General features: G+C 40.2%; 2 protein-coding genes and 1 long non-coding RNA gene across 8 annotated transcripts; 2 read left to right on the top strand and 1 right to left on the bottom strand.

Annotated features, from left to right (window-relative positions):
* The first annotated feature begins 17,019 nt into the window (after positions 1–17,019).
* Positions 17,020–21,879, top strand: LOC147437915 (uncharacterized). 6 transcript variants are annotated; one of them, XR_015184729.1, is made up of 3 exons: positions 17,020–17,165; positions 21,333–21,449; positions 21,558–21,879. It is a non-coding gene; the product is annotated as an uncharacterized LOC147437915 (long non-coding RNA). The 6 variants fall into 6 exon arrangements; XR_015184728.1 differs by having other exon boundaries at positions 17,035–17,187; XR_015184731.1 differs by lacking the exon at positions 21,333–21,449 and adding an exon at positions 18,688–18,785 and having other exon boundaries at positions 17,035–17,187.
* Positions 21,880–22,403: 524 nt separating this feature from the next.
* LOC147437914 (uncharacterized) lies at positions 22,404–22,900 on the top strand. The gene is made up of 2 exons (XM_086486642.1): positions 22,404–22,528; positions 22,585–22,900. The coding sequence occupies exons 1-2, from the start codon at positions 22,404–22,406 to the stop codon at positions 22,898–22,900; spliced, it is 441 nt and encodes a 146-aa protein (XP_086342768.1).
* Positions 22,901–23,011: 111 nt separating this feature from the next.
* On the bottom strand, positions 23,012–29,394 carry LOC147437913 (uncharacterized). The gene is made up of 6 exons (XM_086486641.1): positions 28,871–29,394; positions 28,296–28,774; positions 27,393–27,923; positions 25,213–25,285; positions 25,000–25,124; positions 23,012–23,241 (listed from the first exon to the last, which is right to left on the bottom strand). Exons 1-6 carry the CDS (start codon positions 29,392–29,394, stop codon positions 23,012–23,014), a joined length of 1,962 nt encoding a protein of 653 aa, XP_086342767.1.
* Positions 29,395–72,089: the final 42,695 nt, after the last annotated feature.

Genomic DNA, 72,089 nt, shown 5'->3' with positions numbered 1-72,089 from the left:
CAATGGAGCTTGCTACTCAGTCACCACAGGTATTATAAGTCTTCCTAAACTGTCTTCTTTTCGCCAGAAACCGGCTGCTGTTTTTTTTGTAGCATGAGGCCTGATCAAGCTTAATGGTTATTATCCCTTGACCGACTGTGGTTCTGGAGATGTTCTAGCATAGCATATGGTTGCTAAATACTACATAAAGCTCTCAAAGGCTTTGGCAATCGTTTAAATGACTGCAGAATAGGTGTCTTTGGTTTTTTTCTCTCTGACTAAAACGTTTTTTCCCCTAAAGAAAGATTGTAGCAGCATATGGGTAGTGCTACCTACTCTTTTGCCCTCAATTAGGGTGGGACATATGTAGATGGGTTGTCATCTCTTGGGCAGATCAAGGGAAATGACTGGATGTACTAACTATGGCATACTTTGATGGATAGTGGTTGTTCTGCTGCGGAACCTTGGACAATTTTTTCGTTACTGCATATTTTTTTTTTTAATCACCAAGATCCTATCTACTTGTTTTTTCTGATAGGCCTAGGCATTATTGATGACCTTGGAATCACTTATGCATAGGAAATGAAGGGAGGTATTTTCTGTTTTCGGTTTTTTTTTGAAGAGAAAAACTTGTCATAGAAGCCGAGGCTTGCCACAGTATGATGAAATGGCTCTAAAAAAAACCATGGAAAGACTTCACCTCTGCATAAAATTATTAGGTAGATATGGGGCAGTATGTTGGCATGTACAGGTGTATATGGTTGGGAGTATATTGGTTGGCTTGGCTTCATGGCCGTTCTTAAACATCTGTTTCAACTGACGGAAAAATTGGTTTTTTCCAAATATATGAATAGAAGCAGCATTTGAGTGTGAACCTAATGGTCACTTGGCTCTGGAAAAAAAACTAGCATGATGTACTGGTTATGTCGCTGTTTTTTTTAAAAAAACTGGTTTTTTTTCTGGCTTTTTTCTCAAGCTGTTGCTAGTTATCTCAAACTTGTGGCTTAACTAATCTTTTGACGTTAAAATTGGTTTTTAAAAAAAAGAGCTAATCTTAGCTTTGTATCATTCAAAACATGGGGTACTGTGTATGGATTCACAATGTGAGGAAGGATGACCTCTTGCTTGGCATAACCTTGGGGTTTTTTTAGGGAACTACCAATCTTTGGATATTCTGCTCTTTATGAAGGAAAGTATATGGTTTTTTTAGCATGTGGAAAGGACCTGATAAAAAGACGCTACACTTAAAAGTATCTTGGCTAAAATAGAGCTGAATACTGTCGAACTGAATGGAATACTAAGGGCTTAATGAGAAACTCGAAGTTTTTTGAAGGTAAGAATGTGGGGATTACTCTCAACATTGCGGAAAAATTTGACCTCTTTCTCATAAACATAAAAGCTCCACTTGAATAGGTTTTTTTGATACTCTCTTTTTGGAAAGAGAATAGTTGCTACTGTTATTTTTAAGCATAGCTACCAAGCTATGGAGAAAGCTTGGGAAATTGAAGGTAAGTATATGGTTGGTACTCTCAAAACTTGGCATAAATACCGAGATATGACTCGAGAAATGTGGTCTCACGTGATAAAAATGGAGTTTTTACAAAACTTTATTAACTAGTAAGTATATGGCTGTTTCTATGAGCTCAAGCATAGCTACCAAGCTACGGCTTAAACAAGTAGACCTCACTGTTTTTTAAAAAAAAATCTCTATAACCTAGCTTGTCTAAAGTAATTAAATTCTGTAAAGATGGACATGGATAAAAACTGATATAGTCCATTAATACCTGTAAAACACATCCAAGGCTAACTGAATTGTTGTCTTGTTTGGATGGATGCAGGTAAGGACTCTATCTTATCTTGGAGGGTTTCTTTTCTTTGGCAAGCAGCACTTCTGTTATGAAATATCCATTGAAAAACGGGGAAGTTTTTTTACTACCAAACCACATTGAAAGAGGATCTCTTTCTCACAATCTTTGTACTTAGATAGTTCATTGATCCTTGGCCAGTTGTCTTTTGAATGTAAAAGTTCAATTATGTCTTATTAAGTAAGATTTAATACAGCTACACACACACACACACACACACACACACACACACACACACACACACACACAGAGAGAGAGAGAGAGAGAGAGAGAGAGAGAGAGATCTACATGCTTTCGTGATATAATCGCATTGGAAACTTTTGTTTTTTTAAGGAATCTCGCTTAATTCCACTTAGAAAGCATTTAACAAAATGGTGTACCTACATGTACAATTAAAAGAAATTAACACCATATTGGTGAATTTGGGAATTTTCCAGTTAATATTTGACCATATGACCAAATGTTAGCCAAAGTTTTTATAGCATGGCTTGAAAGACCTTTTCAAGTACTACCTTGTGGACTCCTTAGGTCTTAAAAAATATTTTGAGATTTGTCCATATGGCCAAATCTTGAAGACATTGGTGATTCCCAAATTGGCTCTAAAATCTCAAACTCTCTAATATGGTGTTAATTACATTTCTTGAAAGATAGCCTCCTAAATGTTGGGGTATAAAGCCCAATGTGGTCGCCCAGGTAAGTGGGCGGGCCGCCAGGTATGTACACATATTCTTTTGTAAAAACCTAATAAGAACTCACTATGCTCTACACATTACAGTAGAGCGAGTTCACCATATCGCCGTGCTCTTCTTCTCGCACTCTCTCTCGCGTTGCACTTCCGCTCGTACTCCTTCAACTGGTATCAGAGCTCAGATCGAGGCTCGGGGCAGCACTGCAAGAGGCTAGAGTCACCAGCTCAGATTGGAGTGAAATTTGATAAGCGAAGACACGGCCCCAAATCTCGTGGGCGAACCTGAAGGGCTCGGTGTTGTCAAAATTTCATTCTGAGGTCATCTTGGCCACCGTTCGGCTTCGACAAAGGTCTGCGCAGGCCATTTTCGACTACGTGGTCTCGACGGGTGCAGATCCGACTCTGCAAATTTGGGGTTTTCGGCCTACGACTACAGGTGCTGAGGATATCGACACTCCCAAAGTGTTGATTTGTGGCTGTCTACACATTGAAGGACGGCTCACAGTTCTTGGAGGCGTGTCACATACGACACGGGCGCATCTACACACAGACTGTAGGTGACATCCACTAGTTCATCAGGTAGCTTGTGTTTGTTGCTTGATATTCCAGATTTCATCCTGACATTGCAGGTACTTCCACATGGGATGTATTGTTAGAGATGATGTATGTCTGTTGAGGGTTTGCTGGCTGTGAGTCACGCAGCAAACAACTGCCGCAGCGGTTACAGCATACAGTGAGAAATTTGTGGATGTATGACTTTGTGGAAAGTCTATGTACTGTCAGATTTACTGCAGCCTTTGTTGAGGGTCGAGTGAGGTTTTATTGAGCTGGGGGATTCTCGAATGTTAAGATCCTTTCGATGATACAGGTCTTGGAGCGATCCCTCGAGCACCCTTAGATAGGCAGCTAGGATGTATTGACTGTGAGTTAGACAGTTGGGATTGCATCTTTGCTTTACTGCCGTTGAGGCATTGTCACAGTCTATGATTACAGGACAGTGGCAGGACAGTGAGAGACAGTACAGGTGCAGGACAAGTTTACCCGCAGCTTACAGTGTCAGAGAGACAGTGTTTTTGAGCTGTTTTTTGGTCTGTTTTTTGAGTACACCAGAGCCATTTTACAAAGGAGACTCTGCCAAAATTTATGCAGAATCTGAAGCTTTCTTGGTTCATTTGACAGGTTGATATTGGTTCAGAGGTTAGTTTACAAGGGAAACTCTGCCGAATTTTTCCCAGGAAAGTAAACTACTGTGACGCGTAGCTATGGCTGGATCACAGGACAATGCTCTTTACAATATCAAGAAGCTGGATGGAACCAATTTTCCATTGTGGAAGAAGCAGATTTGGCACGTGTTGGTACAAAAGAAGCAGATAAAACCTATAAAGATCAAGGGGATAAAACCAGAAGATATGGACGAAGATGAATGGAGCGAAATGGATGAATTGGCACTTTCTACCATTATGCTGGCTTTGGCAGAAAGCGTTTACTTCAATGTAGTAGACGAGATGTCGGCTTATCAAGCATGGTTAAAGCTGAGTGATCTTTATGAGAAGCAGAGTGCAGCTTCTCAGGTATACTGGCTTAAGAAGCTTGTTGACTTGAAGATGAAAGAAGGGACACCTATGTCCAATCATCTGAATGAATTCAACACCATCTACAGTCAGTTGTCAGCTCAAGGTGTCAAGTTTGATGAACCTGTTAGAGCTATGCTCCTATTGATCACATTACCGGAAAGTTGGGACACTTTTCGCACAGCTTTGAGTAATTCTGCACCTCCAGATGGTTTGAACATAGCAGGTGTAGAAGGAAGTCTGCTTACTGAAGAAACCAATAGAAAGACAATGGACAAAGGCAAAGGAACAACCTTAGTTGTCAGGGGAAGGACCAAAGAAAAGTACAAAGGTGGAAAGAGGAATCAGTCTCGCAGCAAGTCCCTCAGTGCTAAAGGCGAGAGTGACATAGAATGCTACCATTGTGGCAAGAAGGGTCACATGAAAAGAGATTGCAGAGAATGGAAAGCAGAAAAAGGCAAAGAGAAAGCTGAAGACCATGGTGAGAAGAACAAGTCCTCAGTGAAGATTCAAGAAATAAATGTGACAAACACTGTTGCAGTGGATGACAGTCTAGTGTCAGGAGACATCTACTTCTTGAAGAATACAATGGACTCAGCTCTTCTTACAGCATCTGATGGAAATGCAGTGAGTGACTGGATTATAGACTCAGGGGCATCACTTCATGTGTCTCCAAACAAGGAGTGGTTTACTTCTTATGTGACCACTAAAGATCATGTTCGGCTAGGCAATGGGCAAACATGTGAGATCTTAGGTGTTGGAGATGTACAATTGAAGTTTCAGAATGGCTCTTCTTTCACGTTGAAGAATGTGAGACATGTTCCCGCAATTACAAAGAGCTTGATCAACAGAGGTTTACTTGATAATGCTGGCTACGTCACCACTTTTGGACAGAACATGTGGAAGATATCCAAGGGTTCTATGACAGTAGCACATGGAGTAAAGTCTGGAGGACTTTACATGATTTATGTATCAAATGTCTCTAAAAATGTAATCAATTTAACCGAGCAGCCGAACGTTTCTTTGTGGCATAGCCGGTTAGGACATATGTCCAAGAAGGGAATGGAAATCTTGTCTCGTTCTGGTTATTTGCCTGGCTTTTCATTTAATGATTTTGAATTCTGTGAACATTGTCTGTATGGTAAGCAAACACAGTAGCCACATAAGCATAGAAGCAGTAGAAGAGATACACAGTTGGCACTTGTTCATAGTGATTTGTGTGCACCTATGCCTAACCTATCTCTAGGGGGAGCTTCTTACTTTATGACATTTATAGATGATTACTCGAGGAAAGTATGGGTTTACTTTCTCAAGCACAAGGATGAAGCGTTTAGTGTTTTCAAAGAGTTTATGACACTTGTGGAGAATCAGAGTGGCAAGAAGCTTAAATGCTTACGCACTGACAATGGTGGAGAGTATGTTTCAAAGGCCTTTCAGGACTTTTGTGAGTCAAAAGGTATAAAAAGTGAACTTACTGCTCCTTACAATCCTCCTCAAAATGGTGTTGCTGAGAGGATGAATAGGACCATACAAGAGAAGGTCAGAAGTATGTTGTCTAATGCACAGTTGCCAAATGGGTTTTGGACTGAAGTTGTATCAACAGCTATTCATCTTGTAAATAGATCTCCTAGCAAGGTTTTGCAGAAGGATTCAGTGCGAGAGATGGTATGGTCAGGCAAAATTCCCTCATACAAGCATCTCAGAGTCTTTGGCTGTGAGGCATATACTCACGTTCCAAAGGAATTTAGGAACAAACTTGAGCCAAAGAGTAGAAAGTGCATCTTTCTAGGCTATGGTAATTCTGGTGAGATGGGGTACAGACTTTGGGATCCCGAATCCAGAAAGGTTGTCCGCAGTAATGATGTTCACTTTAATGAATCCAAATATCATTCTAAACCAGAGAGGGTTGAGGAGATTAGAAGAGTTGTCTTCCAAGAAGATGGACCTGCACGTGCAAGACAAAATTTCAGGGCTCAAGAGGAGCAAGGACAGGATAGAGTGGAACCACAGGTTGTGGCTGAGCCTGAGCTGCCTATTGTGCGTAGATCTGGACGTGTCACGCAACCTCCTGATAGGTTTGTTCCATCTATGAACTATGTCATGTTGACTGATTGCAATGAGCCTTCATGTTACAAGGAAGCAGTGCAAATGAAGGACTCCGGGAATTGGCAATTGGCCATGTAGTCAGAGATGACAACTCTGCATAAAAACAAGACATGGAAGCTAGTTAAATTACCACAGGGAAAAAAGGCTCTACCTTGTAAATGGGTTTACAGGTATAAGATCACCGCTCATGATAGTCAGCCAAAGTACAAAGCAAGGCTTGTTGCCAAGGGCTTTAAGCAAGAACAAGGCATTGACTTTGATGAAGTCTTCTCTCTGGTGGTCAAGATGACTACATTGAGATGCTTTCTTGCATTGGTTGCCATATTAGATTTGGTGTTGCACCAAATGGATGTCAAGACAACGTTCTTGCATGGTGATTTAGATGTGGAAATTTACATGCAGCAGCCAGAAGGGTTTGTTGAGAAAGGCAAGGAAGATTGGGTATGCCAGTTGTTAAAGAGTCTTTATGGCTTAAAACAATCACCGAGGGCATGGTACCATAAATTCCACAAGTTTATGCTTTCTCAAGGCTACAAACGTAGTGAGTTCGATCACTGTCTATATACAAAGAAGGCTAAGGATGGTAGTTGGCTGATCCTTATTTTGTATGTGGATGACATGTTGATTGTTGGCAAGCACTTGGAAGAAATTTCAGCTTTGAAGTCAAAGATGGAAAAATCGGTTGACATGTAAGACATGGGTGAGGCAAGTCATATACTTGGTATGCGCATTGAGAGAGACAGATCAAAGAAGTTGATTTGGTTATCTCAAACAAAGTATATTGACAAGGTTTTGCAACGTTTCAATATGGAGAAGGGCAAGGCACTGAGTGTTCCATTGCCACCATATGTGAAACTTAGCAAACAAGATTGTCCTGTGTCTGAGGAAGAACAAGCTGAAATGGATAAGATTCCATATGCGTCTGCAGTGGGTAGTTTGATGTATGCAATGATTGCTACTCGCTCAGACATTGCATTTTCAGTGGGAGTAGTAAGTCGATACATGTCAAACCCAGGCAAGAAACATTGGGAGGCAGTGAAAGGAATATTGAGATACCTGAAAGATACAAAGAGTATGCGTATATGCTATGGGATTCAGGAGCTAAGTGTAAAGGGTTTTATAGACTCAGATTATGCAGGTGACTTAGACAACCGAAGGTCTACGTCAGGGTATGTCTTTACATTGGCTGGTGGAGAAGTATCATGGCGTTCTAGATTACAAGATTGTGTTACTCAGTCTACTACAGAGGCTGAATATGTTGCAGCATCAGAGGCATGCAAAGAATCAATTTGGCTTAATCAACTAGTAGCAGATTTGGGAATCAAAGAAGAGATGCCTGTGTTATATTGTGATAGTCAAAGAGCTATACAATTGGCTCGCAATCCAGTTTATCACTCAAAGACAAAGCATGTGGATGTGAAGTATCATTTCATCAGGGAAATGCTCGAGGATAAGCAACTTCAGCTTGTCAAAGTTCACACCACAGAAAATCCTGCTGATCTACTTACAAAAGGACTTCCCTCAGAGAGCTTTGCGCATTTTCGCAAGCAGTTAGGTGTAGGGTAGTACATCACTTCTCTACATCTCTTGTATATTAGCTTCTCTCACACTTAAAGTACCACATTGGACTTTAAGTGGGAGGTTGTTGGGGTATAAAGCCCAATGTGGTCGCCCAAGTAAGTGGGCGGGCCGCCAGGTATGTACACATATTCTTTTGTAAAAACCTAATAAGAACTCACTATGCTCTACACATTACAGTAGAGCGAGTTCACCATATCGTCGTGCTCTTCTTCTCGCACTCTCTCTCGCGTCGCACTTCGGCTCGTACTCCTTCACTAAATTCCCTTCCCCATCTTCCGTCGCCCTGATCTCTCATGCCTCTCTACGGATTTGGCCTTGCACACACAAACCTTGCAGACCACTTGTGGCGCCTGTCTGTCATGGACCCCTCCCCATGCGAGAGAGAGAGAGAGAGAGAGAGAGAGAGAGAGAGAGAGAGAGAGAGAGAGAGAGAGAGAGAAGACACTCTAGACATACGATCGGCTACTAATCCCTCCTGCTTGTTCAATCCTTTGCACTAAGAGAGAGTGCGACTGTAGCAATGAAGGAGAGAGAGAGAGAGAGAGAGAGAGAGAGAGAGAGAGAGAGAGAGAGAGAGAGAGAGAGATAGAGATCTCACGCAAACTCTTATGATCCTACGACACAAGAATGAGAGAGAGAGACAGAGACACACACACACACACACACACACAGAGAGAGAGAGAGAGAGAGAGAGAGAGAGAGAGAGAGGGGGGGGGGGGGGGGGAGAGATGCCAAACTGGGAAATAGAAAAGCATGGTCTTCATGTCCACTCCATCTTTTCCTTTCTGTCTAATTGCCGACTTCTGAATCTTGCACTCAATAATATTTGAGAGCATCTCCCATTTATTCCTCTTTTTTTGGACTACATAAGTAGTCCTTAGTAAAGGATAGGAGTTTGAGTGCATCTATAGACCATTGGATAAAGCTTGTGGATTAGTGCCACATGGCAAGTTGATGGTAATAACATTTTTTTGGCCAAGAAGGCCATAGGGGAGTGGTAGTGCAATTCCTCTTTGCACCTTTCACCATCCACAATGGTCACCATCACATTAACTTTGATTCTTGATATTTGAAGTCATTTCAAACAAAATTCACACCATATAGTTTTAATAGTTGATTATTCACATCATGGCTTGCTTAATAAACTATGAAGAATATTTATTTGAATTGTTGGTATGCAATGTTAAAAGCTATTTCACTCACTCACTTACACACACACACATACATATACATAGACACACACACACACACACACACACACACACACACACACACACACACACATATATATATATATATATATATATATATATATATATATATATATATATGAGAAAGAACCTTATAAATGTGATGGCAATTATGATCCTTTGAGTTTTCTTTGTAATGAAGCTTTACTATACTCATTTAAACATTTTCATTATGAAAGTGAGTGAGTGTGCGCGCGTGTGTGTGTGTGCACGTGCATCTCTCTCTCTCTCTCTCTCTCTCTCTCTCTCTCTCTCTCTCTCTCTCCATTAACATGTCACACACACACACATATACAAATATGAGAAAGAACCTTATAAATGTGATGGAAATTATGATCCTATCAGATTTCTTTGTAATGAAGCCTTACTATACTCATTTGAAAATTTTCATTATGAAAGTGAGTGAGTGTGCACATGTGTGTGCGAGTACATCTCTCTCTTTCTCTCTATTAACAAGTCAAATGTGTTCTAATGATCTCTCAATTCATTACAACAAAAAATGTTGCCTTCTTGAGGTCATCATGAAGTCTTCACCTTGTTTATTATTTATTTTACGTTCTTGTGAGAGGGTGTTGACATTTGTGTACCTCTCTCTTTAAAGAAAGGCATTGAGTACTATGTCAAACATTATTTTTTATGCTTTTGGAATATATTGTAATGTAAATAGTTCATTGCTATAGTTTTTTTATTAAAAAAATTATTATTATACCACATGTTTTAAACTAATAGTGTCACTTTCTTTTTTTCTCTCTCACAAAAAAGCCTCTTAATATGAAATTCTTATATGTAGGCGATAGTGAATTTTCACCTGGTTAAAATACCTTTTGGCTAGCTCCCTTTACTTCACAGCCTTGAAATTCATATCTAAACCTCTAAGAAGGACGGAGTACTCGATCATGAACCGACTTAAGGTTCGCTTGTAGATGAAGCTCATAGCATGTGGTACTCAGACACCCCACTCTTCTTTCTCATGTGATCCAGTGCCTTGGGGAGGGGGGGGGGGGCGGGGCTAAGTGTGAGAGAGAGAGAGAATTCATGTGAAGAATAGTATTGATAATGATAATTGATATCATTAGTAAACGTCTCTTAAAGCTTGGACCATTTTGACCCGCTAGGCACAAGCCTCCACGTACTGGTTTAGGTTTTATATGGAGGGTACAAATCACTATAATGAGCCCGGTAGTAGAAGCATAATTGGAGAACAATATGCAACCGGCGGCGAATCGAGAAGCAGGGCAACTGTGGACGGTGGTTAACAGCTATGGAGGAGGCGCCCGGGTGAGACGGGGAGGTCCCATACATGCTTACGAGTGGCAGATCGGCAGAGCACGGCGGTGGGCGCGCGCCATTGGGCTCCTTCATGCGCTTTCTCATTTCCTGGGGTTATGTAACCTCACCTAGGCCACCGTGGTGCTGCTGGGATCTTTTGTTTCCTCCCTCAATGCCCGCGACTTCCCCATCGTCGTCTGCTTGCTGCTTTTGGAAGGTGGCCGCCTCGCCTCAGTCTCCTTCTTCTCCCACCTGCTGACCCGCGCTCTCGCTTACCTTAGTCAGGACCCCCGCCTTATCGATCCCGCTCACGACCCCCACCACCGCCGCGCCCACCCGCCTCCCTCATTCTCCAGTTCACCTTCATCTCCCCTAGCTTAGTCCTGTCCTCCTTGAGTCTCAGTTTCAACTGCTCCGTCCCCTACTCCCACACCGGCAGTTCCACCCATAATCTGGTCTCCTCCCTCCGTATTTTTTACAGCCTCGTCGGCATCAACTCGCTTGTGGCGCTCCTCCAACTTGCCTGCTCCGCCGTAGCCTTTCTGACTCTCAGCAACACTTCTGAGCAAAGCATTTTGAGGTACTTCACAAGGAGCTTTTGACATGTTACCATGTAGAAATTAGTTTTGGGTTCCATGTACTTCCTAGATTGAACTAGGAAATAAGGAGGTTTTTGCTAGATTGAACTAGCAAAGTCATAGCTTCCTATACGATAGGTCCATAATTGCTAGATGGAACTAGTAACTTTCAAGTACCTCTAGATTTCCTATATAGTAACTGTGTGGAGTAGCTACATAGAAGCAGTAAATCCTTGGTCTAATGCAATTACTATATAGCAACTACATGGAGTTGCTAGTTAGAAGTAGTAAATCCCAAGTCCAACACAATTACTATACAGTAATTATGTTGACTTGCTAGTTAAAAGTAGCAAATCTCAAGTCCAATGCAATTACTATATAGTAATCACTATGAAATTCTCAACACATTTATTGCGACCTTTTACCGCATTTTGTAGAGAGAGAGAGAGAGAGAGAGAGAGAGAGAGAGAGAGAGAGAGAGTCCAAAATGGGACGATCAAAGAAGAGAGAGGGGGATGGGAGCACAATTTTTTCCATTCTAAGTATTTCCGCGGATATTACCACGAACATACCGCAAATATTACCACGAAAATAGTGCGGATATTGCCGCACACATTGCCGTTCCGATTACTGACCTCGCTTTTGCGCTTAAACGTTCAAATTTTTGAGTTTCCACTATTTTGTTTATGAAAAGAATAGAGAACATTATTTCAATTTTTTGAAAAATGAAAAAAAAATTGAGATTAAAACATGAAACAATAGCTATGTAGATGGATAAACATGAAAATATGAAGGGGAAGCTCCATCTCAGAGTTCTGCATGCGCCTCAACATGCATAGCAAACACCGTCAAAGATGAGAAGTACAACATGGATGACATCTTATGCCGAGGCATGGGCACTACTTTCTTGGAATTCGCATATGCCCACAAGAGCGACCTCCACAACATCGACATCCATCATGTTTTGGATTGGCTCTCACGAATTGAAGTAGCCGATTCATCTTGTTATAGCAAAACATAGACAAAGCCTGTTGTACAAGTGGAACCCCTCGTTTTCTACCTACATCCTCCAAGATAGACTGTGAAATGTGACCATATTTTACCACATGGTGGCACGTATGTTAGTTTCTTCAAGCTCTATCTTGCAACAATGTGCAAGTGGCCTGCACTTTTTCAAGAACCTTCCTCATTCTCTTGTAAATGGGAGGGGACATGGAAACCAACATTTCTTACCTAATTAGAACTTGCAAGGAGCCCTTTGCCTTCATTGTCATATCCATCATGTTTTTACACTTTGCTATCATGAACTAGCCATTTAGACATGTGATCAAGGGCTAGGTTAATTGGAAGTGACTCTCGATTTGTTAACTTATTGTTTGATGATTGACTAAGTAGAGCTTCCTAGGGGCAATGTCATCATCATCATGGCAATCATCCTCACTGATATTTTGATGACGTTGGGACTCAAATCATCAATCTCTCCATCCCCTGTCTCACCCTCATCCAAAGTTACGTAGGTGGGAGAGGATCGAAGACCGTCTCTACTTCATTAGTGGAAAAAATGGTTCTTCCCCGAGGTGTTACAAGAACTACGAACCAAATTTTTGGTTGATGGATTGATGGGATATACAGTAATGAGTGACATTGGTATTATGTTACAAGCAAATAAGGGCAAAGAAGTAGATAGATAGATATATATGAGTACTATATATACCATTGACACACAACCTCGTGCATATTCCCATTCTTTATCGGTGATGTCCTCTTTGCATGCCTTTGCTTCGGCCACTCTCGCATGGATCCACTCGGCACTAATAAGATATGGGAAACATGCAAGGTGTCAAGGAAATAGGGGTGCCCTCCTACCTCCACGAGCTTGCTTCCATGCTTCCCTCTCTTGCAAACGCCTTGCCTTTGCAATTTTCCACAAATCCCCTTGGTCATAACCTTTGCATTAAGGATGCAAAAGTTGTTGATGACTCGACGTAGATCCATGTCCATGCTAAATGATTTCCCCTTTCTACTTGATAGGTATGCACTCATCCTTGAATCCTCCTCATTTGACCACATGCGAGGCATTGAGGGATCAACTTGTGCCAAATACTAAAAAATGTAACAAATGCCTCTTGCACAATTCATCCTTCGGCCATGCATGCCTTAGGCTAGGCCCGTAGTCGCACAAAATCTTTGAGAGTCTTTAGTATTCACTACTCCACATATAGCGATCTCCTCAACCACAAGAACTGTAATGGAAATGGACTAATAACTTGTAGAATAGCGGAATTAAGAGAATTAGAGTGAGCAACTTTGTGAGATTACTTTGAGAGCATAGAGGGTGAACTTAATTGGTAGTAGCAACTTAATCATAACACTTGATTAAATAGGTATGAACAATAATTTTGCAAGAGAGAGAGAGTTTAGAGAACATGACAACAGTTGAGGACCAAATTTATGTGGAGCCGGTGCCCCCTCCAATAGGCGTTTGCATTATAGATTCTCCCATTAAGGGAGACTTGGTACAATACAATTTTTGTGTTCCTTGAGACCTCTTTGGCCGTATGAAGAAGGAAGCTTCATACACCAAGCTTTTGCTTAAGAGCAGATATCAATCTTAGCTTGAAAACAATCAAGAACTTGTGAACATCATTAACCCTTAAGTTCCCTAAATCATTTGAATGCACAAAAATGTAAACTTTTATGCATCAACTTGTGCCCAAAGCAACAATTAATCTACTTTGCAATAACAATTAATCTACTTGCATTAAGTAATTAATCTACTTGCAATTATCCATTAGCCTTCTTGCAATAAGCATAACATAAACTTTGCGGAAAGCATTAACTATCCTTAGCCTCAGTCCCAAGACCTCAAACACCTTTGAAGGTGGAGAGAGCTAGCAGCGAATGAGGGTAGGGAAGAGGAAGAAGAAGTATTTCATAGGAGAAAGAAATTGTTCCTCACTTATCATCACTCTTCTTGCTTAGCATACATAATAGCATAGTAATGAAGATGGGAAACATGGAAAACTTAAGCATTGAAGCATAGCTCTTGGTTGGATTTCCATTCCATAGCCAAGAGTGTTGGTGTAGGCTCTCAACTTCTCAAGGAGCTCGGAGAAGGAGATGGAGCTCTTACACTTTGCATAGCACACAATGAGAGTGTGTGTGGGTGAGTATACCCCCTAAGAAACCCCCTAGATTGCTTTGGTCTACCCCCCCTTGTAGCTCATGCTTGAAGCTCATTGGACCCCTTAAGGCCTAGCCAATCACAAGCAGGAGGCATTACAAGCAACAAGGGTAGCCTTGGGACAAGTGTCCTCCTTTCCCCTTTGAGAGAGAGGACTTGATAAATGCAAAACCAATTAATTAAATCTCCTAAATTATCATTGGACCCGTTGGGTGGCCAACCAATAGGCTTCAACACACCATGAGGGCAACATGAGGAGGAACTTGACAAGTGTTCCCTTTGCTTTCTTTGTACCAAGCATGCCTTGTGTGAGTGTGTGGGTGTTCTCTCTCATCTCCCCTCTTGTAGGGCTCACCCCCTCCTTGTAGGGATTGGACCTTTGACTTTTAACACCTCAAGCCCCTCAAGATTAGGCCCAGTTCCCACCACAAGCTTGGCCCTTAAGCACTTCAAACTTGGCCTGGGTTCTCACCTCAAGTACAGCCTTAGCATCTCAAGCATGTCAAGCACCTCAAGAATCCAATCATAAAACACCTCAAGCATCTCAAGCACCTCAAGCACCTTAGTCATCAAGCATGACAAGCACCTCAAGCACCCTAAGCTTGGGCCGGGTTCCCACCTCAAGCTCAGCCCTACCTTACATAAGGTAAAAGGACTTTTACACTAACTATTGGAGGTCTTGAACGAAGCTAACCCTAAGGTCTTATGCTCCATTGGTTATCCTTGCTCTTTGATAGACGGTCTCTCATTTGGGCCCCTTTACATTGGCCTCGTGTAGAGATAGACCTATAAGCACATGTACATATCTTAGTCCTTGTTCCCGTTTATTGTCCCACATTAAGTGATCATTTTAATATGAGAAAATCATTTGGGTTGGTTAGTTATTAGATTTTATAACATGAACCAAGAGGTGGATTTGACTAAGAAGAATGGATCAAGAAAATGCTTCCTAAATGGCACACACAGTGTCCACGGCAAGCGAATGTGCAGCAAAGAGAGCATCTATTTCAATTTCTTTGGAGCTCACAAAACTACAAGATAACACACAAAAGTACGTACACTAAGATGACACACCAGAAGATATGGTGTATATTTGAGTAGAAATATGAGATACCTTATTAACTCCCCAAGTTTGAAAGTAGCTTCACTCACTTTCTTGTCTCAGAGCTTACATCTAGGATTCCAAATGGTAAGGATATGCCTAAGGGATCCTACGTTGTGCAAGACCATATAGTCAGGCCTACTTTAGATTTTAGGCTTACTTTGTACAAAGTGGTTGTGCATTGACTATATAACTAGGCATGTTACTCAATATAGGTACATTTATGGGTAATATAGGTAATGCTGGTTTTAGTTACACATGTTACTCAATATAGGTTGTAGACATTGGAAATAGACCCTAGCAGAAAAATAGTGCAGTGGGCAAGAACTAGTAATTATCGAGCCAAGTTATTGTGGTAATAACTATATAGTGGACATTCAGGAAGAGATCTAGTCTAACACCTATAAATAAGTCCTATTACTCATTTAGCACGCTTAGTCCCATATTTTGTTGGTTAATACATGCTTTTGTTTTTCGTACAACTCTTTTATGATGACAATGTTGACCATCGATTTATTAACCTACTACTTTTCTTACACATGCTTTTCGGAACCTATGTAACCATGTAATAAGTGGATGGTAGTGACAAAAAGACTTTGGAAATTTCCATGCTCTGCAACCTATTTCTTCGATGCAACTTGCACCATACAATGTGCACACAAGAGTTCTTCAATGCACCGAGCTATGCTTCATGCTTTTTTGATCACCTACATTGACAATTGAGTGTATCAAAAGATTTTAAAAGATGGTCCTGCAAAATTGGACATAGTAAATATGATTGACACGATGATGGAGATCGCACAAGACATGATTGACACATGAGAAGGTGTAGTTGAAGAGACCATGATACTTGATAGGTTTTAATTCTTCTTATGTTTAAATGTCCATATGCTATGTCATCCATGCTGGATGAATTTTTTGTGTCTAATGATTTTGCTTAGTGCTAGGTTCCATTATGATCGAGTCTACCCTATATCTCTAGAGAAATGACTAGAAAAAACCTTAATAAATACCTCTTGATCTCTTCACAACATCTTTTGTATTAATAATCATAGTGTGGCAATTTGCGACACAGGTACAATCCTGTTCTTTTGATCACGAAAGCCTCCAAGTTGCACAAAGCAGCCATGATCCATGACTCGTGAAATTCTATAGCTCAAGTTCAAGATGCCACATGCCTTCAAGATGCAAGCATAGGTGGTGGTTGCACATGCATTGGAGAGATGCGCTCACTTTGAATCTATTGAAAATAGATCCGAGAGAGAGTTATTCTGCTACAATCTATTACAATCGTAATCATGTCTGCTACAATCTCCATTATCATCACTTCCTTAACTTTTGCTGTCATCTCGACTGTGGCATTCACTTCTTCTATCATGTGTACCGTCACTGCTACTTTTGTGTTGTTCCTCTTCTTTCAACTTAGGCCCCTATCACACTAGGGCGCCCGTCCCCCTAGCTTTTTGAGCATGGCCACGCAGTAGCTGTCACATGGACAACAAATCGTGCATAGCCAAGTGGTAGAGTGTTCGCTTTCGGTGCTGGCCGTCAAAGCTCAAAACCACTCCTCCTCAATCGTGTGTCGCTTTTGTAGTTGGCCACGTATTTTGGAAAGTTGGCCGATGGGGTGAGGCCGCCCCTTAGACACGGGCTGAAGGCCATCTTTCGGGTTGAAGGCCATCTTTCGCCTTATTGTTTTGCCAATGTTGTCGGACACCTCAGATTGGCCGCTCATTCCCTGTCCCAGTGTGACAGGGGCCTTAGCCTTGTGCTCACGCTCCTTTTGCAGATCGTTTCTTTTACACCATGTTTCTCTAGGGTTAAACTGTGTATCTCAAATTTTAAAATCTTTGGAGGTAAAGGTATGTCTGCACAAAATTTCAAGAAGCTTTGTGGCCAGAAATACCGCCACGATGGATGGAAATCAGCGGGTGTGCAAGGTGCGGCCCAAGCAAGCACACCTGCAAAGAGTCATCGCCAGCTTCGAAGCAGGTGTGTCAAGCATCCGGTGCAGGTAAATTGTCATTGCGTAAGCGGAATTTGCAAAAATATGGCTGCATTCCAGCCTGAAAACGGGTGGTGGGGACTGTGGGGTGGTGCCGGGCCCTGCTACGGTCCTTGGTGGCTGCCTGACCCTCCCGTCTCCTACCCTGCTTCCGCTGTATAACACACATGATGTTTTCAACCATGCAAACCCACTAGTACTGCAATCTATTATGGTCTCTGTGTGTGTGTGTGTGTATGTATATGAGAGAGAGAGAGAGAGAGAGAGAGAGAGAGAGAGAGAGAGAGAGAGAGAGAGAGAGAGAGAGAGAGAGAAATGTAGGTCTACAATAAAAAAATGGTTGCAAGCCGGTGTGTCTCGCATGCACTACATTACCCCCTTCTGCCATCTCGTTCTCCGTCGTGACCACTTTCGTTACAGAGTAGAGCTCGGAAGTCTTCTCAATGCAAGCAGGTCTCAAGACGAACGCTGCTTCCTTCTCACCGGATTGTTGCTCAAAAATCTCCAGGAACAAAGCTGGTACCTTGTAAATGTAGGAGTTGGTGCCAAGGCCTGTGGTGCAAGTGGATGTAGCAATCCTTGGCATTGTGGGGTCCTTGTATTTGCTGCAGTCCTTGTTCTCAATTTCTTTGTTTATACTAGCTATTGGTGGTTTTGGCTACTATCTCTTTTATTCTTTGAACAAAGATGATGATGACCGTGGAGGTGGGAATTCCTCCAATGGCAGTGATCTAGAATTAACACTGGAGGAGGCCCTTGTCTCCTAGCTTTGCCTTCGTTTCCTTTGGTTGCCCTTAGGAAAGCAGTTGTGGTTGTTGATGTGGAGCCCGTAATTGTAGCAAATGCTCACCATGGCTGATACAAGGAAGCTTTGGGATGTTTTAATTCACTGTGACAGCCTACATAACAATCATGGATGCCATATCTTGCGAGCAGCATGCATTGTCATATAATGGGAGCAAAGAGCACCATTACAATGCTCTTGACCTCATCCATGGTGATGAAGCCCTCGCTTTCTTTGTTGAGTAGGGCATGGAGAAGGTCATCTTTGGGAGTATTATCCTGCATCATGGCTTGCTTGCGCTTGGCAATGATGCTAGTCGCAACGTTGGAGACAACGCATGCACCGCTTTGGAAGTATGTCAGGCCATGACAACCAGGAAATGAGGTCACCGACTAATGGGAAAGCCACTTGCTCCATGTCCTTGACAAGCTGCGGCAGATGCTGAACGCCTTGGTCGAGTTCGGTGGCAAGGAGTAGACAAGGTGGCTCATGACGTTGGTGGACAGTTCAGCAATGCAGGAGCCAATGGACGACCATCTTGTGCAAGAGATAACGCCAAGATGTGGTGCTGATTGATGATGGAGTGGTCTAATGCCTTCCCGATTATGTACTTACTGAGTGTTTGAGTGGGATCGCATGATCGTCTTCAAAGATGTATATGTGATAGTACGCAAGCCAGCTTGTGACGCTGATGATGCTTTTGCAATTCTCCTTGCCTCTCGCAGATGTGGAGCCATTCAAAAGAATCTCAAGCTCAAAATTCGAATATGATGAAAAGGAGGTGATTTCTAGATATAACCGAGGACCACACTGATGATAACAGGTGAGAGGTAGTTACAATGCTAGTTGTTGAGTGAGAAAATGTCTCATTAGCAATTTATTTGTTTAACAGCCAGCAGATGCTTTTATCTTCTAAATTCTTGGACTGTTCATGGATAAATTGGTCTACTTCTATCTGTTGTCCAAAGGCGGAAAACTGCTGATGGTTCTGAGTGGTCTTGGGGTTGCTTCACACGGCTGAAAATCCCTGTTTTGGCGAGGGACTTAGGGCTGAGTAAAATGCTGGAACAACCAAGATCAAGGCTGTGTTTTTATGGGCTGTTTTTGCAAGCTAAAAACGCTGAGGATCTAAGTCAAGGCTGCGTTTTAATGGGTTGTTATACTTGCTGAAAAATGCTGCTAGTCTGTGGTGCCAAGCTGTGGAAAAACGCCACCAAAACGCTGGATGGCTGATGTGTGCTGGCGTTAGTGCATAGGCTGAAATGCTGATGTTGGTGCTGAGGTTTGGTGAGCCAAAACGCTACAATGCAGATGGTCTTGGCGATGATGCAAGGGGGGAAGGATGCGGGGTATCTGGTGTTGCCGCGGTACTGTAGGAGGACTCGCCGGTTGAGGTCTTTATCCAAAATGCTAGGCTCTAGGGGGGTACTGCTGAGAAGTGACCTGTTGAGCGGGAAGCTCCTGCTGCCTCTTCTGCGAGAAAGTGCTAACTTGGGTTTGCTTATATATTAACTCGGAAAAATTGATGAGAATCTAAATACTACAGAAGCTCGAGAACGGTGATGACGACGGCAGTGATGACGACGACGACTCGATGGCTAAAACCTGTGGTCTTCTATCTATTGAATTCTTGGACTGTTCAGGGCTGAATTGGTCTACTTCTATCTGCTATCCAAAGGCGGAAAACTGCTGATGGTTCTAAGTGGTCTTGGGGTTGCTTCACACGACTGAAAATCCCTGTTTTGGCAAGGGACTTAGGGCTGAGTAAAACGCTGGAACAACCAGGATCAAGGCTGCGTTTTTATGGGCTGTTTTCGCAAGCTAAAAACGTTGAAGATCTAAGTCAAGGCTGCGTTTTTATGGGCTGTTATACTTGTTGAAAAACGCTGCTAGTCTGTGGTGCCAAGCTGTGGAAAAATGCCACCAACGCTAAAGGCTGAGAACCTGTGTTTCTTCAATGCTGAATTTGCTGATCAAAAATGCTGGCATGGCAGCAATCCTAGCGTTAGTAGTTGGCTGCAAAAACACTGAGAAGTGCAGGCTTTCCAAGGCTCAAAAACGCTGCTGCTGATGGTCAAAAACGCTATGGCTGATGCTGATCTGCTGGGGTACTAATGCCAGAAGGGAGAACTCCAATGGCGATGGTTGAAGCTGTGGAAAGAAAACGCCAGGCTGGGGTGTAGATGCAAAAACACCAGGGATGGGTGAAGATGCAAAAATGCTAGATGGTTTGAGGGGGTACTGCTGAGAAGTTGCCTGTTGAGCGGGAAGCTCCTGCTGCCTCTTCTGCCAAATAGTGCTAGCTCTAGTTTGCTTAGATACAAACTGAGCAATGACGCTGCTTGTGAAATTGTGGAGAAATATCCAAGATCGGTAGGCTATTGTCACTTTTTTCTGCTGTTGTGTTAACAATAAACCTAGCAGCTTCTACCAATTAGGAGGGAAAGATGGAAACGATACGTAGGAGCTTTTAATTTCTTGCGCATGTAAGTATATATTTTCACAAATTCGAAGGGCCCTGGCATAGCTTGGTTTATAATCATATATAATAATAGCTTTGTCATGGTGATGCATGGCTCTCCATATGCAACAAATTGCCTTTACAGATCATATGATGACATTCACTTCTAAAGCTGCAGAAGCCACGAAAGTAAGGCATTGATTGAGTTTGACAGTAGATCGTGTGATTGAGTCTAAGGGTTTACACAATGAATTCTGAGGCTTACCTTTGACATAATTTAACTACATTATATATAGGAAGATGTAACCATGAGGAGATGCCTCTACCTTATGAAACTACTCCTCAATTAAATTAGATCAGACAAGGCCTGTAAAGTTCTACAACCCAATGCAACAACACAACAAGGAGTGAAGGCAATTAGAGCAAGATGGAAAGATGGAAATGGTACGTAGGAGGTTTTAATTTCTTGTGCATATAAGTATATATTTTTATGGCCCTGGCACAGCTTGGTTTATAAGAATATATAAGAATAGCTTTGTCATGGTAATGCATGGCTGTCTCTATCCAACAAATTTTCCTTCCAGATCATATGATGGCAGTGGTGGACTTTCTGATGCAAATCCTTACAAAGGGTTCCCTTATTTATACTGTACTCTACCCACCCATTACCATTTCATTTTGTCAGAGTCTTAGGTTCCCTCTTGAGGTGCCCTAGGTGGATTTCTTTTCGTCATTGCTGTGGGTTCCTTGGAGTTCCCTGGCTGAAGAAAATAGCCTTGTTGGAATCTCTGTGTTTGGACAGCTTGAAAGATGTGTGATTATCGTCATGTAATGAAATTAATTATTTAAGCTAAAATTTGTGACAATCGTTACTATTAAGCACTCCTACTTGATGTTGGCTCTTACCAGGTGATACCACTCAACTTGAATGTTTGCTGCTCTTCCTGCAGATCACAGTGTGTTATCCCACTTCTGAGATAACGTTAGCTAGAGTCACATTGTATTGGAGAGATTATCAACAAAGATGTAACTAGTTTGTTTTCAAAGTTCTTATGTAAATAAATAATCATGGATTATCTACGATGTGTTTATTTGATTGCTTATATATATGGATGCACGGTTGCAAGAGTGCAGGGATGAGTGTGAAGTGATGAGCAAAGCAGCATAGTGAAGCTGAATTTGGAGTACTCGCATAAGTCATTGCTCCAGGATAGACCATAACAAATTGTACTGAAGGCAAGGGTAACCCCTTGTGGTCTGATCTTGGAGCAGCAGGTGGAACTTGTAGCTTACATGGTGGGTTGATGTATGTGATGGGGATATTTCTTGCAGATCTATACTATTGCCTGTGGCAGTCACGTTGGATTGACGTTTATCATATGAAGATTATTTTGTAAGGTCATGCTTTGTAAGGTAATTGTGAACCAAGCACAATACATCTGGCTATAGTTTTGTGCGGGTGTGTAGGGTTTTGGGTTTCTTGTGAGTCAAGTCTCTTGTTGTGGATTGTTCCAAATGCTGTGGGTTGATTGATTATTGAAAGTTCATATATTTTCATAGGTAGCATGATGAGTACTTTCACCAAGAGGTAGGTTGAGGTAATTTTGGGAGACACGCCGAGTAGGGCTAGGACTTTTCGTCTTGAAGTTACTAGATGAATTACTATTTTACATATTCGAGTTGCTAGATGTATTACTAGTTTCATAATACATCTCAAACTAGCAAGTGAGCTTGAACTCTCTTGATTCATATAGCAATTATCTTACCATATAGCTATTCCACTTACTATATGGTAAGAGGATTGCTACTTGAAGCATCTAGGAGTTGTCTCACACTTACTAGTTTGCACTTTTACTAGATGTGTGTATTGAAACTAGTAAAATATCTAGCAATTATATATTTTTTGCCATATGGTAAGCCGTCCAAAGCTCCTTGTGCTTCGACACAGTGCTTGAGAATTGGATGATCAGCTCTTATGGGATGACGCACGCCGTCCACGACGAGTTGGATCAGCTCTTGCGCTTCGCCTTCAGCACGCTTGCGGGCGAATTTCAGCGGAATGTGCAGGCGGAGAGGGTAGCCAGGAATCACAGGGAGCTAATTAGGTACGTGTACGCTCACAGGGTGGGGCTGGATTTTCTGATAAGATGTTTGGATGCAGACCAGGATACGTTCATGAGGCTGGCGGTAGCGCACATGGTGGGGTTCTGGGCGGATGTGACCTGGGGGGTGGGGGTGGAGGGCCGGCTTACCCTGCCGGAGGAGGTGTTGACCAAGCTGGCGGAAACGGTGGGGACCGGGCAGGTAGGATGGGCGGCCGCCACCAACGTAGGGGTACTAGCATGGTCGAGCCCCGAAGGGTTGCGCCTCATTCAGAGTACGAAAACTACACGGGGGACGCTCTTGGTGCAGCGCCTTGTGGATCTCATCGACCCCACCTCGGCTCGCTCTCTCGCTCTCGTCAGAGCCCTTATTAAGTTCTACGAGCAGCTCAGCAGCAGCGAGCAGCAGGCCCCTGCGGCCCCTTTTGGCGATGCAGATCAGACAAACTGCGGGAAAAGTTGCAGTTCATGGCCAGCAGGGCCGAACTACACCGATTGAGAGTCCAGGTAGCGTACCTTCTGCTTATTATGAACTCTGGTTGCGAGATCGATTCCGCAGTCATCAAAGCCATCAATCCCATCGAAGACAACTACTGGTACCGATCGAAGGTCAATATGATTCAGTTGCTTCGCAAACGCATCATGGCTCCAGCCAGGTTCCCCCCCATTAGAGCAGACGCCGATATATTCACCCTTCCTGGAGCAGTGGCTAGACGCTTCACAAATTTTTTTCCTCAAAGAGTTTATTAATACATACCTCTACCAGCCCTGCTATACATGAGTTGCTAGCTTCACCTGCATGAAGGCTGCATTTAGTTATGATGGCCAATTATATACCAAGGTAATCTATAATATATGCAAACTTATAACTATAAGTGTGTATGCTTGCGCTCTACAAATACCGACAGAGTCTACTTGGTTGATCGTTGAAGTTACTAGCTCGCGCGCCCCGCCTACCGGCGGGCCTCGCTCGCTCTTACCACCTCACTTTGTATGTGTTTGAGTGTGTGTGCATCTTTATACATCTCTCAATGACACACACACGATCGAAACTTTACATAAAAAAATAGTTCACATTATTGCCAAAAAGGCTCAGGAACATATTTGCATAGCACTCTTAGTCGTGCTATTTCAACAGGATTAAGATATTGAGCTGGAGCTCTACAAACTTCTCTTAAATCTACTTTTTGAACCCAAATCAAGTAAATCTTGTAATGACGAAACATCCCAAGCTCTTGCTTTAAGAGCATTATCCTAATGTTGGGAAAGAAATAGGGATCAAGCAACTTGATGTAAATCGTGTCCAACTCTTCATCTACATATGACCCCCAAACAGTGTAGTTTTTGTCAATCACTTCCCATGCCCATTGCCATCCCCGTTCAGCAGGTAACAAATTTTTTTCAAAGGCATCAATAATAATTTTTTTTACACTTGGAAAAATATTCACAATTTTGTGGGCCATTTAATTGGTTGCAAGAAAAGAAAATAACATTGGTACTCAAAGCTTAAAATGTGTGAGAGAGAGAGAAAGAAAGAGAGAGAGAGAGAGAGAGGGAGAGAGAGAGAGAGATGATCAACATGGCCACTTAAACACTTAAAAAAAGTATAAGCACAATACAAATACTTCAATTACTGATTGTCATGCCAAAAAGTGTGAAGAGCTTCATTAGGTCAAAGTCTTTACAACATTCCAATTTTTTTGCTTACAACGACTCATATTCTACTCTATAATTGGACGGTTCAGGATCGCTCCAATATACCCCATTGATAAACTTCACAATTAATTTCAAAATTTCAAACTCTTCATCCGAAATGTAAGATTTGTGATTGTGATATATCTTTTGCAACTGAATATCACAACCACAAACATTGACATAATAAATATCAACCATATGTAGTTCTTGTAGGACTCTCATCAATTTTATTTCGCTCAATATTTGTGACACTTTGCATAGCGAAATGCTTAACCGTCCACAATTTCCATACCACCCATTAGCATATGAATACACCCAATGATGCCACCAACACCATGTACCATATCCTTGACAAATGTACTCTTCCTTAACTTTCAAATATATAGTCATCCTTATATGTATTGGGAGAATAGCCAATACATCATGACCCATATTAACCTACATTAGCAATTCGAAAATCTCTCTTTCTCTCTCTCTCTCTCTCTCTCTCTCTCTCTCATTAACCTATCTAGTAGATAAAAACCCACTTCAATAATCCACCAATAACTAAAAAAATATGGTACTTAGCATGCATAGACAATGGATCAAAGTGTTTGATTATCTAGAGAAGTTGAGCCTACGACACACTCTACTTGGAACTCTCAAGATCCAAGGTCCGACACGTCGAACACTGCGACCGAGGCGTCGAGGTGATTCACCCAAAGAATAGATTCCAAACATCCATTCATTCACTCCATAGGGACCGTATGAAAAGTTGCAATGGAGAGGCCGTTGCATACCTAACTCTCGTATAGTGATTTGCATATCATCTATATCAAACTCTATGTGATAATAACCTACAACACTTCTAAAATATCGTGCTTCATATAATGCCAAGACAGAATGTCTGCAATAATATTGAAGTCTGCAATGAAAATAACAACCAACCATTCAGACATTAAAAGTAACAACACATTTAACGTCATATGGATTCAAATTCATGCTATACGCACCGAAGGATCTCAAAATCCTCGATAATATGAACAATATCCTCAGCATGTGCAGGACCCCTCCACAATGGAGGATCTAGAAAAAATATAACACGTGTAAACATACAAAATAAAGGCCACAAAGTTCTCATTTTTTGTAAAAGTAAGTAACAAAGATAAGATTTTACATTTACATACCTCTAATATAAGTAGGTACATCATTGAGGGTGTACGAAACCATGATGTATCGTGCCATTCTTTATCTGCTCTAACAACACAGATTTTGAAGTTTAAGAGGAACAAAGACCAAATAGAATAAAGAAGATTTTGACGATCATGCCGTAGAGAACCATGTCCTTCTTTCTTTTGTTTTAGTGAAGGATTTAAGAGAGAGAGAGAGAGAGAGAGAGAGAGAGAGAGAGAGAGGAATGAAAGCAATTCAACAGACTTTGAAATTTTACAACTTCACAAAGAGACAATACAAAACAGTTTTTCAAAGTGTAGCCTTCGAGAGACCACATTAGGGATTCTATAAGTCCAAGGACCTATGTTGTATATGTTTTGCAAGATACGGGGTGGTGTTTCAACTTGAGTAAATATCCTCAACCGATATGGTGTAGTGTGGTCTCCAGCAACCCCCACCTGTTGTGCATTGACTGGCCTCTCGTCACTCACAAACCAAATATTAATTTGAATTTGACGATGCTCGTGGTTCGAAGAAAAGGCAACATGATAATATCCAAGAACTTCCATGGACATATCTCTTCCTAAGTATAGCATTTCATAAAAGCCTACGATGATAAAACCTCGATAAGAGTGATCTCTGCAAAGGCATCCATGAATTATGTAGAGCAATAAAAGCTTAAAACTACGAATATACCATATATAAAAACTCTTACAGTATAATATGAGTTTGATCAAATAAGGTCACCAAAAACATAGCAGGAACTCTTCCCCTCCATTGCGGTGGATCTTCAACAGAGTAAGTCAATGTATAAGCCAATCTTCTCAAGAAAATAATAGGTCAAGGTAATAAACTAATTAAAAAAAGAAGATATATACCTCGAATGAATTCAGTGATGTGACCCACTACATAGGAGGCACTGCGTCGAGGATCCATCTGTGGGCAATACTTTGATCTAAGAGATATGAATAATATTTCACATCAAGTGTGTCTGACTTTAAGTGAGAGCCACAATGTCAATTTGAACTTATTGTTATGAGCTTGCTAGTTGTAATACATCCTTGAATACAATGTTTGGAGTGTAATAACACTCCGCTTGAGTGTTTTTCAGTATTGACAACAATCCTCATAGAAGCTGCACTTCGTACACGTGACATTGCAACATACAACTGTCCATGAGAGAAGATCGATGATGCAAGATATAGACCAATAATTCCAAGTGTTTGTCCTTGTGCTTTGTTGATAGTCATCCCAAAAGCAAGCCTGATTGGAAACTGACGACGCTTCATTTGAAATGGAAGCCCCTATTGGTTTCCAATAATAAAGTCAATCCTTGGAAGAAAAACTCTCTCTCCAATATTGGATCCTGTAACTATCTCTGCCTCAATTACCTTATGATGAAATTGCTTGCATATCAACTTAGTTCCGTTGCATAATCCACGTCTTGGATCCAAATTTTGCAGCAACATGATAGGAGCATTTTCTTTCAAGACTAAAGCATGAGGTGGAAAACCACCACCAAGAGTAAGGCTATTAAGATATTCAATTGTGTACAAATGTGTGTTTTCCTCTGACATACAAATTGAATCTGCACTCAGATACTCTTTGCAATCTCCATGCATTCTTTGCAATTCATATTCATTAATTAAATCCACCTCTTTATTCCGCGGAGCAAGTATTGCTCGATCTCTGAAAAAAGCTGCATGATCTTGCACATGACACAAATCTCCATATATAAAGCTTAGAAGATCTGCCAAACTATTTCCTAGAAGCATCATGTGTGAAGGTATTTTGACTCTGTCTAAATCTCCTCCATCATCCATAACCCCATTGCCAATATCAAGCACCCAACGGGAAAAACTTTGTTGAAGTGAATTTGAACCGCAATCAAGTATACGCATATTTCTAGTAAGCCTCAATATCTTCTTATATTTCCATATGTGAGAATGACACAACGAAGCATTTACAATGTCTGTACGACTACCTATTGGTACAACAAGTAGTATTTGTCGAAAGTCACCTCCAAGCAAAATGACTTTTCCACCAAACAAAGTATCTCGCTGCATAATATCTCTTAAAGTTTTGTCCACTGCTTCAAATGCATAGCGATGTGTCATGGGAGCTTCATCCCATATAAGTAAAGCTGCATTCCTTAGAAGTTCTGCAAGTTGACTATTTACCTTTATATTGCAAGTTGCTTCAGAGTGAAGCTCCAAAGGTATCTTAAACCTAGAATGAGCAGTTCTTCCATTACTCAAAAGTAAAGCTGCAATACCCGAGGATGCACATGCAAGAGAAACTCTACAACTTCCTTGCACTCGTGAAAGAAGTGCATTATATAAGTACGTCTTTCCTGGGCCACCAAGACCATCTAGGAAAAATACCTTCCCTGAATGTGTGTCAACAGCTTGTAGCACTTGGTGGTAAGCATCTCGTTGATCCTCATTTAAGGAAGTCTCCATACAATCTGCTATACTACACTGTTCATCAACGTTGAACATTGTTTCTTCAGCCATAACACCATTTTCACTTAAGGATACCATGGTTGAGTCTATTGCAGGAAACATATAATCGCAAAGCCTCTTGCCATGTTGTTGCAAAAAGCATTCTATATGAAGCAAAGCTTGATTTTTTGCCACATCAAATCGCACGCTTGCATCTGAAATACGCATCCTTAGGGCATAAACATAGTCCTCACAAAATACAAAACCTGTCCCAAAGAGTAGCCGGATGAAGTGGCTCACAAAAGACTAATATGATGGCAAACAGTGTCTCAACTGCATTCCATTTTGAAAAAAAGATGCCTCTTGGAGGCAAAGTGACCATTCTTCATCATCTTGCAATAATCCTCTAGCTATAAATGCCTCCTTGTATGTATCATAAATGTGACCATCATACATCCGCAAGTCTTCAAAAGACTTACATCCCTTGCAAATATTGAGAAGCATTCGTAGGTAATAAACCTCACCAGCAGTAGGGACAATATTATACATTCTCCCAATAGAAACACCCTGTTGTCGTGGAGACCATGTCTTTCGACTTTTATTCCATACCCAACCATTTGGAAAGTCAATATATGTGAAGCTATTTGCTTCTGGATAGTTTTGATTTTCAACAAACCATTCTGTCAAGGTAGTTTTTTTATTTTGTTCATTATCTAGCAAATGTGATACATCATCACCATCTTGAAATGTAACCATATTCTGCAATGGAAGGTGTACTTGCAATCGTTGAATAGCTGGCCTTTCACTATGCATGTCGAAGCCAAATATTCTCCACATAGCCTCAGATGAAGAAACATAACGTGCATTGAGATAACTCTTGATCTCATCAGTAGCTCCTTCACAATCTTGAAGAACAATAGTGGCTCGATCATGTCCCGGCAGTGAAAGTTGAGCAGATCTCCACATTAATATGGGCTTGGTATCTTAGTATAAGAGGGGGCTATAAGGTACAACCCAATGATTATCTAAATTGTAATTTTTAGAGAGAACAAACCTTCCATCATCTCGTCTCATGTACACAGGATATCCACTTTCATTTACATTTGTAGACGTAGAAAATGTTCGTGGAAACTTAAATCTACACTTTCCATCAACCATACATGGAGAATTTGGGTTCAAAGGACCACATGGCCCATGAACATTACAACGACTCACTACATCAAATAATTCTGGAAACACATTCTTGTCAGGGAGCTTTGCACAAACCAACTTGTCATAGTGTAATGTATCTATGGGTTTATATTTGGATGCAAGTATCAACAATATATGAGCATGAGGAAGACCTCTCTTCTGAAACTCAATCACTGAAACATGTCCAATCACCTCCCCAAACACGGCTTGCTTGATAAGTAAATGCATCATATCTTGGAACTTCTGATAAAACACTCGTATAGTTAGATCAGGACGATCAACAGCACTTTGTCTAGGTAGTAATGCATCATCTATTTCCTTCCATCGTGGATTACATGTGAATGTGATGAAGAGATCCGGTTTACCCCTACTACGAACAATTGCCATTGCATCTTGAAATAGTTGGCACATATATCTTGGACCTCCAACAAAAGATGAAGGCAAAACAATTCTACGGTCAACATTTTGACCTTCAGCCCTCTCTAAGCCATCTCTAGCCTCAACCAAGTCCACCAATCCTTGGTACACTTCACCACAAAGTGTTTTTTGGTTATTTTGCATCCACAAAAGCCGTGACTCCTCTAGAGTACTATAAGCTTCCACGACATACTGTTGTAATAGCCTACCCCCTCGAAGAAGACACTCCACGGTATCATCTCTTATTTGTAAGCGAAAGGTGTAATATTGCTTTTGACTCATTTTTTTCCCATCGGTAGTCTGTAAATAAAGATGCCACCCATCCTCTCCACTTGGAAATAATAAAACATACAATAAGGACATGTAAGCTCGATGCATACTGGAGATTCTTTTCAAGCCCCCATGTCGCAAACTCAGTACAATGTCGCGATAGCCAATATTTCTATCATCCCCTTGTCCTGGCATAATTACAGCAACCTCCGAACCCCTTGGAGCAAGATATTGCCAACCATCACAACGATGCTCCGTAATAACCATCCTCATATTGGGTACAATAGCATCTCCATACAAAGAAGAAGTAGATCATAGAGCATTTGCATAGGGATTTACTCTATGCATCATCAATTGTAGACACTCTAGAATACTACGATCTAAATTTGAAACATGATGCAATCTATTGCTCAACTCATGTTCGGTATCAAAAAAATATAATTGTGCAAAGCGTGGAACTTCATTTTGTCCTTCAGCAGGCGCTAAAGAACCAATGCTATGATAGACAGAGCCATGAACCTTAAAAGTGTATACACCCCTCCCACCATAATTAATAGTCTCATCAATATGGGCACCAAGAGACACAAATGCCAATGCATTATTGTATCCCCGAATGTTTTGTAAGAACTGTCTACTTCTTGTTGTGGTTGAGCTCATCAAATCTTTCAATTCATTTGGTGGCTCATTCAAAGGAAGTAATCGAACTCTTCCATCAGAGAAACAATATTTACCCACAAATATTTGGATAATCTTTCCTTCATCCTTCCATGCCTTTGCTCCACATTTGGAGCAAACAAAATCTAAGCTTTCTAATTTATTCAACACACACTTTTTGGATAGAACTGGTGCCATAGACTTGTGATGTAAAAGGAGAGACGTTGGATATTCAAAGCGAATGGACAAACAATGCTTTTCTACTTTAGAATAGTTTCCCTCTACTATGTTCATTGTTGTCCCAACATTAATGGCTTCAGATTTTCCTTCATGTACATCATGTATGCTCTACCTTTCATTGCACTCCAATAAAGTTCTAATTGTACTTTGTAGTGCATGCCTTGCTCTCTCTCGTGCTATTTGGCGCCTCGCCTTTCACGAATCATCACACAGTCGACTACGTCGTGCATGACCAGGTGATAATATGCGTGGTGCAGATACCATCTATGAAATCAAGTGCAGATAGATCTCATATTATAATATAATCTACTAAAAGACATTCTTATGTATAATAGAAAATCGATATAAAAAGGAACATCTAATTATATCCTCTAACCTAAATACATTTGACACATAGATAGTGACTCAATTAAAAAGTACATATTTCTATCATAAGTAGAACTAATTACATTTGACACAACAGCTTGACTCAATTAAAAAGAACAGTTTGATGAAGATACATCAAAACATTACATACTTCTACCATTAGTAGGATTAGGTCGTTGAGAAACTTGACGCTGCTTTGGTCGAACTAATTTAGCCAAAGCACTTAATTTATTTGAGGTAGATCGGATATCTGAAAGTCTTGAACCTTGAACCTTTGTCAAAGCACTGAGCTTGTTGAAAATACTTTTCAATCCTGGCATGATTTTTCGTAGATTATTGTCTTGCATTCTTCCTTTTGATTCATGGTGACTCCGCAAAGCCTCTTTTCGAAGATTCTCAATAGATGCCAATATCATCTTTTGAGAATCCTCAACTTTGGAAAGTTTCTTTCTCATGTATGCCTCACTCTCTAGTCTCTGCAAGTTTGATGCTTTTGTCTCTTCTCGCAATTTCCATAGTATCCCACTTTCGATCTCCAATGCAGAGCTTAAAGTTTCAACCACATCCAAGACATTGGTTTGCATTGTCTCCATCCTCGAGCAGGAGGCTTTGATCTCTAGCAAGGTTTCAATAATTTTCTTCTTCGAATTCCACTCGACATTTTGAGCTGCTCTCTTTGCGGCACGCACGTTTCGAATACGAAGAGATGAAAGTATCTCCCGTTCATTAGCAGATGCACTATTCCTCCCGACATTTCGAGCTGCTCTCTTTGCTGCACGCACATTGTGAATAGTAGGAAGAGATGACGGTATCTCCTCTTCACCCGCTAATGCACTTACATCTATCCTAGAAGATATCAAGCCGTGGGTTGCAATAGCCAATGGAATGGCACAACTAATCTCCATTTTATTGTACAGAAAAACCTAAAGTGGTTGCAAAGAGAAATGTGACAACCAAAGAGAAGTTTTGAATGCTTGTAAATTAAAAAGTAACCCTCGTAGAATATTCACTTTTTAAGTGCTTGCTATTTTAGAATTAAAAAATACATCATCTCTATCTAGATGTGAAAAACAACAAAGGATTGCATGAGAAGTGGAAAACAAACGAAAATGCTCATGAATCACTTTTGTTCAGTAGATAGAAGTTTTTCTCAATACATAATCAACCCCATCTACATTTTAAAATGGGAAAAGAGCGTTTAGCACTGGGACGCTTGAAAATAGGCTCCTTATGATTCTCTATCTTATCAGGTCCTACAATGCTCTTTAGCGCATGAATTTTGCTATAAGCTTCAGATATAGAACAACAACCTAACTCAAAATCAAGGTAGAGGGCATCTGAGTATCCCATATTTACTCGAATATGCAAAAGGCGTAGGTTGCGAAACCATTGACTGGGATCATTCTGGATTCTGACAAACACCTGGTGAAAGGGTGTTCCATCTCGAGTCATGGAAGTGCGGTCGTAGGTTCTCCAAGCTTGTTTTATAGTAACACCCGGAAAGAAACCTCGAACAATGCTTTGAAAGAAGTCAGATTTGTTTTCCAGAGAGTAGTGAATCATTATATGATTCATTACTATCTCCATCGCTTCCAATCCATGACCAAAACATTTAGCAGATATGCTAGGTGCCATAAAGTTCCTAAGAAAAAAGAGAGAGACATTGTAACTGTAGTTGCTCTAGGACTTCATCCACAAAACTTGACTTTACAATATGTCTCTTTAAATAAGTCTGTTTCTAGGCCTGTTTCCTATCCCTCTCTCTCCCTTTCCATCTCCCTCTCTCTCTCACTCTTTCTCTCTCTCTCTCACTCTCTCTCTCTCTCTCACTTTCACTCTATATCTAAAATTTATAGGGTTCGGTCGCAATACTGGATCTTTCAATCACACGTGTTATTCTCTCTATCCAACTCTTTTTGAAATCTATAATGGTTTCATGTGATCTTCTATCCATGTGTTCACCTTTTGGTGATCAAACTATGGATAATCTCACATCACAATTACTAAACTCGGCACGATCTTTTGAAACTATTCGTATGAGAGTGACAAAATGGTTATGTTGACTATCATTGGAATAGCATAGCTAGATTTGGAGGGCCTCTCATTAGATAGAACCTTTAATACTTCCATAGACAGGACCCAAAAAAACTCTTTCTTATTAGGGTGAAGACAAAGATGAAGGCCTTCTTGGGATTTCCTTTTGAGTATCATGCCTTGATTTTCAAGACTATGCAAGAATCTCTAAGGTCTATTGGAATTGCTCTAGGCATTTACGTCAAGCCCGAGATCTTTGGAAACCCTCTCTATGACATTAAAATCTACCTCTTTGGATGGAATTGTTACTCACATTTACCTCTCCCTATGTCCTTCCCTCCCTCCCTCTCTCTCGCTTATCCTTAATTTTATTCACTTTGGTCTTTTTCTTTCTCTCTCTCTCTCTCTCTCTCTCTCTCTCTCTCTCTCTCTCTCTCTCTCTCTCTCTTTGTATGTGTGTAAGTACCCTTCAAACTTGGTTCATTTTCAAATCTTTGTCTCTCTAAGTGTGTTTGTGTGTGTTTTCTCCCTCAGTTCATTTTCAACTCTTTGTCTCTCTAAGTGTGTTTGTGTTTGTTTTCTCCCTCTCTCTCCCTCTCTCTCTCTCTCTTTGTTTGTGTGTGGTTGTGTAGCATGCACACGTGTATGTGTGTGAGTACCCTTCAAACTCAGTTCATTTTCAACTCTTTGTCTCTCTCTCTCTCTCTCTCTCTCTCTCTCTCTCTCTCTCTCTGTGTTGGTAGTTCACACCTACCAGTTTAGGATCCCATAGTACTTTTGTCTTACCGTTTTATCATTTTGTCATTTCATTTTGTTACTCTGACTCTGTATCAGATTCAACACATTGTAACCCTCTGGTATCATATGTCATTTTGGCCTTTTGAAGACATTAATATAACATTTCATTTCATTTTGTTTCTCTCTTTTAACATCCAGAGATGGTATCAAATTCACATTTTTGTAACAGTTTGGTCTCATAGGTTATCTTGACCTTTTGACCTAATTGTGAAGATTAGTAGAACATTTCATTTCTTTCTCTCTATCTTCACATTTTTTCTAAGAGTTTGGTCTCATAGGTTATTTTGGCCTTTTGACCTAATTTACCTAAGTTCATGTCAAAACATTCACAATATTGTAATTGTAACAAATTGGTCTCATAGATCATTTCATTTCATTTCTTTCTCTACTATGTAGCTATGGGGCTACATAGCAAAGAGTACAACAGAGGATTTGAGCCATACTCTCGAAATCTAGAGTGCAAATGAGGATGAGGATGGATTCTAGTAATAGCACTAGTATTTTTGTTCTAGTCTTTTAGGACCCAGACATAGATTCACAGTTTTAGTTCTGTGTGTGTGTGTTTGTGTGTGTGTGTGTGTGTGTGGTCTCATAGGTCATTTTGGCCTTTTAAAGACGATATAGACGTTAATATAACCTAATTTACCTAAGTTTAGGTCAAAACATTCACAATTTTGTAACAAATTGGTCTCATACATTAGTAAAACATTTCATTTCATTTCATTTCTTTCCATCTATCTTCACAATTATGTAGCAGTTTGGTCTCATAGGTTATCTTGGCCTTTTGACCTAATTGTGAAGATTAGAAGAACATTTCATTTCTTTCTCTCTATCTTCACATTTTTTCTAACAGTTTGGTCTCATAGGTTATTTTGGCCTTTTGACCTAATTTACCTAAGTTCAGGTCAAAACATTCACAATATTGTAATTGTAACAAATTGGTCTCATAGATCATTTCATTTCCAAGGCTATGCGTATTTGAAAGTATCCAGAATAACCATCACAGACGGTATAGCATTCACAACCCGCTACTTTATTCAGAATTTCATCCAAGAAAGGGAGAGGAAAGTGATCTCTCTTTGTAGCTGCATTTAGTGGTTTGTAGTCAACACAGACCCTCCACTTACCATTCTTTTTAGGCGTCACCACTACGGGTGACACCCATTCTGAGTTTTCTACAGGATAGATGAATCCCGCCTCTAGGAGTTTCCTTACCTCGGCCAAGAGTGCTTTTTCTTGTATGACCCCCAGTCGTCGTAGCTTTTGCACAACTCGTTTTACCCCTTCCTTCAGCTTAATATGATGTTCCACCACTGTAATGCCTGTGATTCTTTCATAGTTGTCAATGAACAGGTTAGGAAATCCCATCAACATTTGCAAAAAACTATCTTTCTTCTCAAGTGTTAATTCCGTAGACAACATACCCTTCAACCTACTTCCTCCTAGGCCAGGTGATTTGCTCTCCTCTTCATTGGGTTGCCCTTTTGGTGATGGATCACCAGTTGTGCTTACCCATTGTGGATCCTTCATAATGATACCCATCACATCAATGGAACTATCACTTTCGTCGGTGGATGTGGTCTCCTCCTCAGAACTGGAAGATTCGCTAGTGGTTTCATCTGCCGATGTTTCCAGATTCATTTGCTTCTGCTTGCCAATCCTCCTGTCGTAGTAGATTGTCTCCCCTTTCTTACCAATCATGAGTAGAAGGCCAGTACCCCAGTCTTGTTTTGCCTTCATGGCCATCAACCATGGCCTTCCCAAGATTAGTGGATAGCCCTCCCGCTTAGTAGGCATTACAAAAACATCTACCTCTACCTAGTGGTGAAAGATTTTATTTCCACGGCACTTACCACACCCACACACTTTACTTTTGCGTTGTTTGACATCTTTGCCTTGCATGGAGAAGGCCTGTCAACCTCGAGCCCTAATCGAAGCATCATAGCTTTACTCATTACACAGATTTGTGCACCTCCATCAATGTAGGTGTTTCCAACCCTCTTTTCTTTTATGTTTACGTCGAAAATTGGAAGGATGTCATCCATGTTGCAACCCGAAATTGCTCCGGCTACCTTTGTTTTGGAGCGTCTTGTACTTACCATTTTGGACCATTGTTGCCTTACTTTAGGTGAAAGATGTAGCAGCTGTGGCCATGTAATCTTCGGTCCTTGCTCGGCCACATCCAATGTTAGATCATAGGGCTTAGAACTTTCCCCTAGCTGGAAGTCGGTGATGCCCAATTTCCATCGTGGCCTGGATGGCCTCTTGCTAGTTTCTCCTCTCATGATTCTCTCATCATCTGATTGTGTAGCTTTCTCCCTCCTAGCTCTTTTCACAGTCATGGATTCAAGTGGTTCTAAAAAGGTTACCTTCTCCTTACCCTTGTCCCTCTCCTTTGCTCTGGGTGGATCCACTACTACGGCTTTTCCTTTCTCTTCTAGCCTTATGATGTTTACAGGGCGATCAGGTGGTGGGGCTGGTGGAAGAGGTGGAATGGATGCTTGTAGTGGTGTTTGGGGTGGACGTAGAATTTGTGTTGGTGGGGCCGGTGCTCGGGGTGGGGGTGTTCTTTCTCTAAGGGGTGACAATTGGTTCCTCCTACCTCGTGGTTTGGGACAGTGGTACATACCGTGACCGTCTTCTCCATAGTTGTAGCAATGATACTTCCTGTTTTGTCATCGTGCTCTTCCAGGGTCTTGATCTCTTTCTTGACTCCTCCCTTGCTGTATTAAGTGGACAAACAAATTCTGCAGTTGGTCAGTAATATGGGCCAGCATATCTTGTTGGTCATCTCTTACCCCAAGAGCCGGTGGTGGTGGTGGAATGGTGGTTGTCGTAGTTTCTAGTCGACGCGATGTTCCTACTTCTGTTGACTCGGTTTCTTTGGCTTTCATTCGTAGCTTCTTGTCCTTAAGGCGAGCAATCTCAACGGCTAACTCGTACGTAGCCGGGAATCTACCTTTCCCTTCTCCTTGAGAAGCGTCCATAAGTCATGCGTGAACCGATCTTTTTTTAGGAAATCAGGTGCAGCTTCCCCCCTTGCTAGTGACTCAACCCACCATTCCCACAAATCCACAAATTTGGACTCATAGGTGGCATATTCTATAAGACCCTCCTGCTTCAAGTCTCTCAACTTGTCCCACAACTTTTCTGAACTGGTACCTCCCCCAAAGCGCCTCTTAAAAGCGGTTTTTAAGGGTTTCTAGTCATCCTTGGTTGCTTGTGGAAGTGCATTGTACCATGATCTAGCTTCTAGCTTCATGAGATGCTTAAAGATTCTAACCCGGGATTCATCCGTATCTTTGTTGCTCACTACACATGCTACTTCAAAGTCATCTAGGAAGTCTGTTACCAAATCCTCCCCCTTCTTTCCTTTAAATGTTGGAAATGCTACACTTGCCATGATTACTGAGAGAGAGCTAGAAAGACACACTGCTTAACTTGCAAAAGCTTTTTTCTTCTTTACAAGGAGGCGTGTATACCCTCTTATACTAGGACATAGATTAAAACTTCAAACGGTACATTGCCTTGTACCAAAGGTAAGACAAATGGTTGATCTGATGCCAGAACCTCAAAAAACCGCTCCCCACCCAGCATGGTGTCAATGACGTGCTGGTAGTGAGCCTTCAAGTCCAGTATTACCTTGATTTAGCGTACACGTGTTGGTATGTGTGATTTGTCTTGAGGTAGGTTGTACTGATTCATGTGAAGCTTAGAGGTGCTTAGTCACTGTCCAAGCTTGTGGGAGAGGGTGGTGTTCTTTCCTGAAACAAACTCAATAGATCCCTAGTTTCTCTAGTGAGAGTGTGAGCCAATACTTCCGTTATCTGTGCTGCAGCATCAGGTGTGACTTGAAAACTGACTGTGATAATTACCTCGGTGACTTGAGTTACTCGATTCTCAAAGTAGAATAGTGTTGATTCTCTATTGTGTAGAGCTCCTTCCATTTTGTTTTTGTGGGTTGGTTGTAGGTTGCGAACATGGTTTCGACCTTCTCCTTCTTCTTCTTGGCACTTGGCCTATGTATATCCACTGGGTTTGGCGTGTTGGTTTGACTCTCCCACTGCAAATCGATTACCGTTACGCCTGGCACTCGAGCTTCGATGGAGATGCGGAGTTTGTCTAGTTGTGCTTGGAGATCTTCTTCTTATGTCGTCCAGTTAGCAAATCCTGCTAGCCATTCATCCATTCACAATAGTTTAGGGGTTTTAGTCTTGTAAACTGAAGGGTTTCATGAAAAGATCCTCGGTGCAGGGCACCAAATGACGGGAGCAAAGCGAACCCCAAACCCCTGACGGCCTCTAAAACACCGGGGACCGAATGGCGTGCCTCGAGCCTGTCATAGTAAAGCAAACAGGGGGCACCACCTAGCTTCAACAGCTAGGACGCAAACAACACACCACCATAACAAAGTTTTCATCCAAGAGAGATGGATGCTTGGGAGTAATGATGAAGAGGAAGGGAAATGAGATCAAGTGAGTGAGTGAGTGAGAGAGAGAGAGAGAGAGAGAGAGGGAGGGGGTATAGCGGCTTAGTACCTAGGCACCACAGAAGGATGGCGAATCCGCACACCCTTCCACATACACAAGCTCACTCCAAACACAAGACTAGGCGGTGATTCCGCACATCTCACATGGGCAAAACATTGCAAGAAACATACTCACAAAACCTCAAGCTTTATTTAGAGAATAAGGCGATGAAATGGGGAGCATAGGGTAGGGGAAAGAGAAGGGAGAGAGTGGTAGAGCACATGGCGGATAGGTGGGAGCTGATGGCGAAGACTCGCATGAGGGTTATGGCCATCATCCTTCATTTAGCTGCCCTTCATCTTCCATAGCCCAAGGTGTAGGGGTCATGCTCAAGACGAGCATGGTGATTGCGGTGATGGTGATGGTGTGGGGATGTGTGTGTGCAATAGGCACACACAGTGCATAGTGTACTCTTTGGTGATGTTGTGCGTGTATTTAGTGTGATGGTGACCCCTCTTTATATAGGGGTGGAGGGGAAAGAAATTCTAGAATTTAGAAATAAAGAAATCATTATCTTCACAGGCCATGTGACTGTGGGACCCACTTGTCTGGCTGTGTGTATATGTGCCAGAACAACAGTATCATGAGAGAGAGACTAAGAGAGAGAGATGGGTTGATGAAAAAAAAGTGAGAGGTGACATGGAGAATAGAGTAATTACAAGAGGGGAGAGAGGGGAGTGTGTTCAGAGGTGAATCTGTGTGCAGATGTGTGAACACAAGAAAAATCTGGTAACCACCGGGTGGGGATGGGTCTGTGGGCACCTTGTTTTCACTGAAACTGAGTGTGTGTGAGTGTGGGGGAGGTTATTTGGCTACAAGACAAGAGACATGGCGCCTTTTAGAGAGAGGGGGGGATATTTGGGTCATGGGATATGATAGGAGAGAGAAAAGGGGGGGTGGGGTATACTATTTTTGGAAGATAGGAGAGGTGGCATGTGAGTTACAATGTATTATTGGTGAGTTAGAATTTATTATTGGTGAGAGGTGGGGTAGCTTGAGGGGAGAGAGAAAGGAGAAAGGACAAGGGGAAGAGAGAGGGGTTGACCTTTTGAGTGGAGGAGAGGAAAAGGGACACACGGTGGGGCAACAGTGAAGAAAAAGGAGGCAAGGTGGGGATGGGCTGCCCCGCAGGCATGAGGTGGCCTATTTTACCTTTCTCATATATTTACATAATCATACTTTATTTTTTTTTTACTTTTCCAATGCCTTTTATCACTCCCTCCCTAAGAGGAGGTTTCCATGGGGTGGGGACGAGAGAAGAGGGGTATGGGAGCTTGGCTTGTGTAAAGCCCCCATCAGCACATGTCTATATTCTAACCCTTGTTCTCGTTTATTCTCCCACATTAAATGATGAATTTAATATGAGGAAATCATTTGGGTTGTTTAGGTATTAGACTTTATGACACCTAGGGTCCTATTTATAGGATTCCTTGACCACCTTAACCCTAGGGTCATGTTCATAGATGGTCAAACATAGCTCAGGCGTCCATCCTAATGTCTGGGGATGTAATAAGAAGTTTATCAAACTTATTGATAGTGGAATCAAGAAGAAGGGTCAACACCTTTATGTCTTGTATAGATGTTTCTTATAGTTATATAGTGACATGTAGCCCATTATGGCTGAGGTTTGCGACTCTCTTTTGCAGTAACATACACTTTGTGCTCAAGGCAAGGAGCCAAAACTAGATCATTTTCATTTTTCTATGTATAAATTGATTAAGATTCATTGGAAATGGAAATCATGTGATGTGTTCTCTATGGAAGCGGTTAGGATGTAGATGTTGGTTGATTGGAACGGAGATGTTCTTAGATTTGTTATTGTGGGCGAGTCCAAGAGGCTTCTATTGAAAATGGCTCAAGTTTTTGTTCTATTGGAATTAGGGTTGGAGGAAAACACACATAGCTTGCAGAAGATGAAGAAGCTCAAGGCACATAGTAGAGAGTGTATTGCTTATTGCACAATGGAAAGATAAGTTAGTCCTAGAGTGATGGGTATATATACAATGCACAAGGAAAATAACCTCCTAGTGAGGGAAAAAATGCCCGCAAAGTCCTAAGTGTGTTGACACACATCACTACCACATGTATATGGTAACAAATCCTCCCTAGGAGTGATACAGTGGACAAGAGTCGGCGCATAGTGTATAGGGAAGTGACATGCCCTAAGTGCATGATCAATCCACAATGGGAAGCAAGCCCAAAGCTTTGCAAAAAGCTTCAAAATTCTCACAAGGAAATTCCTTTGTGAACACATCCGCATGGTTGTCCTATGTTGGCACATAAGCCAATCTAATCTCTCCCACTAAGAGTCAGTCTCTCACTTGTGATAATGCACCTCAATGTGCTTTGTGCGAGTATAAAAAACTAGGTTCCTCGCAATTGCCAATTGTTGAAAGTTGTGGTCAAGTTTGGTAAAGTGAAGGAGAGCAAAGGGCAAAAGTCCCACATGCAATGTATTGTCAAAATGCCAAGTATAAAAGGGGCCTATGGTTGAAAGGAAAATGTATCCAAGTTTGAGTCATGAGTGCATCTGCTCCACTTCTAAACTTGTAATCACACTATACTCAACATTCTCTTTATGAGTCTAAGATAATCTATCTTGGAACCTAATTGAGTTGAGTAAAAGGGCGTGTGCCCAACTACAGAGATGCACACACTCATGCATCATGGTACGGTTTAGGTTCAGGTTCCATCAACCCTAGCTTAGCCTGGTCCTTTTTTTTAAACATGGTATCATAGCTGGGGTTGTGATAATTAGTTTTTAATCCACTGATAGCCGATTTTCAAAAATCAAGGAAATAAAAAGATTATCTTTCCTCTGCCCGAAGCCTTGGCGACACCTTCGGAGGGCTTGGCAATGCCCTGGTCAACCTCACAGCCCTAGATTTTAATGTCATGGCCCCCCCTCACTTGGCAAGCCTTATTACCCCCCTTGGTGCTCATCTTCAAAATCCCCGGCCCCTCACCCTAGCCGTCAGCTTGCAACAGAAGCGGTCAAGCTCACGGCCCGTCACTACTACAGGATGGAGCCCCGGCTCCATGATCCCATCACTTGGATCACCCACCCGAGGGCTGTTCGTCATCTTCCTTCATCCATTGACTCTCTCCCCTCCTCTCGTTTCTTAAGATGCCATGCAGAGGATAATATCCCTCTCTCTCTCCTCAGCCCGGCACCCCCTCAACCGCACCCTCCCTTGGCCTACCGAACTTCCCCACCTCGTTGACACCCCCCCCCCCCCTTCCTCCCTCTCTCTCTGTCGGTCATGCGCAGGTAGCCACTCTCTCTCTCTCTCTCTCTCTCTCTCTCTCTCTCTCTCTCTCTCCGTTCAGGCTCGAAGGCGCATGAAACTCTCTCTCTCTCTCTCTCTCTCTCTCTCTCTCTCTCTCTCTCTCTCCCTCTCTCTCTCTCTCTCTCTCTCTCCCCTATCCACACCCACTCACCCACTCACTCACCTTCTCCCTCCCTCGCCACCTCACCCCGCCTCTCTCTCTCTCTCTCTCTCTCTCTCTCTCTCTCTCTCTCTCTCTCTCTCTCTCTCTCTCTCTCTCTCCCTCCATTTACTCTCTCTCTCTCACTTTGGAGTCCACCAACAGTTGTGCCCTCACTCACGTAGAGGGAGAAAAGTGTTGGTTGAGGATAATTTGGCCCACTTGCAGAAGTAATAGGGTCAAAAAAGTTTTTGAACTTTTAAGTTTTTGTCCCGTTTTCGCTTGCGAGGAAGGACTAGGTCTTCTTTCTAGGGTTATATTCCCAAGTTGTTGCCAATAGTAAAGGTCTATTCCTTGGTTTTTTTCTTGCTTAGAGATTCTAACTTTCATTAGGCCTATAGAACTGTGAACGACCCATCTCGAGCTTGGTATTGGCAGGGTGGGGACCTCTCACCTTGTTTTTAGTTCGTGCTGGCTCACTGTCATTGTAAGCATTGTCTTATCCCGGTCTCTATCTCTATGTTTTCCTCTCTTATACACACAAGCTGCACCAATATTCCATCTAGAAAAAGATGTGTGCTCTCTCTCTCTCTCTCTGTGCATTTTCCTCTCTATATTGCCTTCTCATCCCGATGCCCTTTCAAGGATTTTTAATGCCTTCTACCTTGAACTGGATCCATGAGCGTTGCACCTGGTAAGACGTTTTGTTGCCTTCTACCTTGAATTGAAGCTATGAGTGTTGCACCTGCTATTGCTGAGCGCCATGGTCATCTTGATATGCATATCACTCATCTCATGTAATGCAAGCCTTTGCCGGAGCATGAGGTCAGTTTTTTGTGCGAGAAAGCCAAAGAAATTTTGATGGAGGAAAATAAAGTTTAGGCGGTCTTGCTCAAAGCTTATGTGATTCACAAATCCTATCCTTGCAACACCTAGCCCCACCTTCTAGAACTACCTTCATAATATCTCTTGTTGTAATCACGTGCATTGAAGCTTTTGATCACCATATTCACCACCTGCAATTGCCGATGTCTCCATTTTGATTGTAGTTTCATCTCGAAGAAGGCAAAGCAACCTAGTTTAAAAAAACTTCACAAACCGACTTCACTTTACCTAGCACAATAGAAAGGACCACTTTATTTTATTTTGGCTAAGGTTCAGTCATTGCAGGTGGCAATATAAGGTGTCACCTACAATCCGTGCTGCTTTGATTAGGTGGATCCCCACCCAATCGTATGCAATATCCTTGGTCTACAACCCACATTCACTTTCGAGCTTGAAGGTATGCAATTCATTGTTGCGACTCTAACTTTCAACATGTCATTGTCAACATTGCCTTCAAATCTCATTACAGAGGCCAAAAAGTTATCTCTATTTATTTGTTGGCTTCATTTCCAAAATATTGCAAATTTTCGTAGTCTTGATTGTAAGAGGTCGTTCCAAGACAACACTTGATGCCATAAAAACTACAAGGTCATTAAGGAAATGATTATTGAGGGATTTTTGTGATGCTTAAGGTTGATGAAAGTTGTATATTCTCTCATTTTCTATATTTATTTTTCTAAAAACAAAGGTTTTTAAAAATGGTACTTTCCATTGAGTCTAGTAAGAAAAAGTGTACTGCTTTAGACACTGCCTTGAAACCTCATCATTTGAAGCCTTCTAGAGCACACAAACACATGCTCATTGTAAGAGGTTTACAAACATTGCTTGAGTGGAACGTGACCAAGTAAGACCGCCTCATGGAGCAAAAAATTGCCATGATTATCACTTTTAATTGGTGATAATTCTTTCACTTGGCGAAGCAGAAAGATGTACTTGTGAATGCACAAATGCCTTTATCACTTGATAGAGCTATATGAGGATACATTTGCAACATAATTAGTGTGGCTGCAAATCAAAAATCACTAGGGCTTATAGTGCAATCGCTTGGTGATGATGTTATTTCATATATTGCCGATATATAAGATGCTAAAGAACCTTGGGACATCTAATAGTTGGAAGACCAACTTGCTTATGCAATTCTACAAATTGCATAAAAAGATGAAGAGTCCCTTGTAGCTCATTTCAATAGGTATAAGGCATTAAAGCAGCAGCTGTTAGGAGTACAAAAAAAGATTTCAAACGATGAAGCTATTGTAGTTCTACTCAACATCATTGACAAGGCACCATTTGGCATGCTAGTGTCCACTTTACAGAATATGGAGAAGAATCTTGATGAATTTATTGCCAAACTTATGGAGCTTGATTCAAAGCAAAAGAATACAGCGGACAATGTGACTCCAATGGAACAACAAAGAGATCAACTATTTTTCAACCAAGGAGGATTCAGAGGAGGAAGGATGACAAGGGAAAGGGACAAATGCCAAGATGGAGGCAGAGGACACTTCACTTGCCACAGATGTGGATAGCCATGACATTTTTCTTGAGATTTTTCTCAACAAGAAGCAAATTTTACTGGAAGAGAAGAAGAAGAAGAAGAGGAGGAGGAGACACCAACAAGGGGAAAAGCCTACAAGAGAACTAAAAATCTATTTTAAGTTGTTTTGAAAACCTCCATAATGTATGTATGCACATGTCAAGATTTCAACTAGTAATTGTTGAGCTAAAGGAATTTGGGGCACCATATACGGGCTATGATACTAGGAAAGTAGGCATATAGGACATGGAAGTGCAAAGATTGAATCTTTGAGGGGGGTGTTGAAAGTTGTGGTCAAGTTTGGTAGAGTGAAGGAGAGAAAAGGGAAGAAATCCCACATGCAATGTGATGTTGAAAGGCCGAGTATAAAAGGGGCCTATGGTTAAATGAAAAATGGATCCAAATTTGAGTCATGAGTGCATCTGCTCCACTTTACTTGTGATCACACTATACTCACTATTATCTTTATGAGTCCAAGCTAACCTATCTTGGAAGCTAATTGAGTTGAGTAAGAGGTCTTGTGAACAATTACACACACTCATGTATCCACCCTAGCTTAGCCTGATCCTTATCTTTTAACATCAATGCGCTCTGATTGTTAATGTAGATGATGTTGGTAGTGTCTTTTCAAACACCCAAATCAAACATAACGCAGGTGAGCCATACACACTTTACCATATCTACAAAGACTATTGTGTACTCAGCCTCACAACTGCAAGTGGCCACAATAGGTTGCTTCTTGCTCAACCATGATATGCAAGAACTGACGAGCATGAAAGAACTTAAATCACTTGTGGATGCTCGTGTGTCATAACAACCACTCCAATCTAAGTCTAAAAAATCATGTAAATCTGGCATCAAAGATTACCCCTTGGGATAAAACAATCTAAGAAATAAAATACCACTCAAGTGGCAAAAATTCCTCTTAGCTTAGACCTTGGGCTATGCATAAATTTGCTAACATGTGAGACTGCAAATTGAATATTTGGTCTTGTATTGCTTATATAAATAAGGCATGATAAAAAGTAACATCGATGGGATAGCATCATGAAGACTCAATTTCAAGCGTGTTTCCATGGGAGTAATAGGTTTGCAGTCCTCAAGTCTCACTCGCTCTTATCGTGACACACATGGTATTCATAAGGTGTGGAAATAACTGTTTTAATTAGGTAGTGCTTGGATGATCTTAGTTAGTTTTTTTATGGTTCACACACACACACACACACACACACACACACAAACACACACCCCCACAAGGGTGGATAAAAACATGGTTTTCATTCCAAATAGGAGAAATTAGTTTTGTTACAAAAAAAGAGGCTTATTGATAAGAGAGTAGTCATCAAAAACATAAGGAATCCCAATCCCAAGAAGGGATCACCATCAAGTCAAACCCATTTAATCTAAATATAGTTCAAAAAGTAAAATACATTATAGAGGTCATCATTTAGGTTTAAAACAATTGGGTTTGCAAACATAACACCTAGGACCCAATGTATTGCACAATTTGTCCAAGCTGCTTAGGAGTATCACCAACAACATACATTCTCACTTTCCAATTCTAAAAGTAAAATCCATTGTAGAGGTCATTATTTAGGTTTAAAACAATTTTGTTTGCAAACGTAACACCTAGGACCCAATGTATTGCACACTTTATCCAAGCTGCCTAGGAGTATCATCAACAACATACATTCTCACTTTCCAATTCTTTGCTTCAAATTCAAAGGAAGCTAGTGCGTTTATGGGCCATTGATACCCTATCTCTTTAAGAGAGACATGACCCGGCCCACCCTCCTACTGATAGCCGTTTTTCGGCTTTCCATAATTGCCATAGTAAGATACCTCACCCTACCAAAATCACCCAAACACTATGGCTATCCCTACCATTTCACTGTAAATAAGCGTGTGTGAGTTAGGGGACTTTTCCCATATTTTCTTAAAAGCCCTCAGCTAGCTAGTCACAGGGCTAGTTGAGCCAAAAAAAATAAAAAAATAAAATAAAAAATATTATGGCCTCTTTGTGTGTAAATATTTCATTATAAAGATGGACTAAATATATGGATTTTTATAATTATTTTGATATTTTATTTAAATATTTATACATATGTGTGTGTTTTATTGGACTTATGTATGCTTTCTTTCATCCTCTTGCACCATAAGTATATTTCTTGACAATGTGTACATACTCTAACCTCATATTTTTCCTTTATACAAATCACCCCCACATTTTCACCCTCACCCTCGTGAAAACAAAAAATTGATTTCTACTCATTGATCACGTTTATTATATTATTTACTTGCGTACCTTTTCCTCTTTCACCCAAAATAATACAAAGAGGGATCATATCATATGATTCAAATATCTTTCCATATCCATAATTACTCCATATTTTTCTTATTATTTTTACTCATTATTCTAACATCATGTGCTCATTGAGCTAAAGTCCATGAATAGTCCATACACTAGTCCCACCATGTATATATATTTCTTTATTCACCAATAATCCTCCTCTATGCATGTGTCAAGGGCAACTTGGATGCTTTGTATTATGATATGACAAAGGAGGGGCTCACTCTTGGATGCATTGTACAAATTCAACAAAGGAGGGGGCCACTAAAAGACTTCTGTAGGCATAAAAAACAGGCTTTTTGATGAGAATTTTGGCACCCATCTCCACTCCAAATCTGGAGCGGTGGTCAAAAGAGAAAATGTAGCCCATGCTCTCAATAATCACCTTAAATTTTTTCATGATTTTTTAAGCAATCACCGGTGAGATATGATTTTTTGAGTGGACCCTAGTCTGCCCACTTTCCTCACAAGTAGCCCATAGTCTTCTCTCACCTCTTTCCACTCTTCTATACACACACACACACACACATTCATTCCTCTCAATCTCTCACTCAAACCTGCACCTTCAATGGTTTCTCTCACCTTCTTCACCATTAACCTCCCCACTTACTCCCATAGCTCTCATATGAGCTCTCCATGTACATACACCATCTCTATGCCTCTCTCTATTATCTCCAAAGTACAATTCCATATTAATCCTTATATATATACATAAATTCATCATGTGTACCATGCTTAACCTCTTCAAATCAAGAGATATCATCAACGAAATTACCATTTTCATCGCGATAATCAACCTTGGCAGCGGTGGCATAAAGAAGAGAAGACAAAGAAGATGATTGATAGTCATTTTTGGAACCTACACAAGTAAGTATTTCTTCAAGCTTCACCATCACAAGGATTTTCTCACTTCATTCAACCATCTTACTTCAACCATCCACCCCATTCTATCCATTGTAAATATATCGTTAACTTTCTAGTGATTACTAACACTAACCACTAACATACTAACAAAAAATAGCATTGACCTAACCATAAAAGACACCTCACCTCAAGACATGTACAAAGTAACTCTCTCTCTCTCTCTCTCTCTCTCTCTCTCTCCTTACTTAAAACTTTACTTTCACCTTATCTACCATCAATAATGCTCTTTTTTGAGCCCACATCCATGACTCAAGCAGACAAAGAAGGCCCACAATGTTTTGATATTCAAAAAAATCATAATCCTTATTTGTTAGATTGTAAATTAGGATTTCTAATAATCTTAATGAGGGGTCCCCAACCTATAAATAGGCCCCTCTCCTTCTTGTAAAACAACCTCCAACATCTCACATAGCACCCCAGCACTCTATGCGCGAGGAGAGACTTAGGTGTAGCAACCAGTTGTGAGCTTCACTCTTGGTGTGAGAGAAGATTTCAAGCTACACATTGCAAGTGAGAGAGCGTGAGTTCCACAAATCTCAAAACCACTATTGTATATGCTCCTTCATCATCAATAAATTGAGGTTTGGTGCATCAAAGGCGTGATTCGACGTTCAAATCTTCGTCCTTCCATTTGTGCAATACGGTTTGGTGAATTCAAGGTGACTTGTGTATTTTGAGTTTTTATCGGTTGATCTTGATTCTAGAAAGTGTTTTAGTGTGTTTTTCATTGCCAGTTTTGTGTCCATTGTAAGAGGGTATTGTGGTGAGAGGTCTCCCACACCCTAAGACAGTGTGTGTGTGTTTTGGCAATGTTTAGCAATCACTAAGCATTGAGTGAGTTTTGTACAAGTTCTACGATAGCATCATAACGAACCATCTCCATTTGCAAGTCACAAATAAGGTATTACGCAAGATCCTTTCCTCTCTCTCTTCCCTTTGCTCTAGATCTCTCTGGTCCATTTTGTGTGTGTCTTGGTGTGAGGTTGTTTGTGTGTGTTTTTTTGTGGTGTATCTTCTTGGTTGTGACAAAATCTCTCTTGCGTCCTAGTTCGCATACCATAACTAGGTGGTGCCCCTATCTTGTTTGGGTTTGGCTGTGGGTTTGTTGTTGTGGTGTGCTTGTGGTTTCCCCAGCCCCAATTGAGCAGCACGGGAGCCTTGAGGGGTGTTTAGAGGTCGCCTCTCTTGTGGCCCCCCCTTACCACCTCACTACCTTGCTCAGGTTTAGGAAAAAATGATGGTACCGTATGAGTCCTAAATAGCATGTGGACTCATAAAGACCTACCAAGAGATGGGCAGGATAATAGTGTTTTCTATAAAGAAGAATGAGTATGTTAAGAAAAATCCAAACCTATTGCAAGACATAACAAATATTGATTCAAAAGACGTACCTTATGACATCAAATTCTTATAAGATATAGATAACATCATGTGAAATATAGGTCCCCTCCAAAACGTGGATATATGCCTTGTACAACACGGTTAGTATGCTTTACTCATTCAAACATTGAGAGCATGTGAGGCTCATTTGTTTTGTAAAGTTTCAACAAATTACCTCAAATATATTCAAATACCCTATCCATTGTGTATTTGATTTTAGATTGGTTGGCAATCTATAAACAATATCAGACAGTAAGATTAATATAAAACCTCAATTCACAAAAAGTTATTGACAAAGAGTAATGCATGGATGAAAGATAGTATGGTTTCTTAAACATTTGTGACCTCTAGTTCTTCTTTGTAGACAGATTTTGGGCTGCAAGCCATTGGATCTGCGTTTGAATTTGCTTTCAATATTTGGATACCATCTATCAAAATATTTATGGCAGTAGAAGAACACACTTGGGAGATTGATACATAGAGCTGACCATGAGTAAAACTAGGTGTATCAAGGTATAAACTTAAGACTCTAAGTGTTTGGTCTTGTGCCTTGTTGATGTTCATTCCAAATGCAAGTCTCACAAGAAGCTGTCTACACTTTATTTCAAAAGGTAATCCTTGAGAGCTCCTATGATAAAGTTGATCCTTGGTATGAATACATTGTCTCCAACATGAGAACATGTGATTACTTCTACCCCAATGACCCTATGATAGAAATTCATACATATCAATATTGTCACATTGCATAAACCACGCCTTGGATCCAGGTTGCAAAGGAGCATATTTGGAGAATTCTCTTGCAGGTGCAAGTAGTGTGGTGGGAATCCACCCCCAAGATCCAATGAGTTCAAAAACTCTACTAGATATAACTCTACTAGAAACTGCACTTAAGTACTTTTTGTCAAGTCCTCTTATTTTTATGCATAGCGAAGTCATTGATTATAGCAACATCCTTATTGTATGGTGAAAGAATACCTCTGTCCCTAAAGAAGCTTGCATTACTTTGGGAAATTTGTAAGTCACCATATATACTATGAGCTAGGCCTTGAACATGTTATATTTGAGTATCATACTACTTGGAAATGCTATAGTATCAAGTAAATCCCCATGACAAACATTCCCATTGCCAATGTCTAGTACGAGTTTTGCAAAGTCTCTCTCTGCCATGTCATTGGAATAATGAAGCACACATATATTCTCTATTAGCTTCACATTCTTCACATGTTTTTATACATAAGATTGACACAATGAGTCATCCACAATATCTGCTTGACTTTCTTTGGGCACAACTGGAAAAAATTGTTTAAAATCAGCCCCAAGGAGAAACACCTTTCCCCCCAAAAATGCATCACTTTGCATAACATCTCTCAATGTCATGTCAAGGCCTCAAATGCATAGAAATGGACCATGGGAGCCTCATCCCAGATGATGAGCAATGCTCATATCAAGAGCTCTGCAGGTTGACTATTTACTTTGATGTTTCATGTTGATTTAGAATGCACTTCTATTGGTATCTTAAATCTTGAATGTTTTGTACGTCCATTGCTAAGAAGTAAAGCTTGAATTCCCAAGGATGCACATGCTAAGTCCACATTGTATTGACCATGTATGCAACAAATTAGTGCATTACAGAGATAAGTCTTCTTAGTCCCACTCCATCCATCAAAGAAAAATAAATCCCATTTGCTGAGTCAACTGCTTGCATGATTTGATTATAAGCAGTTCTTTGCCCAAAATTCAAAGATGCTTCCGTACAAATGGCTAAATTCATTTTCTCTTTTGCATTGAACATCCTCTCTTCTTCTATCAAACCATGCCCACATCTAGATAATACATAATCGTGTACTACAGGCATCCCAAAGTAGTCACAAAGTTGTTTTCCATATGATTGAAGCAGAGACTTCAAATTACATAATGTTTGATTCTTAGCTATCTCATGACATACACCCTCATCACGTGGACATTCACATAAAGAATAAATATAATCCTCAAAAGGCTACATGGAGAATTGGTGCCACACTATACCTGGACATATTGGCTCACAAAATACCAAGATCACAACAAATAGTTGTCTTAAGTACAAGTTGGTACTTGTACATGATGCCTCTGGCAAAGAAATATAACATTCATCATCATTTTGTATCAATCCCTTGGCAGTACAAGGTTCCTTGAAAGTGGCATAGGTTTGTCTAATGAAAGTGTGAAGCTCCTCGAATGACTTACAACCCTTGCATATAGTAAGTGGCATATGAAAATAATAAAAATTGCTAGCATTGCAAACAACATTCTACATTCTCCCGATAGTATCACCTCTTTGCCTACGTGACCACACTTTATTATTGGGTTCCAAAAACCCATTAATAGGAAAAAATATATATAGTAAATCATTTGTTTTTGGATATTATTGGTTCACCACAAACCACTTTGTAAGAGCTGTCTTCCTGTTATCATCATTATTTACCACATTGGATATGTCAGTAGAGTCTCCTAAAGCAACCATATTCTGTTGCGGGAGATGCACTTGCAAAGGAAATATATCATGCTTTTCCTCATGCAATGAGAATCCAAAAATTCTCCAAATTTCCTCTAATGTAGATATATAGTGTGCGTCTAAATAACTCTTGATTTCATCAAGAACACCTTCTCCATCTTGAAGCACAACTGTGGCACTATCATGTCCTTTGTACACATACTTTTGGAGATAATTCACTACTAATATGATGGAGCATATCTCTCCATTGATGTGAGCTTTATACCTTGACAACAACAATAATTTACAGGGAGGAATCCATCTATTATCAAGCCTCTCTTTATTTTGAACCACAGATTGACCATCATCTTGCCGCGTATACCTTGGATATCCATCACCATCAGCAAAAGTAGCTTCACAAAACTTGTGTGGGTATTTGAAAATACATCTTTGATCTAGCATGCATGGAGCATTTGGGTCCAATGTGCCATAGGGACCATGAACGTTGCAATGACTCACAACATCATATAAATCAACAAGTAAATTTTTATTTGGAAGTTTAGAACAAAACATTGTATCTTAATGCCACATATATGTCGCTTATTTTTGGATGCAAGAATCAGTAAGATACATGAGCATGGGGGAGACCTCTCTTCTGAAATTCAATCACACAAACATGTCTAGCAACCTTTCCAAAGATAGCCCTTTTTTCCCGAGAAAAATATCCTTCTATTAGTCAATGAAACTGCCCATAGGACTAAAACCACCTCTTTGAGAAGAAAGTCCATCAAATCTTTGAACTTATGATAAAAGACACACGTAGTTAAGTCAAGACGATCAAAAGCAGTCTGTCTTGGAAAAAATGTATCTTGTATTTTCTTCCACTTTGGGTTCCATGTGAAAGTTATGAATAGACAAGTCTTTCCTCTCTTATGTTCAATTTGCATTGAATTTTAATTGAGTTGATGCATGTACCCAGGTCCACCCACAAAAGGTGAAGGCAATACAATTCTTCTTCCGACATCAACACCCATGTCTCCATATGCACCATCATTGGAAGTAACAATACCTACAAGGCCTTGATACACTTCTCCACGAATTGATCTCTAATTGTTTCTAAACCATAATAGCCTTCACTCCTCCATAGTACTGTGGGCATCAACAATGTACTATTGCAACAATCATCCTCCACGTAAAAGGCACTCTATGGTGTCACAACTCACTCCTAATTTACAATCTAAAAGTGTAGTATTGTTTTTGTGTAGCAAACTATTGACCATTGTGATTTTGGGTATATATGGATGCCACCCGTCCTCCTCTCCATTAGAAAACAATAGAGCATATGGTAAAGGAATGTATGATTGATGTAAGTTGGAGATCCTTTTAAGCCACTCATAACAATACTGCAATACAATATCACAATGGTCGATGTTTCTCTCATCTCCTTGCCGTGGAATAATTGCTACATCCTCAAATCCACATGGGGCTAAATATTGCCATTGCAACCATCTATATGCCTCTTAGGGTCATTACTGAAAAGCATACAGATGGTTAGCAAAATTTAGCCAGCAAGTAGATTTGCATATGCGTTAAAATGATGCATCATAGTTTGTGCAAACTATGCAAGGAAACTCTATCTAAATCAGTCACATGATACAATCTGCTGCTCATCTCATTCTCTGTATAAAAAAAGTACAATTGTGCAAATCGAGGATCCGGTCCACTCTTTTGCTAGGTTTCATGGGCCCAATATTATGGCAGTATGAATTAAATGTGTATACACCTCTCAGTCACGTAAGTTTCTCATTAACGTGAGCAACCAAAGACAAAAAAGCCAATACATTATTATATGCTCTAATGTATTTGAGAATTTGTTGGCTCTAAGTAGTAGCCCCTTGCATAAATTCTTTGAGCTCCATCGATGGATCACTCAAAGGAAGCAATTGGACTTCTCTTGATAAGCAACAATACCTACCTATAAATGTGCATATAGACCTACCTACCTTCAACCTTCCAAGCACATGCACCACAAAACGGGCACATGACATTTAAGCCACCCAATCTAGGTTTAAGTATGTATTAGTGGTACCACTATTTCACTTTTTGGGGTACCACCAAGAGATTCCTTTGGAAAGGAATTTGTGATAAAATCAAAAAAGAAATGGGGAATTTTAAAATGGTAATGGAATTAGTAGATGGAAGGGGCCATTGATTGTAGGGAGGGGTGTCTCAATCATCATTTCAAGGTACGCGTGATGTGATTTTCATAGGACAACGGCGACATCAAATTTCTCCCGCGTGCCAGGTGATCTCCTTGAGCTTTGACACAAGCACTCATCCCATTCACTCTTGCCTCTGTTCTACCTTATTGAGAAGGTAAACCCTACTGTTGAGATTTTCAGACATCTCATTCACTCTCGCCTCTGTTATGGTGAACTGCGAAGGTAACCTACTTCCATTTTGAACTGTTGAGGTTTCCATGTTTGCATGTGTTGTTTTTCTATTGCTTTTGAAGTGAAGCTTTGCATGCATCATCAATAATGTAGCACTTGGAGCTATAGGTATGCATGCATTAGTCTTTCTCATCATGCTCATAAGACATGCATTCTTTTTGCAAACAGCGGTCACCTGTCGAGCTCATAGACAATTTGCATGTCCAATTTTGCATGTCTGTTTTACCAAATTCAAGCTTTGCATGCATCATACTATAGCACTTGGACCTGTAGGCATTAGCCTTTCTCTGCGTGCTCATAAGATCATACTCTTTATTGTATAGTTAGGCTGTAAGCTGCAAGATGAAGTCACATGCACACGGTTTACTAAGGCATACGACCGACAGGGGCACAATGTATGAACCTGAACTTCATGATCAAACCCTCCAAACCAATGAGCTCATGACGCAAATAAGTCCATCAAAATTGGGCTTTTGCATTGTTTTTTTCCATTGCTTAAGTGTTTGCAAAGGTGGGCTTTGAACAAGCTCTATTTTCTAATGCTTGTAGCAATGCAGTACCCGCTGCTATCAAGATTTTTCTTCTTGGTGGAGGAACTGCATCAGGAGTACATGCTCAACCTAGAGGGGAAGCTGCCTAAGGAGCTCATAGCTAAAGATATCCAAGATGAGAAGTGGCTAAGTGTCTTCAAGTGTCTACACAAGAAAAGCACAAAGTTATTTATCAACCATGTGAGGGATGAGTTTGTTGGTGAGTGTCGTCTTTTGTACCAGAAGGTATATCAAGAAACCCCTTCCAATGGTGAGCTACTAGCAAACTTTTCACGAGGTTTTGTGTATGAGAGGTGTCCAACAGCAACAAAAAGTGATCCGATTGGACATCTGATTACATGGGAAATGTTTGGTGGCAGTTTCCTTGAAAATTGCAAGATGCAAAAAGGGGGGTTAGAGCGGAAGATCAACAATTTCCGTACCAATTATGGCTTGACAGGTGTCATTAAAATAGAAGCATCTATCTGTGATGGTGTCTTGTCATCAATACCGATAATGTCGGCAAGGAAGCTGCAGTCATTCCAGGCAGTAGAGACGCCAATGTATATTTAGCTAGTGCTTAGCATGGTGGAGGGACTTAGTGGCCAGGAGAGTGAGAAAAAAATGCTGTTGGGAGAGGTGAATGTGCAGCTGCAGGAGAAGAGGGACCTGTGGCTTAGAAATGAAGGGCATTTTTTTTCTTTCGATGACTTCTTCATGGAATTGGACCAACTAAACAAGGAGCTGGAGGTGCTCAAGACCTCAGCTGATTCAGATCCACGGGAGGTAGACGGCAAAGAGGTAGAGGTCACAACTATCACCAAGATGTTGTCCAAGGCAGGTGTCAATACCGATTCAAGGCAGCTTAAAGAGATTTGGACTTCTTGCAGGTCACCTTGCTACTAAAAATGTCCATAAGTGCTTTGTGATAAATTCAAATTGCTCAATAAATAAGGAGAATGTGTTGAACAAGTGGTTGGAGTTAAGACTAGATATGCTTCTTTTTATGAAGTGCTTTCAGATAGGTCTAAAATGCTTACTTGAAGTAGGAACTGCTAAACCAGGTGATTAGAAAAGGCTTCATAGTGCTCTCAAGTGCCTAGAAAGTGCTAATAAATGCCTTAAAAGCACCTTAAAGTGCTTTGAAGTGCTCAATGGTGCCTACGATATGCTTGAAAATTCTTGATAGGTGATAAGAAAGTGTTTCAAAGTGGTGAAAAGGTTCTTCAAAGTACTTTGAAGTGCTTTGATACAGCTCTATACTGCTTTCTAGGTGGATATGAAGTTTTGACCAAGCGGTAAGTTTTGCTTTATGGTGCAAAGGAAGTGGTAGCCAGGTGGTTAGAAAGTGCTCCACAATATTGAATGGTGCTTACAAAAAACTTGAAAGTGCTTTCAAGTAACCAAACTGCAATCTAAAGCACTTTAACTGCTCACAAGGAGTAAAAGTGGTGCCTAGGTGCTAAGAAAGTGCTTTGAAGTGCTTACTGTTGATCAATAGGTGGTCAAAAAGTGATTTGAAATGATTTTTAGCTAAGAAGTGGTAACCAAGTGCTTTGAAAGTGCTTTGAAGTGATTAATGTTGATCAATAAGTGGTCAAGAAGTGATTTGAAATGCTTTTTGGTACCAAGAAAGTGGTAACCAGGTGCTTTGAAGGTACTCGGAAGGGGCTTTGAAAGTGGTAGCTAGGTGCTTAGAAAGTGGAGACTAGGTGGTTAGAAAGTGCTATGAAGTGCTCAATGGTGCTCAATAGGTGGTTAAAAAGTGATAAACAAGTTGTTAGAAAGCGCTAAAAAATGACTACAAAGAGTTTTGATAAGATTTGTCAAGAATTTTTTTATTTGCTTCAAATTTTTTAGAAGAAATTGAATAGAAGCATTCAAGATTTGCACTTAAGTCCATTCAAGCATGAAATGATCTTACTCTCCGTTGTTGTTTATTCTATGGTTGGCAGGATAGGAATATGGCTTTGGAATTTCAATTAGAAGCCTTAACATCTCTAAGATAATTTATGGATACAACCATTAAATATATCCTGGAAAAGGGTAGAGGCATCATTGTCCCCTCACCGTTGACTAAAGCCTCTGTTTTGAAACCGTTTGTGTCTATTGGGAGTGGTTGTGTTGCATGTGGGAAACCCATCTCAGCTAACCACATGGCAGAGTTCTTCTCACTAGAATGTCAACACAAATATCACTCATTTTGCTTTGAAGTTCTATGTGGCACTATGGCAGAGTGCACTCACCCATTGTGCACACTAAAGATTCCAAAAACTGCCAAGTGCTCGGCACTCGGAATTGAGTACATAGAGGCGGAGGGTGCATTCTTTATAATCACCTTCAATTTACTTGTCATAAGATAAGTCCCTTAACATGATTGTTTTCTTCACAAAAATCAATGCTGGCAAAAGTTCTCATCTGCTTGAGCTTGACGAGAACAATATAGGACTTTCTGAACTTGACGTGAACAACATAGAGCTATCTGAGTTTTTTTTAGCATAGCAAGGCTATTGTAAAAAGTGGGGACACAGTCGAGGACCCTGAAGCTGAACCCTTCGTGGTTGAGAACCATGGCAAGGAAACCATTGGACATGACTCCAGCAAGGTCTCAATCGGCAACCATGAAGGTAATGTAGTGCATATATGTAGTGTTTCATTTTTTGTTCAAGCAGATTTAGTTTTTTTTGCCTAAAACTTATTGTGATCCCAAAGGACAAAGTGGAGGACGTAGAGGATGTGGAAACATTACTAGTAATTGCAGATACCCTAAGAAAGAAACACAAGTGACAGCAAGAGGAAGGAGTGCATCATCTAGATCCAAAGAAAAGTACTAATCAAGACTCCCCCAAAACCCGTGCACATCGGAAACTTTAAGTTCCATGTGCATTTTGTGCTTTTTACTTATTTTGAATATAAGATAAATTTTGTCTCATGGTGTCAATCTTCACTACAATTTACTGGGTGTGGTTTTTTGGGCACTGTAGTAAAAATACAAGTGATTGGTAACGCTGGACACCAGCATTGTGCTCAAGAATACCTAGTGCACTTTCATTGGGAGACACCCCTAGTAACTGAGTTTCGTGTCCCTCACCTTTTCGGAGGATAATAGTCTTGCCTTGATCATTAATATTAATGGTCTGCTTATTGTCACTCACGACAAGAGACAGGGACCAAGCCCGCCTAACGTGGACATGCTGCACTTTTGCAATGTGAAGCATGACGACAATCTGAACCACTATGTGCACCATTTTGTAGAGTGGTTTGTTCTTGGGGCTAGCCAGATTGTTGAAGTGTATGTCTAGAACACAAGCCCTTACCAAGACCTAGAAAAGAGGTTAGAATTGTGCTTGCCTCAGGCCCACAAGTGCTTGAATGGGTGGATTGCAAAGGAGGCATGCAGTAAAAGCTCATGGCTTGATGAGCAAGGGGATCAAATGGTCTTTCTAGTCTTGGGCACTTTTTGTCGAAATGTAGAAACATGATTTTCTATTCAATCGACCATTTTGTTGTGTGCCTTGCAAGATGTTTTATTATAAGTTGATTTTAAATTGTTTTACCAATTTTTTAAAGGGATTTTGTAGAAGATAAATATTAGCGGTTATAGTGGGCAGAAGTGCAAGCTGTATCACTTTTGAACTGTGGACCACATGCAAGTGGTTGACAACTATTTGCATTATGTAAACTGATAGCCATGAGCAAGTGGTAAATAACCACTTGAAAGTGGTTCTGAACCACCTGAAAGTGATTGTAAACCACCTGAAAAGAACGTCTGGACCACTTGCTGTAGTTTTGAACCTTTTGCTAGTGGTTAAGATAGCTCTTTCCAGTGGTTCAGAACCACTTCCAGTGGTTAAGATAGCCTTTTGCCAGTGGTTAAGGTAGCACTTTCTAGTGGTCCAAAACCACTTGCTAGTGGTTTACATAGCACTTGCAAGTGGTTTTGAACCACTTGCCAGTGGTTAGGAACCGCTTTCCAATGGTAAAGATAACACTTGCTAGTGGTTAAGATAGCACTTGATAGTGGTTCAAACCACTTTCTAGGGGTTTAGATAGCACTTGCAGGTGGTTTTGAACCACCTACCAGTGGTTAGGAACCACTTGGCAGTGGTAAAGATAGCACTTGCTTGTGGTTAAGATAGAACTTGATAGTGGTTTAGAACCACTTGCTAGTGCTTTAGATAGCACCTTCCGGTGGTCTATGAGATTGACACTACATATTCAACCAAGTGGTTCTAAAGCACTTGTAAAGGCCTTCTAGGTCACTTGCTAGGTCTTCTCCACTTGCAAGTGATTTGAAAGTGGTTTGAAAAAGGTTTTGAACCTCTTGATAGTGGTTTAGTGAGCACTTGTAGGTGGTCAATGATATCAAAACTACGTATATAAGGATGTCTTGACAACTTTTGGGTGGCTTAAATGGCTTTAAATTTTTGTAAAATCTGGTTGAAGGTAGTTTAAAGCACTTGCAAGTGGATGGTAGCTTGTAAGCTACATGTACTTGAAAGAATAAAAAAGTGTTAGAAACACTTTAGCTTTTGGATAAGGAGCATAAGTTTTTGAGGAACAGATACAAGAAAGCGGTACCCAATTATACTTTATGAGGTCAATGTGTTTTAAATTGGCTCGCTATTAGAGGGCATGCTATTGTAGATGTGATCATACACAGTGTCACTCAAACTGTAGACATTAGGCTCATTTCTCTCAGGATACAAGGGGAACTTAAGGCATTGAACTAGGTGCAAGTACATGGAAGCCGGAAGCCTATCATCTAATAATACATATTGATTGGAGCGTCCCTTGAACTTATCGTAAAAGTACCCCTCGACATAAAAGGAGTTCTTTTTTATCTGATTGTGCCACACATCCTTTTGAGTTGCGGTGGATAGCCTCTTCTTTGTGCAACACCTCAGTATATAAAAAGCAGAGTCTTCCTCCTCAGTGTTGACTGCAAAGTTATCTCCAACTCGTAAGGCATCACTCAAATCATTGTGATGGCCAGCATACAAAGGTGCATCAATATCCCTGTCACTTGAAACATCTTCATCTATGTCAGCCTCTATTGGTATGATCCTCATGTACTGCCATGCTTCTATGTGAGATTTGTTTGCACATCTTCTCCATTGACCATGCACACAAGCAAGAAAGAAGCATGATAGATTTATACACCTCAATGCAGTCATATATGTTGAAGAGAAACCATTCACACAATGCATTGAACGTGATCCAATGATTTTCTTGCAATCCCATTCTATATCTCTGAGCACATCACCCACCTTGATTTCCCAAAAGACCCTATCGACCTTGTTCATGGATGACCAGCAGTCTTTCCTATTGCTCATTGGGGTGAGGCAATTGACCACTGTTGTTGCATTATACATAGGGTGTCCATCCACCTTCAATTGATCATGGGTTAATGCCCTCTTTATGATTGCACCAGCACCATCATTTTCACCTTTTCCATGCCCTGACCCAAAATAGTTGTGCATCATCTGAAGCCTAGTCAGCTGAGAAAACCTTGCAGCAAAGAATAAAGGCCGTCATGCTTTGAATTGTGATGTCGCACCACCAGACCATACCCAATGTTGCACCACAAGACCATACCCAATGTTGCTTTAAACAAAAACCCTGCTCCTTCAACCATCGGTCATGCAAAAGAAAGCAGTGTTGAATGAACAATGTGTCATGCACATTGTCATCAGATATATAAAAATGGAGAAATTTTATGATGTTGCCCATTGTCGAGCCCACATAGCAGATGTGGACCAAAATGCTCACTTGACTAGAATACCTGTGCATGGATTGATCTCATTCTGAATTTTAAAACTGTAATTATTTGCAAAGTCTATGACAGAGACAACAACATCACTTGGAAAACTCTGTAGACACTCTTTGAATTGGTTGGCCTGCCATCTGTAGATGTAGTTATGTTTGATAAACTTGGTCTGCTTGTCTTTCATGAATGAAATGAAAGTGGAGCACCCAATCTTTTGAATAACAAGATCTTTCCTTTTGTGGTGCTGGCCATCTTCATGTATAGATTGTGTCTCCACGCCAACAAAAACCTTTGTAGTTGTCGTTGTGTACTTGAAGAGGACAACATTTGAGTTGTTTGGCACCGCACTGATCGCATTTTCCCATCAAGAAGATGTGTAAATGAAACATGGAATTTTCTGGTTTATGACACAAAAAGGACTCCCATAGCGTTATGAGGCTCTCAAATGTTGACTTTGCAGCCACACATATACTGCCACTAACTGCAGGGTCACAAACATCACAAGTACAACGACAAGATTCTCCATGTACTTTAAACCTACCTTGACAAATTTGGTTGAAAGCATCTTTCAAGTAGACAACTTGCACATCATATTCAGCAGCAGCTATTGTGGTCCCACAATTTTCAAACAAAAAAGGGCTTCAAATTCTCTAAGCATCTCTGCAAAATGCACACCATCGGATGCATTCTTGAAATCGCCTGTAAAATTCCATCTGCACAAAAAAGTAGGCATGAAAGAGATAATGTGACAATAAATAACCAAAATGTTTGGTATCATCACCTACAAGTTATAACACCCACTCGCGTGTTTGTGAAAGCATATAAGAGGAACATTTACCACTAAGAAGTTGTTTTGCATGTTTGAAAGGGGCTTTAAACTTCTTGAAACCACCTGATGCACTCTAAACCACCTGAAGGTGATTGAAAAATTTCATCAAACCACTTTCAAATTGTTTGTTTACCACTTTCAACCACCTTCAGGTGGTTGGAAATCTTCCAAGTGCTTACATAGGTTTTCACTCAAGCTCTTTAAACCACCCATAGGTGATTGAAAGTGGTTATTTAACCACTTTCAAGTGGTTTGTTTACCACTTTCAATCACCTTCAGTTGGATAACAACCAAATCACGGGTTTTTAAAAGCACTCAAGAGGAACATTAACCACTTAGAATTGGTTAATGTTTGAAAGTGGCTTTTAACTACTTGAAACCACTTGAAGTACTTAAAACCACATAGCGGTGATTGAAATAGTTTATCAAACCACTTTCAAGTGGTTTGATGACTAATTTCAATCACCTTCAGGTGGTTTAAAATCTTCCATGTGCTTACATAGGTTTTCACTTGAGCACTTGTCATATTTCAAACCACCTGAAGCACTTAAAACCACCTAAATGTGATTGAGAAGGGTCATCAAACCACTTTCAATCATCTTTAAGTGGTTTGAAATCTTGAAGATTCTCACCCAAGCACTTAGCAAATTTCAAACCACCTGAAGCACTTAAAACCACGTAAAAAGATTAAAAGTGGTTATTAAGTGGTTTGTTTTTCACTTTCTATCACCTTTCGGTGGCTTGAAAACTTCCAAGCTCTTACATAGGTGCTCACCTAAGAACTTGGCAGATTGCAAGTGGTTTTTAAAATACTTTAAAGTCGTGACAAATTATTTCAGCACTTTGCAAGCTACAAACTTCTACACGTAGCTACAAGCTTCTACACGTAGGTGGTTGAAAGCAGTGTTTTAGGTACTTTAAATCACTATCACTAATTTAAATTCTTTGCAAAGTACTTGAAGGGAGATTCAACCACTTTTTGATTGTCTCCTTAGTTCTCAGAGGTTTTTTACAGTTTACAGTGGTTTTGATAACTGGAAAGTGGTGAACAGTGGTCACTATACTCCCTGATAGTGATTTTTTACAGTTTGATTGTGGTTGTGACATCTTGACAGTGGTGAACAATGGTCAATATACTACTTGTAAGTGGTTGATAATACCCAAGGTTGATCCAGAAAATGCAATGATGCATAAGAACGGCCTTTCTGCCAATACGCCTTTGGCATATGTCCTTCTTTCTCGGAGAGACTCGGGTCTCTCCTGTCTAGAAACCAAACACAACCTCCTTAACACTAGGTTGGTAACCTAACAGGACATAAAAGTGTCCTTTCAAGGTTTTGAAAAAACTGCCAAAACCATAGTAGATCCACTCATTTTGTAAAATCCTTTCATGAGGTTATAGTTCAAGGCCTACTAACCATGGAAAAAATAAAAAACTTGTAAAATTTCTTATCTTTTGGTCACACCAAGCCTCCAAAGTTGATGGACTAGTGAATTTTCATAAAAACAGTCATTTCTTACGTTTTGTTGCATAAAAATAAGTTAGGGATTTTTGTAGGACTTGAGATAAATTCCCGAGTTAACTTCAATGGGTTGGTGATCAGAAAATATGATTGCTTCTCACTCACTGTTTTTTGTTTTGCAAAAATAAATAGGTACAAAAAAGTTGAATTTTTACCATTCTGCAAACCTATCATCAAAGTTTCTATAGACATGCTCAATACAAATAATATATGCATGTTTTCTTAGTTCCCTATTGTCCTTTATGTTCATAAGGAGCCATGGAGCATGTCAAAAGAATAATACATCTCTTACCAAGGGGAATCTTGGGGACAAAGATGAAGTGTTAAATACAACAAACCTAAAAAAACTGGGTTCAACATTATGAGTTGTAGAATCCCATAGAAAATATTCAATATCTAGCCAAATTTTATCCTTATGACTATATATGGTTACTACCTACAAATGCATGTAGTTGTCACAAGAAACTAACAATATTGAAAAAGCTATACTTGATATACTAGAATGTTTTGTTTTCTTCTATAATTGAAAAAACCAACCATCATTGTGTACTATGCAAAATAGGGTATTAGGTGCCCCAAAACTCAAGGAATGTTAGCTTTATGTTACAATATGCGACATAGAAAATAAAAAATGCATTTGGATATCATGAAATCCACCAAAAAAATCATAGAAGAGCTAAAATTAGCTAAAAAACAGGATTTGACAATTTTTGTAATTTGGTCATAACTTACAACTTTAATATTTATTTCTCCCTAGAAGCATCATGAAATTTTGAGGACTACTAAAGATAGTTCTCTAGCATTATAGACCTCACAAACATGAATTCTAGAGTGGTATAGTTGCAAAAAGCCAAAAACAGGACCCGTTTTTTCACACAGTTTAGGTTGTGAAATGTTGTGCAAGGACAATGTTAAAGATGGAATTGATGTTCCAAAAAAATGTCGAGTTTTTTTCAGCTCATGAGACAACTTTCTAAATAGATAGCACCTCAAAATCCATTTTGAAACTCTTGACATAATTCAAGGAAAATGGTCGCTTAACAGGACATAAAAGTGTCCTAGGACATAAAAGTGTCCCATTACCAACCTAGTGTTAATGTCCTATGTGATGTTTGTAGAACGATGAGCTTGTCGTTGACATGCTAAGATTGAAAAAAGATTGTTCTCATCCTCTAAATGGAGTCATGCATTCGCAAAACCAATGTTTCTTCTGTGTATGCCCAACGACTTTGCAAGTGCTCTATCTGTAAGGGATGTGCATCTATTTCGTCCCTCAAATTAATGCATGCCATCAATGTTGCCCTCTTGAAAATCATTTTCGTGGCTGAGTGCGGGACCTTGAGTTTTGACAAGGTGTTGTGAATGTTGGAAATAATTTCTCTCTGTATAGAATGTGTCGAGTTTTGCAGGTTGCAAAATATTGGTTGCTGGAGTAACTAATCAAAAATATCTCCTTTGCAATCCTTGCGTCTGCTCTTCCCAGCACCTTGACATAGCACGAAGAATCTTCCTTTTCTGCTTTTCATCAAGCTGGACATCCTTCCGCTTGTCAGCATAGACAGTTTGCTGCCTTTGCCTCTCTCTTTGTTCCCTTTTCTTTGCCGCCTAGTAATCGCGTAAGTAGCCAGTGAGCTGCTTCAGAAACTCTGCTCGACTGTGTACTAATGGGTACAGAGCCAGATCAAGAAAACCTAAAGAAAAAGAGCTCAACGCATGAACATACATCATGAAGAGCCCATGCATCAACAAGACCAAGCATGTCACAGACACTCACACACACCTAACTCGAAAGAAGGCTCCATCCATAGAGAGATAGAGAGAGAGATGGAGAACTAAGCACATACAGCAGAGAACCACACATAGAGAAAAGAAATGGAATGTGATGCAGAAACACCCCACAAAGAAGGAGAGAAAGGCGCTCTGCTCTATGCAAAAACCATGCACAGAGAATACCCTAAACATGTATGCTTTGTGCCCACGGAGAGAAGGAGACACAAGGGGTGCTTGTACGTCCAACACATCCAAGAGCTACAAAGGGCAATAAAAAATTCATACCCCTCCCTTTTTTTAAAATTCCTCCCATCTTCATTAGTCATCATTGAGTTTCCTCCCCCAAAAATCAAATCTAGACTCAAAAGTTCGCCAAAACTACTTTAAAAAGGAGTGTCCAAAACAACCCTCTTTTGACTACCTATACATGCGTTCACCCATCTATGGACCAAGCATTTTCCATGGTAGAGGGCAAGCAACCAGTCATGCTTCAAGATTGTTGCATTTGGATGAATGCAATGAATAGATAAACAATAATTCTCAATTTTAAAGAATCACCCAAAAACAATGCAAGGATGTTGTTGATCCTTCCAATTGTTGACACTTCCAATAACGTATGTTAATTCTAAAGGTCTAGTACTTTGAGCATTTGTAGTACAATTTTCAACATGCATACCCATTGCATCCATTTGGTGACGGCTAGAAAGGGGGAATAGGAAAACACCCAGCACATAATATGCTAGACTCTCTATAGCCCACTAGTGGTTCCACAACACCCCTATCCCCTATTTAACTTTCATTTGGATACCCAATATGTAAACAACCATTGTCCAAGTCCATACCCGACCAACCCCGACTACATGAATCACGTAAATAAAAATGCACAATAAACAATATACTCAACACACATAAGTAAACACAATACGTGCACACACAATCACATTTTAAATTTATAATTTTTAAAAATTTTTATGCAAATTTATTTTAAAATTATGAGGCAATCTTAAATTGTGGATTATCGTAGGTATTATGAATGTCAATGTAAAAATGTTCAAGTTATAAATCTGGTTTTAGTGTTGATTAGTTTTGATTAGTTTGTATTATCACATATATAATAACATGTTGCAAGCTAACAACTTGAAGGTAAAGGAAGGAAGTAATGATGAGGAAAAGATATGTTGCCAAATCTCTTTGAAATTTGTGGCTTTTGATTTGGCCGCTCTTACTCAGCTTAGTGTCACATTAGTTTAATCATCTCAAGTCCGCTTAGGGTTAGCCGCTTAGGGTTAGCCGCTTAGGATAAGCGGTTGGGTTGTTTCATTCTGTTTAGGGTTAGTTGCTTAGGTAAAGCAATGTTTGCTTTATTGATTGCTCGCAATTGACCTTGTAAAGGCGCTTAGGGTTGGTTGTGTTTTGCCACTTAGGACTAGCCGCTTAGGTTCTAGTTCTTTGTAATTTGGCTATTTCAAGCCTCTTAGGGCTAAGGGTTAGCGACTTTTGATTTGGCCGCTCTAAATTGGCTTAGTATTGCATTAGTTTAGCCATTTTGATAATCCGCTTAGGGTGAGCCACTTAGCGTAATCAATTGGGTTGTTTTAGTCTGCATAGGGTTAGCTGATTAGGTTCTAGTTCTTCACAATTTGGTTGTTTAACACTAGGTTGGTAATGGGACACTTTTATGTCCTGGGACACTTTTATGTCATATTAAGTGACCATTTTCCTTGGATTTTGAGGTGCTATTTGTCTAGAAAATTGTCTCATGAGCTGAAAAAAAATCGACATTTTTTTGGAATATCAATTCCATCTTTAACCTTGTCCTTGCACAACATTTCACAACCTAAACTGTGTGAAAAAACGGGTCCTGTTTTTGGCTTTTTTTCAACTTTTTGCAACTATACCACTCTAGAATTCATTTTTGTGAGGTCTATAATATTAGAGAACTATCTTTAGTCCTCAACATGTCCTCATGCTTCTAGGGAGAAATAAATGTTAAAGTTGTAAGTTATGACCAAATTACAAAAATTGTCAAATCCTTTTTTTAGCCAATTTTAGCTCTTCTATGATTTTTTTGGTGGCTTTCATGATATCCAAATGCAATTTTGATTTTCTATGTCGCATATTGTAACATAAAGCTAATATTCCTTGAGTTTTGGGGCACCTAATACCCTATTTTGCATAGTAGACAATAATGGTTGATTTTTTCAATTATAGAAGAAAATGAAACATTCTAGTATATTAAGTATAGCTTTTTCAATATTGTTAGTTTCTTGTGACAACTACATGCATTTTGTAGGTAGTAACCATATCTAGTCATAAGGATCAAATTTGGCTAGATATTGAATAGTTTCTATGGGATTCTACAACTCATAATGTTAAACCCAGTTTTTTCATGTTTGTTGTATTTAGCACTTCATCTTTGTCCCCAAGATTCCCCTTGATAAGAGATGTATTATTATTTGACATGCTCCATGGCTCCTTATGAACCTAAAGGACAATAGGGAACTAAGAAAACATGCATATATATATTATTTGTATTGAGCGTGGCTATAGAAACTTTGATGATAGGTTTGCAGAATGGTAAAAATTCAACTTTTTTGTACCTATTTCTTTTGGTAAAACAAAAAATAGTGTGTGAGAAGCAATCATATGTTCTGATCACCAACCCATTGAAGTTAACTAGGGAATTTATCTCAAGTCCTACAAAAATCCCTAATCTTATTTTTATGCAACAAAACGTAAGAAATGATTGTTTTGATGAAAATGTACTGGTCCATCAACTTTGGAGGCTTGGTGTGACCAAAAGATGAGAAATTTTATAAGTTTCTTATTTTTTCCATGTGTAGTAGGCCTTGAACTATAACCTCATGAAAGGATTTTACAAAATGAGTGGATCTACTATGGTTTTGGAGGTTTTTTTCAAAACCCGGAAAGGACACTTTTATGTCCTGTTGGGTTACCAACCTAGTGTTAAGGTTGTTTACGGCAACTAACAACTTAGGTTCTAGTTATTTACAATTTGATTAGTGAAAGTCGCTTAGGGTTTGGAGCTTTAGATTTGATCACTCTAAATTAGCTTAGTGTCACCTTAGTTTAGCCATTTTAGTAATCCACTTAGGGTTAGCCACTTAGGGTAAGCAATTGGGTTGTTTCAATTTGCTTAAGGCTAGTTTCTTAGGTTCCAGTTCTTGATTTGGTCGCTCTAAATTGGCTTATGGTTAGCCAATGAGATTGATATGAGTTATCAATCTCATGGTTAGGCATAGTGGCTAGAAGAAAATACAAACAAACTTCAAAAACCACTTGTGCACTTGGCAAGCAGTAGCCATAGTGGCTAGAAGAAATGGAAAGTGTGCAAGCCATTTTCGAAGTTCGGCTATGTTTTTTAGAGAAAAATTGCAAACAGACTATAGAAATGCCTTGCAACTTGCCATATTTGCTTGCTACTTTGCAGATGGCTTTCTCTTTCTCTTGTTTTTCGTTTGGGCAATCCATATGCATTCTTGTTGGCAAAAACAGAAATATAGAAAGACGTTCTTGAAATCTATATGCTTTTCTAAGGGAAAATGCAAACGGAATTTATAAACGGATTTTTCTCTTGTCGTTTGTGCTAACAAGAACACATATGGCTTGTCCAAACCATCAATAGGAAAATGGGAAATCCACATGCAAAGTCGCAAGAAAATATGGCAAGCCATGTATAGAACAGTAAGCAAAAATTATAGGTGCACAAGTCGTTTCTAAAGTCCGTTTGCATTTTCATTGATTAAAATGAAAACGCACTTCAAAAATGGTTTGTACACTTGTCTTAACCATCCATAGGTGCAAACGTTCTTGAAGTCCTCGAAGTTCGTATGCATATTTTATAGGAAAATACAAAAGGACTTCAAAAATGGCTTGCTCATTTTTCATTTCTGCTGACAAGAACGCATATGGATTGCCCAAACCATCAATAGGCAAATGGGCAATCCATAATCAAAGTAGCAAGAAAATATGGCAAGCCGTGTGTAATTCATAAGCATTATTAGGGTTAGCGACTTAGGGTTAGGTGGCACATAATAAAAAAACGCAAACAAACTTTGATAAGGATTTGTGTACTTCAAAAACGGAATTGGACTATGATAAACGAAGTAAAATAATGCAATCTGACTTCAATAATGCACAGAGACTTCAAAAACCCTAATATATAGTCATTGACCAATAAAAACAAGATTATTACCCTCTGGTCCTAACCTCCGTGCACCTATAGACCGAGGTGTACGGGGATCGGGAATGGCTAGAGAATGTGAGGTTGTTAGAGCTAGCGGCAAATAGTAGAAAAAACGCAAATGGACTTCAAAAATGGCTTGTGTACTTCAAAATTGCAAACAGACTTTTAAAAACAAAGTAAAATAATCCAATTGAGCTTCAATAGTGCACATAGACTTCAAAAATCCTAATATATAGTCATTGACCAATAAAAACGAGATTATTACCATGTGGTGCTAATCTCTATGCACCTCTAGACCAAGGTGTGCAAGGATTGGGCATGGCTAGAGAATGTGAGTTTGTTAGAGCTAGCAGTAAATAGCAGAAAAATTCCATGAGCTTTTATAAACGAAATAAAAGAACGCAATCAGACTTCAATAGTTCACACAGACTTCAAAATTCTAATAATCAATATAGACAAGATTATTACCTTGTGGTCCTAATCTCCGTGCACCTCTACTAGATAATGTGAGGTTGTCATGTATTGTCATGTAGTTAGTAATGTGTACTTATAACGTGGTTTAATTATTTGTTGCATCATTGGTAGATAAAGTATGGATGATAGGAAGGCGTGTCCTTGTGCGCATTGCAAGCATTAAATCTTTTGAAAACAAAAAATCTACAACTAGCACATATGCTATTAGCGTGCAAACAAGAAGAAAAATGAGAACCCCTATAGCCTTGCACACACCACACCATCGGAAAGAAACACATCAAAGATGCGAAAAACACCTATGTCGAACACCTATAGAGTCGGGCAAAAAATAGTCCTAACCCAAACATTGATTAAAATTGATGAAAACCAAGACCATAAAGATGAAGCTAGTGTTGTGTAGACCTCTTTAGACTATCCATATGCATCATTCCAACACCAGACGAGAGAGTTACAAGCTTTCGAAGTTGGGGTATCTCTCAAACGCTCCAAAAAAGCTAGTCTTTGTTGGGAAAAAGGATGTACAGAAATTGCAGCTATTAAAAGGGGATTTTTTGGGCTCTTATCCCAAGGGATTTTCTCTCTCTTCTTAGCTGACATCATTTCCCCGTTTGGGCACCTTTTAACTGGTCCATTTTAGGCCTTTTTGGGTGAAAAATGAGCTGTTGGCCACTTTTTGACCAAGGCAAGTGAGGAAAGGGGATGTCTAGTGGACCAAAAAGGTAGCCAGGCACCTAGGGAGCTGGTGTGGACTGAAAATGGTGGCCCCTCTCTCCCCCAACACCCACGAGCCCTCACAAGCAAGGAAAGGAAGCTCCATTGCTCCTTTGATCCATTCTTAGGGGGTACCCACTCCCCCCCTTATACCCTCCAATTTCCACTTTCTCCCCCCCATGTGGGATTACTCAATTGCCACTTGGCACCATCCTCCCACCTCCCCAAGTAAGCCAATGTATTTTTTGTTTTGCCCCCCACATCGATCAATCCTGGCGGAGGCGTGGCGGGTGACTCCGAGCGCCGAATGCGATGCTGTAAAGCCCGCGGCTCGGAGCTTATCACTTCGGCTATTTCCAGAAATCCTCGGCCACATCTTTTATTATTAAATCCATCAAATCAGCCCACTTGCCTTTCTTCGCATGTATCCGCACCCACTTTCTAAGTTAGGAACCACCCACTTCCAATGCATGTAACTTATGATGTATGAGTCCGATTCACCGGCTATCAAGCATGATTGAGAGTACTCAATAAAAACCACCTTTTAAGAGTTTGGACCCAAAGCTCTTGCATATGACTAAGAAAAATCAAGCATTTATACATAGTTTTTACAAGACCACTCTAAAAACTCAAAGCATTATGTACATCTATGTACTCGAAGCTAGTGAGAAAGCTTTTTGGCATGACTTAATGACTTCATGCTTATCCAAAAACTGCCTAACATAGCTTGCCAACCCCCCCTTGCCTGCTTAGTCATTCATGACGAGCAGAGGTCCCTAGGGTGAATAACTGCTGCATTTCATCCCTAGAAACCTCATCCACATTTTAAGATATCTCCACATTGTCTCCTTCTATTGATAGCATTTCTTTAGCCACAATTGTCATTAAACGTGATAGATACTTCTTTATTCTATAACCATTAACATGATAATTATGATGTGCATCATTTAAGTATGCCAACTGATATGTGCCATTTTCAAACTTGTTTACAACAGTAAAAGGGCCTTCCCATTTTATTTGAAACTTATTTTGAAAGGTATTGTCCAATTTACTATTGTATCGCAACACTAAATCACCCTTCTCAAATTTTTTATCTTCCACGCACTCATTGGATTTTAGTCGAGCCTTCCTTGACACTTCTTCATAGTAGCTCAAAGCTATAACTCTAGCCATGCATTTATTTGCTCCTCATCTTCCAGTGACAACAACTTGAGAGCATGAATTTCCACTTCAATTGGCAATAAAGCTTCCTTACCATAAACCAAGTGGTAAGGGGAAAATCTTCTGCTCGTTTTGATAGCAGTTCTATAGGCCCATAAAGCACAAGGCAACTCTGAACCCCAAGTCTTTCCATGTGTCTGCGTTATCTTTGTCAAGATCTTTACCAAATCTCCATTGAATCTTTCTTTAAGACCATTGCATTGGGGATAATAGGGAGAAATGTACCTATGTTGTATATGGAGCTTTTCGCATAAAAAATCAAAAAAGTTTCCTCTAAATCCTGGTTCTTTATCAGAAAGTAGCTCTAGTGGCACACCTTATTTGCAACATATGTACTCATAAATAAAAAATTCCATCTCTTTATTGGTAATGTATTTGACAGACTTGGCTTCTGCCCATCGTGACAAATAATCCACTGCTTTCAAGATGTAAGCATTTCTTTTGCTAGTCATAGGTGAAGGTCCAATGGCATCAAGATCCCATTTTCAAACACGTCAAAAACTAGAATTGTCTTTCGCAATTCAGGCTTCAAAATTCTCTTTCCCATCTTGTGACAAGACAAATATGACTTGCACCAATGATTAATGTCCCATTGAATACTCAGCCATATATATCCTTCTTGCAAGATCTTATGCAACATGTTCTTCATAGCAAAATGGTCTTCACAAGACCCCTCATGGTTTTCTTCCATAATTTTGTAAATTTCTTCTTTCCAAGGCACACGACGCAAAACCAAATCACCTCCTTTCATGTAAACCACGTCATCAAGCATTTTGTATTTTCTTGCTTTTATTATGAAGGCAAACTTTTTAGAAGATGATAAACCTTCAGGTAGAATACCTGTCAATAGAAAATCCACTTCTTTTGATAATATTTCCCTCCCATTATAATAAAGGGATATATGCCTTCATTACAAACACACAAGTGATCATTTCTTGGGTAGCATCATGAGATTCTTCATTTTGAGACCTCTCAACATGCTGCAAACTCCATGCTTCGAGCTTTTTGAGCAACACTTTCACTTTGAAGCATAAATTTTTCAAATTGGGGTTCTTATTCTTCCATACTCCCAACACTTGCTTCACAACCATCAAAGCATCTCCTTTAATTTGCAAGCGTCTAATTCCCAATTGTAAGCAAATATGCAAACCACATTCAAGAGCCATGTATTCTGCTTCATTGTTACTCTTTGCATCAAGTTTCAGCCCTTGCTTCCTCATAAGCTTTCCTTGTGCATCATAAATAACAATGCCTCCTGAAGCAGCATCATGACTTATTTGATAAGAACTATAAAAGTATAATAGTGAAGCATTA

The sequence above is a fragment of the Adiantum capillus-veneris genome, chromosome 17 (assembly GCF_014529385.1).
Source record: "Adiantum capillus-veneris isolate H3 chromosome 17, ASM1452938v2, whole genome shotgun sequence".
Lineage (NCBI taxonomy): Eukaryota > Viridiplantae > Streptophyta > Polypodiopsida > Polypodiales > Pteridaceae > Adiantum > Adiantum capillus-veneris.
The sequence above is the reverse complement of the archived record's forward strand: the minus strand, read 5'-3'. Positions and strand labels throughout refer to the sequence as shown.

Coding starts and splice junctions, on each gene's coding strand:
- LOC147437914 (XM_086486642.1), top strand. CDS start 22,404: ATGACGCACGCCGTCCACGACGAGTTGGATCAGCTCTTGCGCTTCGCC. Junction 22,529..22,584: donor AATCACAGGGAGCTAATTAG/GTACGTGTACGC, acceptor GTTTGGATGCAG/ACCAGGATACGTTCATGAGG.
- LOC147437913 (XM_086486641.1), bottom strand. CDS start 29,394: ATGGCAATTGTTCGTAGTAGGGGTAAACCGGATCTCTTCATCACATTC. Junction 25,286..27,392: donor AAAAGTCATTTTGCTTGGAG/GTGACTTTCGAC, acceptor TATTTTTTCTAG/ATCCTCCATTGTGGAGGGGT. Junction 25,125..25,212: donor GAGGATTTTGAGATCCTTCG/GTGCGTATAGCA, acceptor TTTTCATTGCAG/ACTTCAATATTATTGCAGAC.